Source organism: Tenrec ecaudatus, chromosome 18, assembly GCF_050624435.1.
Source record: "Tenrec ecaudatus isolate mTenEca1 chromosome 18, mTenEca1.hap1, whole genome shotgun sequence".
NCBI classification, from domain to species: domain Eukaryota; kingdom Metazoa; phylum Chordata; class Mammalia; order Afrosoricida; family Tenrecidae; genus Tenrec; species Tenrec ecaudatus.
Window position 1 is genome coordinate 42,255,922 of NC_134547.1, and position 72,089 is coordinate 42,328,010.

The window sequence follows — 72,089 nt, forward strand, 5'->3', positions numbered from 1 at the left end:
TGGGTTAAATGTTGGACTTCTAACCCAACGGTGGGTGCTTTATGGGAGAAAGATGAGGCAGTAAATGTTTGTAGCATGAGAAATCCTATTTCTGGGGTTTCTGTTCCACTCTGTCACTATTAATACAGGCTTGACTCAATGGCAGTAGGTTGGTGCAGGGTTTGGATATTACTCCTGAGTTCCTGGGTGGCACAAATGGCTTGCCCGTAACTACTGACCCAAATGGTGGCAATTTGAACCCGCCTAATATCCCGGAGGATGAACGGCTTGGCGTTCTGTTTCCATAAAGAATCCACAAGGAAACGGTGGAGCTGTTCTGCTCTGTAACAGATGGAGTCACTATGAGTCAGATTCAACATGAAAGCAACCAATTTTGTTTATTTGTTTTGGTTTGGGTTTATCACTATGATATAACAACTTCCCAGAACAAGGTGGGCAGAATTGACAGTCAGCCTCAAGATAGAACTGCTATATCATAGAAAAGGTGGACAGGACATGTGCTGATTCAGGCGCTGGGTTTCCATCTGTAGAGTTTACCCACGCATCCCAATCAGCTGTTGTTCATCATTGCCCTCGGAGATGTCTCGGGAGGTGGACTGGAGGAATTCTGCAGTGGGCCTGCTTCTGTGGGAAGACACCAGGCTATTTGAAAATATTGATCAAAATATCATCCTAAAAATAATTAAAATCAGAGAACTGTAGAGTTTCTCTGTTTTATTCCAAGGGCCCCTCAAGTGAAGAATTCACTTTAGCTTTGTGGTAGGGGTTGTCCTCCCAACTCACCAGTCATTTCTCAACGGACACACACCACTCTGTACATCCCTACAAAGCGTGTGGGAAAGAGGCCTGCAGAAAAGCAAGTGTGCCACACACGAGGCGTGAGAAAGCAGTGGTGGGCTCAGCAGTCAGGCCAGATGGAGAGGATAGAGCAGACCAGACCCATGCACACCTGGAACCATAGGTGAAAAACGAGCTTCCTCCTGGCTTTGCAGAATCCGGTGATGTTGCTTCATCTGCTCTGTATCATTTTGGATGGGGTTCTCATCCAGAGAATTATTGAACGCCTATAGTCACTACAGCATTACCCCTGACACACAGGATCATGAACCCCAATCACAAACCTGCTGCTATCTGATCAATTTTAACTCTTTATGATCAGCTGTGTCACAGAGTAGAACTGTTGGCTAGGGTAAGGTGACCAGCTTTTAACATTGGTGAAGCGGACCACCATTGACTGGAGGGTGGTGGTGGTTCTTGATTAAAAATTTGGTCTATATGGAGCAACAAAAATTTTCATAGAATGCAAAAATAGTATTATAATATATATTTTAAAATTTCAACATAAGTACACTTTACAAATATTACAAATAAAAAATTATGTATAGTATTATTTTATTCTTTGGCATATTTCTCATTTGAGTGAATTTGTTTGAGTAGATTGCTGTTATTTAAAAGATCATGACATTTTTTCACAAGAATTTGTTAAATTATATTTCACACGTAAAATGGCTTTCAAAGTCTCAACACTTAATTATGATTTTCTGATGTCCACACTTTATTTATCATAGAAAAAACACGTTCAGTCACAGCATTAGTTCCTGGTAAGGACAGTGTGTATTCCACAATTTTTAGTGCATTATTGTGTGGAGCATGGTTTGTTTCAAAATGATGAAATATTTCTAACCATTTGTTCTCTATTGTGATTTTTGCTGATGCCCAAGATTTAAGCTTTTCCTTATCAATATATTTTTAATAATGATACTTCATTAAAGAGATCATTTTCGGAAATATTACTTTATTGGAAATTTTGATCGAATGATTTTTGCACATAATTCCAATTAAGTTCTTGTTTTAATGTAACCCAATGAAAATGTTCAATATCATTGTAATGTACCGTCCACTCTTCTAAATAATCTATGCAGTTACTATAGAACTTTTTAATGTGATTCATGGTATCTACACGATTTATTGCACCTTGTTATTCTAGCTGGCTTTTACTATTATGGATAATTAAGAAGAAAATAATTCTATTGACACTGAAATTTTAAATTATTAACTTCATTTGCTACTTTGATTACCAAAATTTTGTCACCTTCAATAAGTTTTATAGCATTTTGAAAAAGAGCTGCTTGATTGTGTTCAAACTCTAGCCAAATTTTTGAAAATTCTTTTTTTCAATAAACTCTTCTAAAATTCTAGGACATTTATCCTGTGATAGAAAGTAGGAGAGACAGTTACAAAATGTTTTCATCGTTGCCAATGCCAAAAAATGCCATTGTCATTAAGTCCAAACAATGGTGGTTGAATTCTAACAACTGATCAACAATGCGAATTTTGATAATCAGTTCTCGATAATCAGTTCTCAACAATTATTTGTTATTATTAAAGTTTAACATTATAAAATTAACAAAAATAATATAAAACTCATATCCTGGCGAAATAGCCACATGGCAGCCGAAAACTGTATATTTCCTTCCCGTTCTCCTGCCGCTCCCTAGCTTGTCGTGCATTCTTCCCCAAAATTGGGACGTCTGGTCACCTTAGTAAAACCTTTAGGAAAGCAGCCAGCCTGGCCTTTCTTCTGGGGTGCCACTGGGTGGTTTTGAACTGCTAACCTTTAAGTTAATCATTGTTATTGGTAGGTGACTTTAAGTTGGTTCTTACTCATGAGGAGTCTACAATCAATAGAGCAGAATGGAATATTGCCGTATCCCGTATCAACCTCGCAATTATTCCTAGGCTTCACTCGGTTGTTGCAACCACTGTGTCAGCCCATCTTGTTGAAGGCCTGAAGTTAGTAGCTTAACAGAAAGCGTGAAGTTAGTAGTTTAATATGAACACCTTGCACTATCCAGAGGATGTAAACAGGACTACGCCTATATATAACAGTAACAGATGCTCATATTTATTGAGTTTCATGCTTCTTATATGAATTACTCCTTCAATCACATGTTGGTGTTATGTTCATTTTGTAGATAAGCAATCTAAGATAGAGGTAGAGTAAGGGCTTTATCCAAAATTTCACAGCTAGGAATGGTGGATCCAGGGTCCAAATCCTGATGGTTGGAATGCTGAGCCTGAAGGTTTAGTGTTTATGATATGCTACTTGCCAATTAAAACATAAAGAGAAACGTTATTCAATGTGATCCTGGAAGGGTCTCTGAGTCAGCCAAGACTTAAAATATAGATTTTGGATTAAAATAAAGAGGTTTCCTGCAGGGGTTATATTTAAGTTCCTATCAGTCTTAGCTACATAGCTTGAACTTGTTTTACGAGCTAAACTCCTTACCTAGCAAAGATGAATAAGGACCAATGGGTGGGAAACATTTTGTTATTTTCCTTTTGGAAAAAAATGGGGTCTTTGGAGAGAGGCAGAGAGAGAGAGAGAAAGAGAGAGAGAGAGAGAGAGAGAGAGCGCTTTGATTCCAGAATATGGATGAGGGCACACAAACTAAGACAAAGGAACTTAAAGTGGAATTAGGAGGTAGAAGAGTGAGGACGAAGGACCAGAAATACAATCCCAATGTGTCGCATCCCAATTTGGCCAACACTGTCCTGCTGGTATATTCTCAGCTTTTTCTGTCCAGAGGATGTTACCTTGATGTCTATATTCATAAGTTCTACATTTCAACACATATCAGAGAGCTCAAAGAGCCATTTGATTAAAGACTTTGCCTCAGAGGACATCAAAACCACATATGGAAGCATTGGACCCAGACATTTACGGGTGATCAGCACTGCCACCACTGGTCATCAGTCCTGCTCAGTGACAGCACTGCCCTGGGTAGATGGGTGACATAAAGACACAGTCTGAGGGGTACCAGAAGCCAAGCAGGCAACAATGGCTCTGGAAATCACCAGTGCTAAACTACTTCTGTTGTCATTCTGGTTTTGGAAAGATAACTCTGGGGGGAAATGAAGACAGTTCTGGGAAACAAGGGACAAGGCATCGAGTGTATGTGTTTTGGGGAATGGAGTCACTGGATGGGGCAAATAGTTACTAAGCTCAAACACTCACCTAACATTTGGAAGGTCCCGCCTACCTAGAATCACTGTGGCCTGGTAATCTCTGACACCCATGAGGTTACCATGAGCTGGAGGGTCCTGGACAGAAATGGGTTGCTGGTTAGCTTATTCAAAGAGTAAGAGGAAAAGGGCCAACAAATAAGTTAGGAGTTCACCTATATGAATACACTCAATTCCCTGGCATGTAGTCTACTGCCAGGATTCCTATGGGGTTAAGAAGTGTAACAGCATCTTGTAAATTATTGTAAAGGAATCTAATTAGGTATCATGAAACCTGAGGTTGAATTGTGGCTCTGACATTTCCCATCTGGATAGCCCTGAGGGGCAATTCATTAACCTCTCTGACTCCAGTTTGCTATCTCACCCTAGGGTATTTCTCACAGATGACTGCTACCCACATCCTGCTAGCTTTTGGATTCCCTGTTGCATGCCTGAGACTGGACGAGATCTCATAGGCCAAACTGTACCTCAAGCCACGTGTCTGAGGGCTGGTTCCTTGGAGTGTGCGATTATGGCTTATACTCAGGAGGTTTGCTCTCTTGTGCACACACGTGAAGGAGGGAAGGGCAGTACTGGAGTGGGAGAGGCTGAATTGTCATGGAATCACAGGAGTGATCTCGGACCATCTGTGGGAGCTCTAGCGCTGGGGTGACTCTTCCTAGGCACGGAGGCTGAGCTATTCCGATCACCCCCAGGGTGCATGTTTAACTTTGTTCGGAGCCGCTTTCTTCCACCACAGCCAGTCCTCAGCTGGGACCGGTCATTACTACCACTCTTAGCTGACTCTGTCTTCAGGCAGAAGCAGGACGAGCTACATAATCTGCTGGCTGTATGCAAAATGAAAATGCGATGTCCTTTGTCCAACATGATCGATGATTTTGAAATGGTGGCGGCAGAGCCTTAAATCAAGTGGACCCTTCCATGCACAGGCCCGGTGACTGTACAGGTCACACACTCATGAAGCTGATGGGGGATCCAAGTGCCATCTGAGTGACGGTGTTCATCTGAGCGTGTGACAAAGGAATAAACACAGAGAGGACCTTCAGTTCGGGATCATTTGCAGACTGACTTCCACATTCCGACGGTTGTGACAAAGGGGTGTCTTTAGGGCGTATGTAGGATCCTGTAAACTCCTTAGCTTTCAGATCAAGGTCCAGGGCCAGAGACGTGTTCATTGGCCGACGAACTTCGAAACGGTTCAGTTTTGATTCTCAGCATGCCGACCCGCTCTCACTTGGGTAATGCTGCTAATGTCACCTATCATTGGGTCAATGCCAACTCACGGAAACCGTATGAACAACGCAACAACATAGCGCCTGATTTTGTGCTATCTTCATGATCGAGGATATGTCTGAGTTCAGTCGGACAACACAGATTTAAACTGTGTATCACACGTTATTTGCATATAAATATGATCTTCTGTTCTGGTCCAGAATTTTCAATGACTAATTTTAGGAAGTAGATTACCAGGCTTTTCTTTATAGTCTGCTTTAGTCTGACAGCTTTGGTGAAACCTGTCCATCTTGCTGCTATTTGCACGAATGGTGGCCTAGGTACCAGTATCACAGTGGAGGATAAGCCACCGTGTTACGGCAAACTGACAATGTTAATGCCCAACTCCTTCTGGAAAAATCACACTTAGCCATAGGGTGTGGCCTTAACAATGACACAATCATCTTCCCTTACACATAGCAGCTGACATGACTTCACGAGAAACAGCTTAAGGAGCAGGGAGTCTTTTCTCCCAGAACACATTTCACTCAGTCTGCCCTTGAGCTAGGTCGCTCTAGAGCAGCAGTTCTCAACCTGTGGGTCGCGACCCATTTGGAGGTGGTCAAACGACCCTTTCACAGAGGTCGCCAGATTCATAACAGTAGCAAAAGTATAGTTATGAAGTAGCAACAAAAATAATTTTATGGTCGGGGGTCACCACCCCATGAGGAACTGGATGAAAGGGTCACGGTATGAGGAACATTGAGAACCACTGCCTGAGATGTTGTTCATCTATTTCTCATACTCCAAATCATGGAAGTCGCTTTAAATGAATGAAAAGAAATGTTCTGTTTGATTATTTTTTCACCAGCCAAAGCGCACTTTCTCGACCTTGTCTTTCAGTTCTTTCAATAAAACTCGAAGCAAAAAATAATCCCTTCTATACAGTCTATTGGATTTTTATTTTTTCACCCTTCTTAAAATGTGTCCTAAGTCCAATTTGGGGTCCCTCGGAGCCTATTAAACTTCCTCAATAAGATGCAGTGTTTGCTGCTCACGCTCACACAGGCCCTTCTATCTCAACTCACAGTCTTGTTTTTCTTTCCTTCCTTCGTTCCCTCTTTACCCTGCTTTTAGGACTTTGGCAAGTTGGCTGGATTTCCTTTCTATTTTCTTTTACTTTTTAAAGGACCTGAAGTACTTTCATATTTCACATTAAGCCACGGATAAAAGGCAGCCTTCCTCTTGTATCTGTCCTTACTCTGGAATATCATCTTTCCTGGGTTAACAAAAAAACATTAGGTATGCTGGGGTTCATCTCTTTTTTTCACATTCTGTCACCCCTCAGAATATGAGCCATCTGCTTTCAAATGAATTGAAAATCACAGTGACCCCATGTGCCTCAGAGAATTGTGCTCCAAAGGATTTTCAATGGTTGATTAAAAAACAAATAAACTAAAAGTAGATTTCAAGGCATTTCTACAAAAATACCTCTGGATGGACCTACACTTTCAACCTTTTGGTTAGCAGTTAGGCATGTTAACTATTTGCACTGTCCAGGAATGTCTACATAGGCCTGACAATCCTTCAAGTCCTAAGGACTTCAAATCCTTTATTTCACTACCAATCCCTAAAATGGAAATTTTAAAAATAGAATTGCTCTTTGAATGCCAACTGCAAAAATTGGATAAAATTACCCCTGTTGGAGTCAGTCAATATATGGCCTATAATTAATTTTAATCTTATGCATTTATAAAGCCTTTACTATGCATGTCCCAGGTAAGCTTCTAGGCTTTATGCATTCATGTGCAGACATGTGTGTGTGTATGTATGTATGCAAGGGGGTTTCAAAGAGTTAATGAAAAAAATTCCATTATCTTTGTATTCCATTTTCCATGAACTTGTGAAGCCTCTTAGTACATGAACACTACATTATCATTACTACGTTGTAATATCCACCACTTATCTGTCATGTTATTGTACTGTGGCGGCTTGTGTGTTGCTGTGTTGTTGGAAGCTATCTCACGGGTATTTCAAATGCCATCTGGATCACCCAAAATAAACAGGTCTCAGCTGAGCTTCCAGACTAAGAACAGATGATGAGGAAGGAACAGGCTATCCACTTGTGATTCCATCGCCAGGGAGAATGTTATCAGTAACATCAAACCATTTTCTGATACTGAAATCTTAATGAATAGAAGCAGATTTCCATCGATATCTATTTTCATAGATAATTTCAGAAGTTGCTCTCCTGGGGCCAGAGGCACTTAAAAGATGGGGAAAAGCTGCCTTCTCAAAATAAAGTTGGCCGTAATGAGGTAGATGGGGTAAGTTCCGAGGGAGTAAAACTTTAGGGACCTTCATTTGCTGATAGGACATGACGCAAAATGAGAAGAAATAGCCAAAACATCAATTACTTATCAGAAATAGGAATATATGAAGTATGGTACTAGGAAAATGGGAAGTTGTAAAAAATATAAAGGAACACATGAAAATGTACATTCAAGTTGCTCGTAAACTGAAATGGACTGGTATTGGCCATTTTGAATCATATGGTTCATTACGGCAGTAAAGACAGGTTCAAGAGTAATCTTATCACATTTTCATCAAAAAGGACATTTTAAGGTCTATCTTGAAGTACAATGCTGTCTGTGATAGGATAATATCTATTTTCTTACAAGGAAATTGTGGGATCCAGCCTCACATACGGATGGGTCCTAAAGGAAAGTTGTGTAATTGAGGAAAAGAAATTAAGAGACAGACAAAAGTTTTGGGTTGCTTGCCTCCGTGATGCCAAGAACCAGATCTAGACGGGAGAGAAAATATATTCTTATATCACATTATATACTCTTGGGGCATGCAAGTCCCCCTAATTACAGGTAACCACATACTTAATAAGGTGGGCTGTCCCCTAATCCAAAAGTCCCTGGGTTCATTGGATGAGTAACCTAACACCAGTGTTGCGGGGAAGTAAGAAGATTGACTGTCCCCTGAGCAGTGAAAGTAATAGCAACATGTCTGCTCCTATAGATAAAACTGCTGGCCGGATAGCATTGAGCCATGTGCTTGTAAGAAGTAACTTTAAGGCAACACTATTGTGGGAGGATATTTTGGGGATTAATCTTGGTTATGAGAATGTGATTGGGATTCATCTCTAACCCACAAGGGTGAGGGCCTTCAATCCTGGGTGGCCAGGATTGAAAATATGAAATATGAAAATGAAGAATTTGTCTGTGAACACTCTCTTCCTCTTTCTCAGTTTCCCACAGAAAATCCAATTAATACAACTATTATTCAAATTCATGCACCAAATACCAAAGCTAGTGATGAAGAAGTAGAATTTTACCAACGTTTTCTATCTGAATTAATTAAACATGCAATCAAGATGCTTTGATAATTATTGGTGACTGGAATGCCAAAACTGGAACTAATGAAGTAACATTAGTTGGCAATTATGCTCTTGGTGATAGAAATAAAACTAGAGATTCCGTGAAAGAATGTTGCAAGGTCAACAACTTTCTCATCTCAAGTACCTTTTTCAGCAATGCAAATGGCAACTGTCCATGTGCACTTCACCAGCTAGAATACACAGAAATCAAACAGATTACATTTGTGGGAAGAGAAGATGGAGAAACTCAATATAAGCAGTTAAAACCAGTCCAGGGCTGCCTGTGGAACAGTCTATCAATTGCTCACATGTGAGTTCATGTTGAAGCTGAAGAAAGTAAAACAAGTCCAAGAAAGCCTAAATGAACCTTGAGTATCTGCTACCAGATTTCGGAGAACAACTCAAGAACTGATGTGACACATTAGCACTAATGATAAAAGTCCTAGTGAGCTGTGGAATGACATCCAAGGACATCATTCATGAAAAACTCAAAGAATCATTAAAAAGTAAAATATTATAATGAATTGTGCAAAGGCTTAGAGTTAGGAAACCAAAAATGAAGAACACAGCATACCTGGAACTGAAGGAACTAAAGAAAACAAGGTAGGTCCTAGACAAGGTGGGTTGACATCTAAGGGCTCAAACATAGAAGTATTGTGAGAGTGGTGAAGGACGAGGGAGTGTTTCTGTCTGTTGGACTATGCGTTGGAACTGATTTGATGGCACCTAACAATAATAACATTGTTATGTATACATACAAATGTAACACAATCATGTATAAGATATAGAAGTGTCTATATGTGTGCATGTTTGTTTTTCCTATGACGTAGCTGTAACTAACTACCTCCAAGTTTCTGATGAGGAAACCGAGGCAGAGAGTTGGGTCCTGTGATTTTCCCATGGTTCCAGGGCTGCTCAGGGCCAGAGTGGGATCTGAGTACAGGCATTCCGACTGCAGCTAGGAGGTCTCAACTCTCCTGTAAATGGGAACGGAAGCGTTCTGGAACCACAAGCACTCTAGTCAGTGCACATTATGTAGAATCTCTTAATAGAAGAATGTGAAGTGGCACCTTAAGAAAACAAGACAGTGGAGCCGGAAAGACCAGAAGCTTGTTCAAGATCACACACTGCTGCTGCTCTTGCTTCTCTATTTCAGAGACAATCGGCAGGCTTGGCTAGGATCACATATTCCAAAGTGAGTGCTGCCAAAGAGGCATCTGATCATTTTTGCAAACTTGATAAAATCAAGAAGTTGTCTAGTAGGTTCCTAGACATGCATTCCTGTTTAGTTTGTCTTAGAAGATTCACTTTATACACTCACTGGTTGTGTGTGTGTGGGTGTGTGTCTATTTTTTTTTTAAACTCTTGAGGTTGAGGCAAGATGGCCTCATTTCTCCCAGACTGTGCCCAGGGCTGGAACCCTCAAACCCACTGCAGAACCTGCCTGGGAGGGGGGTTAGAGTCACACAGCTATCTTGCTAGCCACCTCTCATTTGTACCTATGTTTCCATTATCATTTCCAAAGCATTTTCTTTCAACTTGAGCCCTTGGTATCAGCTCCTTTCCCCATCCCCACCCTTGTGAACTATTGATTAATTGTATTGTTTTCATATCTTACACCATCCATTATCTCCCTTCAAACAAGTCTGTTGTTTGTCCCCCTGGGGGTGGTGGTGGTATACATTGATCCTCCCTTTCTCCCCCTTCTCCCCCGCCTTCTCCCTACCCTCATAGTACTGCTACTCCTATAACTGTTCCTGGTGGTGGGGGTGGGGGGGGCGGGTGATGGTGGTGGTATCTGTCCTGGATTCTGCAGGTCGAGAGGTCTTATCTGTACCAGTGTACATACTCCAGTCTAACTGACTTTGTAAGGCAGAACTGGGGTCATGATTTTGGAGTGGGGGGCGGTGGACATTAAAGAAGGTGTGGTTTTAAAGAACTAGAGCAATTTTGTGTGTTCCATCAGTGCTATACTGCAGTCTTACTGACTCATCTCTTCCTGTGACCCTTCTGTGAGGGGATGTCCAATTGTCTACAGATGGGCTTTGAGTCTCCACTCTGACCCCACTCTCATAGACTGTATGATTGTTTAGGGTCGTTTGATACATGCTACCTGATCTTGTTGACACCTCATAATCACCCAGACTGGTGTGCTTCTTCAGTGTATGTGGGCTTTGTTGCTTCCCTGCTAGATGGCCACTTGTTTAACTTCAAGCCTCTAAGACACCATTTGCTTATGCACCTATTTTGTCTTCAGCAATCATGTCAGGGAGGTGAGCTTCACAGAATGGCAGATTATTAGGACAAAGTGTTCTTGTGTTGAGAAAGTACTTGAGTAGAGGCCTAATTTCCATCTGTTACATTAAAACTTAACATATACATATATTTACACAGGTCCATATTCTTATCATTATATATTAATATACTTATAAATATTTACATATGCCTACATTTACATATGTCTATATTTATACCTCTATAAATGTCTTTTGCCTCTTGGTACTTTCCTCCATTTCCCATTACTTTCTTTTATCCCACTATCATGTTCAACCTTCAGTTTTCAGTAATTCTTCTCAGCTACATTGCCCTTTATCAAACCCCACCAGGCATTCTACACACTCCTTGCATAGATTTTAGCTTTCTTGTTGCTCCCTTGTCCCTAGGTTGGCTGGCTCACCACTCCCTTTCCCCCACCTCCCCTTCTCCCCTGTCTCCCCAGAACTGTTGGTTTTGTTGTTTTCCCCTCAGGATTTTGTATCTTGCCTATCTTATATAGATAGACATGAAAAAAAAAGGAAGAAGAAGAGTTAAAACGGCCTATAAATAGGTCCAGGTGTGTCTGATGACCCTTATGTATGTTTTCTGATCGAATCTGATGTGATGCCAAACCCTGTCCACTGAATCAGAAGTCTGTTTTCAGGATTCCTTGAGGACTTCTTTACTTTGTTCCCCTTGCTGCTCTGTTGCGGTCTTTTTTGTGTTTTCCTCTGGTTTGGGGAGGTCAGACAGGGCACAATTCCCACACTGTGTCTCCAGTACCATCCTCTGAAGTGCTGTGGATTATTGCAAGGACTTTGTGTCTTGTGGTGGGGCAGGCCCTAGAGTCCTCTCTATGCCTTAGCTGCTCTGGGCAGGAGTGTTATCCTTGGGGCTTGGTGGGCCAGGTGTGGTCCATTCCCTTTTTCTCTCTTTCCCTCTTAGTTTGCTCTTGTGTGGTCTGGGCAAACCTGCCACTTGCCTGGGCTATATCTTAAGTGTTGTCCTCTGTAGTACACTCTTTTTGGGAGGGGGGCGTCAATGTAGGTGGGTTTGGGGCCAGCCCCACAGACCTCTCTGTTAGTTCACTGCTTTGTGCCAGTATGTTCACCTCAAGGCTTGGAGTACTAGGTAGAGGTTGGATGCCTCTCTCCCAATTTGTCTCCTGTGGAGACAAACTGCCTGCCTGTGAGTAGGTTAATGATCTATTCCCCACTATCAATATCCTCTTTTTTGGTTTGTTTGTATTTCCCCCTCTTTTTTAGATGGCTGCCATTTGCGTCTCTGGGTTGGGTCTGACCCCTGCTGATTGCCTGGGCCTCTTCCTGGGAATTGGTACTTTGAGTGGCTTTTCCCCTATGACCCTGGTGCTTTTTAAGCTTAGCTCAGTGGACTCATGTTGTACTTATCCGTTTGTGTGTAGCTTATTTCATTTAGCATAATCTCCTCCAACTCTTCCCATGCGACAATGTGTTTCATGCATTCATCACTGATATTTTAGGGGTGCATAGTACTCCACTGCATATATGTTACCAGGCTTTTCGTCTGTTGGTGAAAATTTAACTTGTTTCCAACTCTTTGTGATTGTGAATTGTGCCACAATGAACACTGGTGTGCACATGTCTGGCTGTGGTCTCTTTCTTACCTCTTCTGGGTATATTCCCAGTAGGAGGATGGCTGGGTCATATGGTAGCTCAATTTCTACTTGTTTAGGTACCACCAAAATGATTTCCATAACGGCTCCACATACTTACAGGTCCACCGGCAGCTGATGAGAGTTCCTATCTCATCACAGCCCCTCCAACACTTGTTGCTTTCTGACTTTTTTGAATTGGGCTATCTTTGAAGTTGTTAGGTGATATCTCATTGTTGTTTAATTAATATTTCCCTCATGTTCCCTCAGGAACATTTTCTCATATGTTTATTGGCCAATCGGATTTCTGCCCTTGTGAAATTTCTATTCAGGATCTTTGCCCACCTCCTCAGTGAGCTATTTGTTTTTTTATTTTTGTAGTCTAGCAGAGTATTATAGATTTTAGTAATTAGGCCTTGATCTGATGTGTCATAGCTAAAGATGTTTTCCCAGTCTGTGGGCTCTTATTACTCTATTGGTGAATTCTTTCTATGTACACAGATATTTTATCTTCAGTATATCCCATTTGTCAATTTGTGCCTCCTCTGTGTTTGTGTCCTTCCCTATTTGTAATAGCCCATGTATTCCTTATGCAAAAGTTCTTAGGTTTCTCCCAACTCCCTCTTTAATGACCCTGTTAGTTTGGGGTTTTACCTCAACGTCTATGATCCAGCTTGAGTTTATTCTTGAGGATGGAGTACATGCTTAATTTTTCTGCAGGTAAATATCCATTTTTTTTCTAGCACTACTCATTGAAGAGGGCATCCACCTTCCATTTGATATTTTTAGGGCTTTTATCAAAAATCAGTTGTCTGTATGGTGATGACTTCATTTTTCTTTTCAATTGGTCTGAATATCTGTCATTATATGACTAACCTGATATTTTTACCACTGTGGCTGTATAACAGGTGCTAAAGTCAAGCAAGGCAAGCTCTCTGACATTGTCCTTCTTCTTAAGGAGTTCTATGCTAATTCTGGGCTTCTTTCCTCTCCATATGAAGTTGATAGTCGGTTTTTCCAATTCTTTGAAGGAAGATGTTGGTATTTGTATCAGGACAGTGTTAAACTTATATAGTGTCTTGGGAAGAACTGACATCTTTACTCTATTAAGTCTTCCTATCCACAAGCATGGGACATTTGCCCATTTGTGGAAGTCACTCTTGGTTTCCTGTAATATTGTTCTATAGTTTCCCCCATAAAAATCATTTGGTCTTTTTGTTAGATATAGCCCTAGACATTTCCATTTGTGTTTGGCTATTGTGATGGCTATTACTTTTTTGATCTCCTCTTCTGTGATCTTGTCCAATGTATATAGCAATCTGATAGACTTCTCTTTCTTGATCTGATACCCTGCCACTCTGCCATATTCCTCTTTCACTTCTAGCATTCCCCTTTTGGAGCTTTGGGAGGTTCCATATATATAATCATATCATCTGTGAATAATGATAATCTCACCTCTTCTTTCCCCAGATGGATACCTTTGATGTCTTTCCTTTCCCTTATGTTGTTAGCTTGGGCCTCCAGGATGATGTTAAATAAAAGTGAGGATAAGGGGCATCCTTGTATGGTCCCCTTTTTCAGTTGGATTGTTTTTGTCTTTTCCCAACAGACTACCAAATTGGCTATTATTTTTTCATATGTAGCTTATAATATATTGAGGACTTTTCCTGCCATTCTAAACTTTTTGAGTGTCTTAAACCAGAAGGAGTATTGAATGTTGTCAAATGCTTTTACATATTATCATTTGGTTCTTATCCTTTTCCTTGTCAGTATAGCAAATAATGGTGATGGATTTCCAGATGTTGGACCATCCCTGCACCCCTGGATTGAATCCATCTGGTCATCGTGAATTATTCATTTGATATACTTTTGAGTTCTATTGGCCAGTGTTTTGTTAAGGATTTTTTTCAATGATGTCCATTAGGGATATCATTCTGTAGTTCGCAATTCTTGTGGGATCCTTACCTACTTTAGGTATCAGTGTAATACTAGCTTTATAGAAAGAGTTCTGGAGTTTTCCATCTTTTTCTATACCCTGGACGAGTTTGTGGAGATTTGAGCCAGTTCTTCCTTCACTGCATGGTAGAATTCTCTTGTGAAACTGTCTGGCCTTGGGGATTTTTCGTTGGTAGTCCCTTAATAACCTTGTTTAGTACTTCTATTGCTATGGGTATGTTGAGATTCTTGATGTCCATCTGGGCTAATCTAGGGAGGGAGTGTTTTTCCAAATATTTGTCCATGTCTTCTAAGTTGTTGAATTCATTGGATTTCAGACCTTTGTAGTAATGTGTAATTAGTCTTTTAATGTCATTAGGTCCCTGTGTAGTGTCCCCTGTTTCATCCCTCATTCAGGCTATTGAAATTTGTGCCTTCCTTTCTTTGGTTAGGTTTGCCAACAGTCTATCAAGTCCGTTAATCCTTTCAAAGAACCAGATTTTAGCCGCTTTGATTTTGTGAATTGTTTTCTTTTTCTTTCTTTCTTTCTTTCTTTTTGTGTGTGAATTGTTTTCTTATTTTCCCTCTCCTGTATCTCAGCTCTGAGAATATTTATTTTCTTTTGCTATTGTTATTATTTCTTTTCTTTTGCTATTAGTAAAACTGTCCTGTTGACTCTGCTCTAATTGCTACATGTTTTGTGCCAGCAGTTCAATCATAAATATCGGTTCCTTTTTCATGTGTGGATTTTTTGCTATCAAACTTCCTCTGATAACTGCTTTTTCAATGTCCCAAAGGTTTTCATACATTGTATTTTGATTCTTATTTGTTTCTAAACACTTCCTAATTACATCTATGAGCTGAGCCAGTACTCACTCACTTTGCAGTAGAGAGTAGTTTATCCTCCAATTGTTTGCCCTTGTTTTTCTAGTCCTTTTTATTTTTTTCCTCAACTTTAAAAAATATTATTAACAGATTATTATATTGGGGACTCTTACAAGCACTTATAACAATCCATCCATCAATTATATCAAGCACACTTGTACATATGTTGTCATCATTATTTGCTAAACATTTACTTTCTGCTTGAGCCCTTAATATCAGCTCCTCTTTTTTGCCTGACTGCCTCTCCCATCCTCATGACCCCTTCATAAATTATAAATTATTATTATGTTCATACCTTAGGGATAGGGGGAGTTATGTGTCGATCATTGAAATGGGATTCCCCCTCCTCCTTCTCTTTATCATCCTGGTATCACAACTCTCATTCTTATCCTGGATTCCGTGTATTGTGAAACCTTTATTTCTTATCTGTACCTGTGTACACTCTCTGACCTAGCCTGCAGTGAAAGGCAGGACTGGAGTCATGATAGTGGACAGTGATTGAGCCTCAAAGAACCAGAAGAATATTGTGTCTTTCATCGGTGCTATACTGTACCCTGATTGATGAATCTGTTCTTGGTGACCCTTCTGTGAGGGGATGTCCCATTGTCTACAGATGGGTTTTGAGTCTCAACTCTGACCCACCCTCATTCTCAACAATATGGTATTTGTTTGTTTGTTTGTTTGCTTTGGGTCCTCAGGTGCCGGTTACCTGATCCTATTGACACTTCTTGATCTCACAGGCTAGTGTGAATTTTCCATGTGGGCTTGATGCTTCTCTGCTAGATGGCCACTTGTTTAATTTCAAGCTGTTAAGACCCCAGATGCTATATCTTTTGATAACTCAGCACTATCAGCTTTCTTCACCACATTTTCTTATGCACCCATTTTGTCTTCAGCGATCATACCACAACAAAGTATTCTTTCCTTGAGCCAGGGCTTATGCAGAGGCCCAAAGACCATCTACTACCTCACTATTGGAATATTGCCATATAAGTATTTGTACATTATTGCCATATGATTATATACACATAGGCCAATACCTCTAGTTTTATACATCAATGTATGTATACATCTATGTTTATATCTTTATCCATAGCTTTGCTTCCCAGATCTTCCCTGTGTTTCCTTTTACCTTCCTCCTGCCTCACCATCACTCTCACTCTCCTTCTGCTTCTTAATACTTCCTTTCAGCTAGATTGCTTTTGTTCTAACAACCTAGTATCCCCCTGTTCTCCTTGTTGTTGATTTTAATATCCTAGTTGTTCCCCTGTCTGTGGCGTTGTTTCCTCACTGCTCCCTCCCCATCCTTCTCCTCCCCCAATTCCCTCAGGAACCATTGGCCCCATTGATTTCTTCTTGAACTTTCTTCCCATGCCTATCTTATAAAGGTAGGCAAACTAACAATAACAGTGACAAAACAACAAGACAACAAAAGGCTGGATAAAAAGGAAAAGAAAAAATAATAACGAGCAAAAAATCCCCTAAAATCCATATGCAATTCCAGGTCCTCTGATAATTGCTTTTGCTGAGTCCCACAGGTGTCAGTATGTCATACTGTCATTCTCGTTGGTTTCTAACAATTTCCTAATTTTGTCTTTTATCTGGGCAAGTACCCACTGATTTTGCAGTAGTTTTTCATCCTCCAAATGTTTGCCCTTGTTTTCTTAACCATCCTATTGTTGATGTCCAGCCTTATGGCATAGTGGTCCAAGACTAACCTCTATGTTCTTGAATTTATACTGCCCAGCCTGTGACCCAGCATGTGGTCCATGCTATGCAATGTGGGCTTTGGAAGAATGTGGTATTTTTGCATTTTGGTGAAGAGCTCTGAAAATGTCTAACAGGTCAAGTGGCCTAATTGTAGACTTTAGTTCTGTAGCTTCCTTGCTTGACTTCTTACCCTGTGATCTATCTTTCTCAGAGAGCAGTATATTAAAGTCACCTACGATGATTGTTGAGACTATGATTTATTTTTTCATCTTTTGGTATGTTTGATTAATAATTTTCACGGGTCTCTTTACGGATGCATATGCATTTATTATGTTCACAGGTTCTTGATGCACTGTTCCCCTGACCATTATATAGTGCCACTCCTTATCTCTCATTATGCTTGCACCCTTACATCGACTTTGTGAGAGATTGGGATTGTGACCCCTGTTTTTTTTTGAATTGTCATTTGCTTAGTAAATTTTTCTCTAGCCTTTGATTCTCAGCCTATTTTTCTCTGCAAGTTTGAAATGTGTCTCTTGTAGGCTATGTTAATGGACCAGGTTTCTGCTGGCTTACATTCAAGTTATACAAAGGAACACAGCCTCAGATTGAAAGGGGGTTTCATGTGTTTATTGTTGTTTGTTTTTTAATAATGGGCTTGTAGTGTGCCCTGGTATTGGGGCTGTGCTGTGCTGTCCCCCAGGGAAGGATGGCAAGATTAGCTGAGCGGGTTTGGGACCCACTGGGTCTGAACTGCCTTGCCTGCTTTCCTGCATCACCCCAGCTCCCTCCAGCACAGCTCCCAGCTGTGCTCTGGGGATCTACACTTTACCAGAGTAAATATCCTACGGCAGTGGTTTTCAACTTTCCTCATGCCGTGATCCTTTAATACAGCTCCTCATATTGTGATGACACCCCCACAACCATACATTATTTTCGTTGTTACTTCATAACTATAATTTTGATCTTGTTATGAATTGAGAAACCCCTGTGAAAGGGTCGTTTGACCCCAAAAGGCGTCGTGACCCACAGGTGGAGAACCACTGTCCTAGAGTCTCTCCAATTACAGCAAATTAGTGTCTAATTATCTGTTATTACTCACTCTGGTAGATAGGGGAGCTGAGCAGAGGGAAGAGGAGATAGCCAATGCAGTCACTCTGCTTCTGGCTGGGGAGAGGAAATGCAAAGCCTGAGAATGCAGCAGCAGAAGCATTGCAGAGAGGAGACCTCTGGTGTGACTCCTTGTGGCTAGTTCTTAGAGATTCTCTGCGAGCCTGAGATTATGACTACTTTTAGACAGGAATCTGGGGAAACTCCTGCATGATATGGGTCTTGGGTCTTGAGTGGAAGAAGGGGTGGTGGATACTGTCCCACTGGAACTGCCAAGGGATTAGTGGAGCCCACAGGCAGACATGGGGAGCATTTCAGGGAGCCCTTGAATCACTCCATGGATGAAAATTACAGTGGAAGGTCTGAGCCATAGACCCTAGTATACTTGAACTCTATTTTGGGCACCCTGCCTCCAACTATTGGTCTGCTCACCTCTTAATTTTCTGATCTAACAGCAGGAGGACGGGGTATGTGATTCTCCCTGGATGCCATCTTGGTAATTCTCTAAAATTTCAACACTTTAATTAAAAAATAACTTCTTGTTGTTAAGAGTATACACACTAAAGCATGTACCAATTCAACAATTTCAACATGTACCTATGTCTCAAGATTAAGTAAAAAAAATTATTACTACAAAATCATAGAAAGCTCTAGAAAACCAAAATTTCAAAATTAGAAACTACTGTCTCTCTACACATCCTCCATATACCCTTATGATGGCAGTGCTTGCATCTCCCTAAACCTTCCCTGGAGAATCATACACTTTTTCATTTACTGGACACTCAGGTCACAAATCATATTCCATATCAATGTGCTTTGAATTGGGGGAACAAATACAAGTCTGGTGGGACAATTAAAGCTGTCGGATAAATGGGGATACTCCTTTCCAATGAGATTCTCATAGGGAAATCCTTGTAGGGAACCTTGCTTCTACTAAAGGCTATTTGGATATTTATAACATCATTTGCATGCCATACAAGTCAATATTTAATTAACTTACGCCTAATGCGATGCCTGTAACTGCTTCTCTTTGGTGAGACATGTGATGTTATTTGAATTGGTGATTTTAAGGGTCTATGTGGCCTGCAAGCTTACAAATGATAGTGTTTATTTAATAACGCAATCATTTTCCTTTTTCCCTCCCCCTTTCCCTCCTCCATTAACCCTTAATAGTTTATAAATATTATTTTATCTTATCTTACACTGCCCGGCATCTCCCCTCACCCACCTTTCCATTGCCCATCCCCCAGAGATGAGGTTCCACGTAGATTTCTGAGATCGGTTCTCCCTTTCTACAACTCCTTCCCTCCAGGTGTAGCCACTCTCACCGCTAGTCTTGAGAGATTCATCCATCCTAGATTCCCTGTGTTTCCAGATTCCTACTGCAACGCTGTGCATCCTTTGGTCTAACCAGGTCCGCAAGGCAGAATTGGAATCATGATAATTTGGGGAGAGGAAGCGTTCAAGAACTAGAGGAAGGTTTTGAGTCTCATTGTTGCTACACTGAACTCTGAGTGACTCATCTCCTCCCCACTACCCCTCTGTAAGGGATGTCCAGCTGTCTACAGATGGGCATGGGTCCCCATCACCCACTCCCCTCATTCACAGTGATGTGATTCCCCCCACCCCCCACCTTTCTTGTTTGAAACCTGGTCCCCTCGGCCCTTCATGATCACACATGTTGGTGTGCTGCTTCCATGTGGACTTTGTTGCTTCTGGGCTAGATGGTCACTTGTTTACTTTCAAGGTTTTGAGTTCCCAGACTCTATATCTTTCAATAGCCGGGCATCATCAGCCTTCTTCACCACACTTGCTTATGCACACATTCGTCTTCAGCATTTATGTGAGGAAGGTGATCACACAATGATGGTTTTTGTTCCTTGGTGTCTTAAATAACAAAATCTACTATTTTGATGAAAAGTGACCACTGGAGTGGCCTTATTTCTAACTTTAAGGGGTACTTTAAGGTAAGAGTCTCAGATATTCCTTTGGTCTCAATTGATCCACTCTGTCTGGATTTTAGAAAAGGATATTTGAGTTTTGTTCTACATTTTCTACCTTTCTATCTAGGGCCTTCTATTAAGAGTCTGCATTGATTTGGTGTCATAACATTTTTAGTTTATTAATCTTGTAGACTCATTTCTTCTTTGAATCTTTGATTCACCTGGACATTCTTTTTGTTGTTGCTATTGTTTGGAATGTTTTTCATGCTACATTTATATGGACACTCACCTAGTAGGAATTCAGTAATTGTGTAATTTGGAAGCAGCCCATTTAATGAATATGTTATGGATAGGTACCATCAAGTTCGTTCTGACTCATAACAACTCTAATGTACAACAGAGCAAGACACTGCCAACCTGACAGTTATTCACAATGTTTAACTCCATTGTGCCAGCCATTGTGCCACTCTATGTTGTCAAGGGTCTTTCTGTTTCTCCCTGCCTCTCTAATTTACCAAGCATGATGTCCTTTTCCAGGGACTGGCCTATCCTGATAATATGTCCAAAGTATGAGAAGTCTCACCATCTTTGCCTATAGGAAGCATTCTGGCTGTACTTATTCTAAGAGAGATTTGTTTGTTCTTTTGGTAATCCATAGTATTTTCAATATTCTTCACCAGCACCACAAATACTTGTTTTGTGTGTACTTGCTAGATCATATATAAAACATAGTTTACTGTAGTAGACAGTTTTGCTACAATTTCCCAAAGCGTTTGTACAAAATTAAAGTCCCAGTTAGTAGAGTATAAGATCTAATGCCTCCTTGCACATCCTAACCATGTAACTATATAAGGAGATTTAAATATTAAGACCAGCTAGTATACAGCGCCCCACTACCCAGTAGTTGTCATACTGTGATGGCATGCATGCCGCTTTCATGCCAGAAGCTTTGCGACAGCTTTTTCAAATAACAGCAGCGTCATCCAAAGTGGACAAGGGTTCAGCAGAACTTCCAAATTAATACAGATGAAGAAGAAACCAAAAAGGGATCCAAGTGCCTGCCATCGTGTCAATTCTGTGTTGGGCAGAGTAGTACTGTATCAGGCAGAGTAGAATAGCTTCTTTGGGTTTCTGAGGTTGCAAATCTTTATGAAAGCAGAAAAGCCTCTTCTTCCTCACATGGAGTGACTAGGAGGTTGGAATCGCTGGCATTCTGATTTGCAGCCAAACTCACTGCACCACCAGGACTCGCTGACTAGGAAGAAAGCCTGGTCAATGAAAACTTCCTGGATCACAGAGGACATTGCTGACTAACTTTAACTGTACACATCATCCTGTTTGGTGAAGCAGCGGACCATCAAAGGAGGAGGACTCCTTTACACAATGGACTAGCCCAGAAGTCATCAGTATGATGTTACGCAGGCTGACAATCATGACGATGAAATGCGACAAGACAGCTTTTCATTTTTCTGTTTATATGTTTGCTATGAGTCAGTACAGATGACTCCAGGGCAGCTATCTGTCTGTCTACCTACCTATCTATTGATTGTACCATAAGACACCCACAAGAACAATATCACCAATCTCAAAAGGAGCACACAAAACCCCACAGCAGCAGCTTTGGTTGCAAGTGTCAGGGTGAATTCCCACAATCTCACTCCCACCACGATGACTATTAGGGAGCTCGGCAAGCCCAGAGGAGACAGGAAACAATTGGAGAAGGCTTCATCTGTGTCATGAGGGTGAAACCCATTATTATGAAAAACGTTAACCTTTCCTCTTCTGGGCAGAAATAGCTCCTGCTGTCAGGGGACGCCGCCTTTAGAGAACCCTATGATTTCAAAAGAACATTTAAAGTTCCAAAGCATCAACAAGTCCCATGAACCACTTTAATATTATTTCATCTATCATTTATCATCTAATTGTGGTGAACAAGGCAAGAGGTACCCCCCACAAAAGACAAGTCTCTCATTTGCTCTGTTTTCTACAAGAAGAGGTGGTTTAAGCACCTATGTCTTTCATCTGCACCAATTAAACAGCCAGTTGTCATCAAATTGATTCAGACCGTCACAGCACGCTACTTGTCAGAGTAGAACTGTTCCCATAGGGTGATGCATGGGTGACATTTTAGGTATAGAGCACCAGGACTTTCTTCTGCTGCATTTCTGGGTAAAATCGAGCCTACAGTGTTTGGTTGGCCTCTCAGTAGGTTAGCTTTTTTTTGTACTACGTACCCAGTCCTCACACCTCACAGAAATTCTTATCTGTTTGCAAGATGGAATGTGTTTTTATCAGTGTCGTGAGCAGAGAGGAGTATGCCACTTTCAGCAAAGACATTCAGGTTGGGGTTACAGGTTTTAGTCTGATATTAGCCTATACATCCAATATTAGTTCATAAACCCTTCTCCATCCTCTCACAGTCATATTCTATGATACAAAACACAGGAAGATCACAGGCCAATGGGTGTGGTCTTGTGGATCCACTGGTGGTGGAAGCATCTCCGTGCGGCAAAGGTTGTAATTGTCAAGCATTATTGACTTGTTTAGATACACAATTAATTCTCATGGAAGTAGCAGTAAAAAGTTCCAAAGACAAGTTGCATTATGTCAATGTGCTGCACAAACCTTTTTAGATGATTAAAAACCAAGTTACTTTGAGGACTAAAGTGTGCCTGGCCCAAGCCATGGTCTTTTCAGTTGCCTAATATGCATGTGAAAGTTGGACTTTGAATTAGGAAGACTAAAGAAAAATGGGCATGTTAAATTGTGTTGACCAAGAATATTGAATGTACCATGAACTTCAAAAAGGACAAACCAATCTGTTTGGGCAGAAATAAGGCCAGCGTGCTTCTTAGAGGCAATGATAGCAAGACTGCGCCTTACAGACTTTGGACATGTTATCAGGAGAGACCAGTCCCTGAAGAAACACATCCTGCTTGATAAAGCAGAGGGGCAGGGGAAATAAAGAAGCCCTCAAGGATTGGATTGACACAGTGGCTGAACCAAGTGGCTCAAGCATGGGAACACTTGTGTGGACGCTGCAGGACCGGCAGGTTTTTTCTGCTGTTGTGAATAAGTTCTCTATGGGTCAGAAAGACTCAATGGTAACGGACACCAACAATACATAGCTGACTTCATGGCAGCTAACAACAACAGTAAAGGATGTAGAGACATCAGTGAGCTCTCTCTTCAACACGAAATCTAGTGTGGAATGAAGATTACGGTTCTGAAGATGGTGCTTTTTTGCCATTACTTATTGCATGCTAAAATAAGAAACAGGATATATTGTTAAATAAGTAGTCATGTCAGTAACTGGTAAGGAGATTTGAAAAAGATCCAAACAGCAATGCGAAGAAATGGTACTTCATCTGAAGAAGTTCACAATGAAAAGCCAACACAGCAGCAGTATGGCTGAATTGACAAAAGAGAAATTTAGAAAGTACAAAATTATTCAGACTGATTTTTAAAAAAATTTCTCATTCACTCTTCGATGTATTCATTCACAAATGAATGATAACCAGGAAAAAGGAAAATGGAAGGGGAAAGGGTTAAAAAAAAAGGGAAGCCCCAAGTGATTCTTTTGTATTTGCATGTCCAGGTCCCCTCAATTGAGAGCACAGAGGAGGAGAAACAGCACCCCTAATTTGGGTTTTCTTTCAAATCACCTTTAGGAGGCAAAGAGGCAGATCTAAGTGATTACGATTTGGCTCAGAAACCTTTTCTCTTGTTCACAGTGTAAGCTCAGTGCTATCCATGTTGTTGCTGTTAAATGCCTAATGTCCACTCAAACTCATGGCACCCAGAGGTGCAGAGTAGAACTACTCCAGAGAGCTTTCCAGGTGGTGACCTTTTGTAAGTAGACTCCCAGATCTTTCTTCCAAGGTGCCTTAGGTAGTGTTGAACTGTCAACACTACAATAAATAAATAATTTTTGTGTGCTTTGAGTCAAAGTTTACATAGCAAAGTAGGTTTCCCAGTCAATAGTCCATGCCCAAATTGTTCCGTGACGTTGGTTGTATTCAATGTATCCGCATTCTCCTTATTTCATCCATTTGTCTGATTTCCCTGTCTACCACTGTTATCTCATATTTGTTTTGGGGTAAATATTGCCCCTTAGCACACATGCAATGGATTGTTCTAAGGAGGGTATTCTTCACGTTCTTTATTGTGTGTCAGTTTATTATGACTGGAAGGTAGGTTGCAGGAGTTTCAGGTTATAAGGTTTTGGCATGGTCATTGTTTTGGGGCTTCTTCTGGTCTCTTCACGATCAGTAAGGAGAGTGGTTTTCTTTTGGGGGGATGGATGGGTGGGGTGGGCTTTGAATTTGGTTCTACAGTCTTTTTTTCGAAAATCTTTTCTCAATAGGACCTTCTATTGTGGCCTTGGTCAGAATGTTTGGTAGTGGTGTGCAGTCTAGTTCTAGTCTCAGGTTAGGGGAAGCTATGTAAACCACAAATTGCTGAGTGTTTCACAACATGCTGCAAGATTGGAGAATCTTGATAAGACTTGTCAAATGAATGATTCTAATATATCTCTTCTAAGACACCAATGGATGAATGAGCAGTAAGGTTTATGTTGAAATCCCTCTCAACTGCAAGTTGGAAATCATGCTTTCTTTTATAAAAATCATAAAAGTGTCTCATGACCACCTCTCCACTGGGAACAGCACAGTTTCCATGAGTGACTGAAGTGTGATAACGTTCTCTAACTCAAAGGACAGAGATGAATAACGCAACAGCATCTGTTTGCTGAATGCGACTCACCACAAGCTCCGTAGACTGAGTGGTGGTGACTGCCAGAATCCAGAAGCTTCTGCTTCGCATGCATACCCACAACATGTGAGGAAAGAGTACTGGTCTGGGGATCAGGCTTCCTAGTTCTGGTTATAAGCCTGTTGCAGCTCTCTGTTCGTAGCTTTTGCTAACCCCTTCTAGAAAATGAAGAGGCCAGGAAATTACTAAACCCAGGATTGTTTACCAAGACTCATCAGGAACTTCTTTAAATATGCAGATTCTAACACAGCACTCTAAACATTTCTGATCTCATATTTCTTACTGGGATCTGAGCACCTCTGCTTTAATGAATCTCCCAAGTGAGTTTACTGTGCTATATTCTTGAAGCCGCAGCTGCCTCCTCATTAAGAGAGATGACAGAGAAATGAATGATAGAAGATAGATAGATAGATAGATAGATAGATAGATAGATAGATAGATGATAGATAGATGCTGTCAAGTCATGATAATCTCAGATACCACAAAGGTATCACATCCTTATCAACTTGTCAGTATCTCAAGCCCATCATTACAGCTAATGCGCCAGCAACTCTCACTGAGGGTCTCACATGCTTTTGTTAGCCTTTTACTTAGGCAAAAATAATGTCCTCCTCCAGCAATTAATTCCTCCTGGTGATGTGTCCAAAGCAAGGGAGTCAGACAGTGTTCTGTCGTGATCCAGAAGATTGTCATTGGTTAGTTTTCAGAAGTAGATTACCAGGCTTTTCTTTCTAGTCTGTCTTTGTAAGGAAGCTAAGCTCCACTGAAACCGGGTTTGCCATAGGTGTTTGAAACACAAGTAGCCTAGCTTCTATCATATCAGCAACATTCAGTTACTTCAGTTTGACAAACTGATAGATCCTTTGAAATGCAGCTGTTAGTTGCTTTCATAGTGAAGCATTCAGTGGTTTTATTAAAACACCTCCAGAAATATCATAATCTTCCCTAGAAGATATTTTAGGTATTAAATAAGTCAATCTGTACTAATAAGAAATTACTATTGAATAGTCACACATCTTAACTCATGCATGGGTTCTCTAGAAAGTTTGTGGGGAAATGGAATGAAAGATAATGGAATTTTCCCACCGACTCTTTAAAGCCCTCTACTAGGTACCGATAGGCTACAATGATCCTCACTGCTTCTCATCAGCTTGGCATCAGGACGTTCTTGTGTCAGCTATCTGTGTCTTAGCCAATTTCTTAAAGTTATATTAAGCTATCGCCCAAATTTCTGTAGTGTGTGTCAAACTCAAAACAACAACAACAACTCAATACTCATTCCATCTCTATCAAGCTCTCCATATAAGCCCCAAGGAGAGAAACCCTGGGCACAGCCAGATGGGGCCCCACACTTTATCCAGGATGGCCCAGGATATACAATATATTCAGCAGTGACACATGTTTGCTAAACATTAGATAAATTTTAAAAGCTGACACACAGAACTTAATTTCAGGAAACATTCCCATTATCAGTTCATGGTACAATTAATGTGTATCAGCGTAGAACTATACCTCCCAGGGTCTTCAATAGCTGATTTCCAAAAGCATGACACCAGACCTTTCTTCTTAGGTGCCTCTAGGTGAATCCAAACTGTCAAACTTCCTGTTGGCAATTGAGAGGGATCCCTGCATTGGCCTCAGATACCCCCAAATTCCTAAATCCTTTGCTTTTAAAAGCTCTCTAAAGTAACCAAGTCCAAGATTACCTTGCCTCCTAGGCGGTCTCAAATTACTCATCAAATCCTGCAAGTCTTGCTCAGGGGAATGTGGGGTTAAGCATGATTTCAATGCCAGAATTCCAATTCACTGCCTGAAGCTCAAGATGGGAGCTTCGGGCATGGTGCCCACCTCATGGCCCAGAGCAGACATGCTGAGCATAAAAAAATATGCAGTGTGAGGTCATGCCCCAATGACATCCGAAATGGACCCTTTTGGAGAGTTTCATGAAATTCATGACCAACTGTTATCAGCCACAAGGGGGGTCAGGCTGAAATCCTGGAGTCTGAAGCCCCCTGTTTGGATACAGGCCTGTGCCTGGTGTTTTACCAAGGACTCCCCTCATTTTCTTTTCTAACTTAGTTTTACTTCCCTCGATTCCAATATTGGTATTTTGCAGCTGTTTCTACTGTAACAATGACTATAGTTCAATTATGTTCTTGCATATGTCAGGTATAGTACAGTCTAATTTAATCTTCATTACACATCGCCATATTGCAATTATACATGCTATCCAAGTGTTAACACATATTTAAACCTGTTATTCCTTTGTCACTGATTTACAAAGAAGTACCTGAAAAGAAGCAGATGTCATAATTACACGCTTATTCAGCTCATTTTAAACTAAGGCTCCAAGTAAATTGCAGATGAGCCAGGCATGTCTTGAAATGAATGTAGTGATAGGACACTAATGCCACAATTCATTATGGTTTGTCAATGTGCCGCACTTCTGGAATGTGTGATAAAATTATATTAATACTCTGTGCTAATGAGATTAATGAATATGAACATGCAGGAGAAGAATGGGGTCCTTTGTTCAACTATTGAAAAAATAACATATAGGTAATTAAAAAGAATTAATCAAACCATGTACAGCCTCATTTATATTAAATTAATTTGTCTGGTTTCATTTCTAATAATTAATCACTTTTTTTTTTGCAAATTACAAAGCACTTCAGGCAGATTGAAGCAGTACTGTAGGAGTTGTGATTCAGAATATTTAGAACGATCAAGGTGGTCCCTGCGGGTTCATATTAATTAAGGTTTAACAGTTTGGAAAATTGTAGCAATATTTTATGATTCATGTAATTAAACTCTGTAACAAAATGTCACAACTGCTAGTTACTTCTGCGCCTGTGATTTATATCTTCCCCCTTTTGGAAAGGAAGCAACAGAAACCGAGTCTTCTTAAATATGCCCACACTGTGAATGGGGAAACAAGCTGGGGGCCTCAATGCAGACCAAAGCACTTTGTCTGGGGCACCGGGCGTGCACCTTCCCCTCTCAAATTCCACCATCAGACTATGTAAATGAGATGAAGTCATAGGATCTGACAGATGGTAGCCGTCTCGGGGTCTCTGCTGGCATGTTTTCTTAAGTAAAAACAAAAAGGCAGGAGCAGTGAACCCCCTTCTCAAACTGAGGGGAAAGCACTGATATTCCCATTGATAGAGACTCCTGGGCTTCCAGCACTCACATCCATTGAAGGCACTGAGCTTGGCATCACATTGAGATGATGGTCAGAAACCATTTTCCTAGTCCCCGGGGGCCTGGATGGAAGACTGGAGTGACTTTCCTGGGAAATGCTTCCTGAGAAATGTCAGATGGGAGCATGATCTGCATGCTCTATAAACTGTACAAACTCACTGTTCTTGAGCTGCTGGATGAACGGGAGGAAAATGAGGGTGCCTCACCAGGGCAGTGGCCTTGCTCTTAGTCTTAAATGCATGTCCTTATCTCCTCTGCCTGCTCTGTTCCCAGAACACACTGGCTCAACTCCATTACAGATCAGCTAGACTAGGGGCGGCTTCTGCAGGTGCCTATAGGAGATGGGAAGGCAAGGCAGGAAAGAGACCAGTAGTTCTTTCTTAAGTCTTCTCTGCTTCTGGCTGTCTCTCTTAGGGAAGCCGAGCTCCTCAGTGATTGCAAGCTCCTTACATTGACCATTCTCCAGGACTCCCTTTTTCACTGTCGCTAGTGACAATATTTCCCTCACCTGCCTTCTGAGGTTTCTCACTGTTGCTGGCCTCTGGGTTCCTTACTGCCCTTGTCGGGATCTCTCCAAGAAGTAATACTTGACTAAAGTGTCTTCATTTGAAATTTGTTGTAAATTCAAGTCCAATTGAATTTCAGCCTGAGTCTCAATCCAAAAAGATTTTAATTCAATAGACTTGAAGAGTAATCCCAGCCTCTGAATTTATATACTAATTTTTAATCACTCCAGATGATTACACTGCATAAGGATTAGAAGAATTCTTGGCAGTGTTGATTTCGCCAATGATCACTAATTGGTAGTACTAAAACAGTACTTCTTATGGGCCAGGCTCAAAGTACTTTGAATCTATTTATGTATTTTATCTTCATGATATTTCTAAGAAGGGCTATTATCCCCATTTCACAGATTAAGAAATCAAGAGAGAGAGAAATAAAGTAATGTGTTTAGGTCACAGAGCTTGTAAACAGTAAAGCTAGGGTTGAATCCAGACTCCAGACTTTCAATCACTTCTCTACGCTGCAACAATATGAATTTTACCAAATTTTTCTAAGGAATGATTTGGAAGTGGGGAGAGCTGCTTGTTTATGTATGTTCACATTTAATGATATATTCTTTCATTCCAAGGCCTTTTTAATGAATAACTCCTGTGTGCCAGGCAGTAAGAGAGTTACGTTAATCGCACAGTTACATTATACAGAAGGTTGCTAGAAGCTGGAACCAACACGGTGTTACTTAATAACATAAACAATGTAAGTGTTGCTATGTTTGAGCCTATTGTGGCAACTAACGGAATTAGTCCCTATCTATTGAGGAGAATAGGAAATAGATTCAAAAACAGGTAAATAAGGATATGGAAACATTGACATATTAACTTGAGGATTGTCTCTGCTGTTGTGTTAGTCTGGGTACTTTTAGAGAATCAAATCCACAGAAACTCATATGTACAAGAGAGGGTTTTATATAAAGGGTCAGTGCACATCAAGAAGACATCCCAACCCAGTGCTGCCCAAGCCCACAAGTCCAACATTAACTCATATGTCTGACACCAATCCACAAAGTCCTCCTCCATCTCACAAAACACACGCAATGATGCCGACTGCAGGAGGAAAGCCGAGTCAGTGAATGTGTAAGCATCTCAGCACTGGCAGGGTCTCCACACGGCTGCTCCAGCACCCAGGGCTGCATAGGGGTAGGTCTATGTGGCTTCTCTTCAGGGATATCTTGTAGGAAGTGAGCCTTGCCAGCTGAAGCAGGGCTAAGGCAGCTGCACCCTACTCTGACCATCACAACCCAAGAGACCCAAGAACTAGAAAGGTGAGGCTCAGGGAGTGATTTATCCCTCTGCCTTTCAATTAACCCCACATGTGTTTATCGGCCAGGTTGGCACAATAAACCAACTACCTCAGCTGTGCTGAAGAAAACCAATGCTATGACAAAGTCTTCACATCAAAAGATATATTTGTGATGGGTCACGGAAGTTGTAGGGGAAAAGGAAACAGTATGGCAGGTGGGAGTTCCAAAATTAATTTGCTGTCATTAAAGACAAGATGGCTCAAATGACAGGAGCTAGGATGTGAAGGGGACGCTGTGGTGGCATTAAGAATCCTTAACTGTTGCCACCATGTATGGACTTAACCGCAAGCTTTCCCAGAGGCTCCCCAGAAGAAAGGTCTGACAATCTACTTCCGAAAATTCAGCCACTGAAAATCCGACGGAACTTAGTTCAGCTTTGACCTAAGTGGGGTTGATGTGAGTTAAGAGTCAGCGGGAAAGACGCTGGCATCCCCATTCCAAACCTCGAATTGTCTCCTTACAGCACAAAAGAGCCAGATACTGTTCTAAGCAAGGGGATGACCTGGACATTGCTGATGCTTAAGGTGATTGTTTTACCAACACTGTGGGGTGTGGACTGAGACAAGCCACATCTCAAATCTGGGGTGCCCCTTTGAAGGATGGACACAGAAGAAAGGCCCCACAGTAAGGGAGAGGGCCTGTTCCTGAGGAATGTGAACTCCTTGGGAGCCCAGAACACGGCGCCTGGCCATTAAACCGGATGCGTGTGTGGTCTGTTAACAGAGCCGGGCTGGGTTGCCCTGGTCTGGCAGACTATTCGGAAAGCTCTGGTCCCTCTCAGCCCACACTCAAATTGGATTAACTTGGAAATGAGAAAGACCATGCTCTTTAATGTCTATGAGTGGGTGCTAGGAATTTTGGGGCTCCCATGAGAAAGGAACATTCCCACCCCCCCACCCCCCATCAGCAACCATGGTGTCATATGTCTGTGAGTAACACTAATTGGGAGAATTTTCTTTTCTTTTCTTTTCTTTATAGAGTGCACACCCTCTGCGTGCCCCCCCTCCCCCCTTGGTACATTCAGGTATGAACCCAGGCAGAGAGAGGGTTCTCTGCGGGTAACATGTTTGCTCTGACTGCCCCACCGCCGATGGGGTACTAATGGGATGGAGAGCAAAGCCCACTTATAGACAAATGATGATAAAGTGCAATCTTTAGGAAATCATCAAAAATATGCAGCGGGGCCATGTGAGCCATCTCTCCAAAGTGACGGGGCTAAAGAAGCTGCCGTGCCGCCAGCCCGAGGCACTGACATGCATTTATGATCTCCCGTTTGGGCTGCAGGCAGTACATATTAATAATGTCAGTCAGAGCATGCAAGGTCCGGGGTGGGCTTTTACAGTGACATGTCGGGATCGAGGAGGCAAATTTCTGATTGCCAATTAAGCACCAAACAAGTGCAACGACTTCCGCCAGCCCAACCCATAACTTTGTTTCATATTTCAAACGGCACCGTGGGGCCCACTGACCTAACTTCAGCTTGGAATATTCACTCAGAAAGTGACACAGCTTTATCAAACCAAACTCTGCTCAAATGGCGTTATGCGAAGTGCGCTGAAAGGGAAGACTTTGCAGAGGGTAGTCCAGCCTCTACCAAAGACCCAGTCCCCTCCTCCTCTGGGTGACAAGTGTTTGTCCCCTTCATTAACTCCGGTACCGAGAGGCCTCCGCAGCCAAAGCAAACAGTGGCGTGGTTTGTCCGCGGAAAAGCTGAAGGTTAGCATGCAGAATTTTATTTCCTGCACCCAGAACGAGTGAGTTCTCAGATGAAGGCAATCTGACAGTGACAGAGACCTTTAAAAAAGAGTATAGACGCTCTGGGGGTGTAGTGGTTATGCGTTGTACTGCAATCCCCGTAGTCAGCAGTTCAAAATGATCCGCAGCTCCGTGGGAGAAAGACTGGGCTTTCTACACCCACAGAGTCTCAGGAGCCCCCCCCCCCCACCCCAACATGGGGTCACTTTGAGTCTGCATTGACTCAATGAATGACAGTTAGGGGGACATTTCTGGTTGTCACAACTAGAGGATTGTGACTGGGATCAATTGGGTAGAAGCCATGAATACTGCTCATCATCCTGCAATGCAAAGACAGCACCCCATGACAAAGAACGCGCAGCCCAAAATGCCAGTAGTGATGAATTTGAGAAACCGTGATCATGAGAAACCAGAGAAAAGTACACTCACACACAAACACGTTCATATCATTAGCACATTGCCAGGCACAGTTTCTTTTGATCAAATTCTTAGAAAATGTATAGTTTACCTTGGTTGACTGGCTTTGAGCCATGGTCTAATTTCCATTTACTCTTAGATCTGCCCCTTTGGAAACATACAGATTACGTAAGTGTAATTCATCTTCTAATGACCAGGCTTCAATTATATGAAGGAATTTTCCAAAGTGACAGTTTCTCCAATCCAAGCCTTCCTATCTCCTGATATGTCAGGATTTCCAATACACTCACGCAAATTTAGATTGCAAATAACAAAAGCTACCTAAAAAGGGGCGATGGAGAAGTGGGGGGCAGTCAAATGAGAGGTGACTTGTTGGGAGGACACTGGTCTTTCTCAGAATTCAAGGAAATACTAAAGCCACTTAGTCCTTGGGGGAGAGAGAGAGAGAGAGAGAGAGAGAGAGAGAGAGAGAGAGAGAGAGAGAGAGAGATTAGCCTATAGATGAGCGTTTAGATTTGTTTGTTCTGATTATTGAATTTTCAAGGTCTAATGCAGTGGCTGGGAAATTGTAGGTATTTAATAATTATGTGTTAAATGGAAATGAAGGAAGGATGGTGAAAGGGAGAGAGGTAAGAAAAGAGGGAGGGAGAAAGAAAGGAAGGGAGAAATGGACAAGCCATAAATAGAGACTTTTCTTCCAAAGGGAATGAATCAAACAGCTAACCCCCAAGAATGTTCTTTGTCCCTTTAGCAACCATGGCTCTGTGGAAAACAAGAAAACTGTCAGCAAAAATAAGCACCCAGCACGTGTGTGAAGCGCTGGCTCCAACCCTTTAAAGACCTCCTAGCTTTGCTACTTTGACTTCTGTTTGTGATGCTAAATTTCTTGCTGCCTCTTTAAGCTTACAACATGTTTGGGGGCTTTACAACATGCAAGTCTGTTATTAGAGATTCTGTTGAATTATTCAGGGTTAAATCAAGATGCGAAGACACCTTTTTTGAGACAGAAAATTGGCAAACACTCTCTAAGATGCCTTACAGCAACAACGGCAACAAAAAAAAATCCTACAAATTTTGCTGCAGCTGTTGCATTTACCATAAAATTGATGATGATTTTTTAAATGCTACCTGCATAAGTGTTCCTCAAGAAGTTCGTTTGATTCCTAGGCCAGTGTCAGCTTTTATCACAGTCCAGGAAGACATACACTGCATCTGAGACTCAAGGGGTTAATTCTATCTTAGGCAGCTTCTGAAACACACATAAGGTAATGTGCCATCAATATCAGAAATCAACATTAAGTGAAAAAAAATACTCCTCCCCTTGACTTTCATTATAAGCCCAGGAATATTGAAAACCACAATGACTCGAGGGAATGTGTCAAAATACACTTGATACACATCAAAAAGAATTGCCTCTGCAAGGCTGGAAGGATCAATTACCTTCCTTCCAAAATGCTGACCCCACAGCTGAGGGTTTCAGCAAAGTGCAGCGACATTTCCTAGAAAGCTTCCGAAAAGAGTTTGAATGTGGCACTAGGCAGAAATTCTTCGTGGAAAAAAAAATCCCAAACATGTTCAGGAAGCCATGTGTACATCCTACATAAGCAAACGAAAAGAGGAGATGAGCTAGATCAGAAAACAGAGCTGGCACTGCCAATAGGGACAATGATAGAACCTCTGGTGGTGTAGTGCTTATGACTTGGGCTGTTAACTGCAAGGTCAGCAGTTCGAAACTACCTTGAGAGTAAGGAGGCTTTCTACTCTCATAAATAGCTAAAGTCTTTGGAACCACATGGGCAGTTCTACCCTGTCCTATAGGGTCACTGTTAGTTAGAATCAACTCAATGGCATAAGTTGATAATTTGAGAGGGGGGCATTTTTGGTACATGGGAGATTGTGTTTTGATTCCTCACACACAGTCTCCCTTTTACCCCCTATTCCCACTGGCTGCCATTGCTATGATGCTGAACACATTTCAGCAAAGCTTCCAGATTAAGTTAGGAAAAAAAATTCCGATGGCCATCAAGTGGATTTAGACTTGTATTTACCCTATTGGTCAGAGCAGAACTGCTCCTTAAGGTTTTTGAACCAAAGTCTGCTAGTTTAAGGTAGACAAGTAAGAAAGGCCTGGAGAGCTATTTCCAAATCTCAGCCAGCAGAAATGCCAGGGATCACCATGATCCAATCAGAAACGGAGGAAGGAAATGGCACCTATGATCGTGGAGAAGCATTTTCTTTCATTGCGATTGAATCCGCATACGTAGGCACCTACTCATGCTGGGCAACAACATTGACTGCTATTCTAAGGGAGAAAGAGACTTCAGATTCAAATATACTTTAGACCTCTGCTCAGTCGTAAGCAGAATAGAGAAAAGGGGGATCACTCAGATGAAGGAGACATCAGCATGCGGCCATAAGAGTGTTCACATGACTGATAAGGTAGAACATGTAAACAAAGGAAGTGTCACAACATCTTTATTGGCAGCAGGGCAGGGCATTGCAGTGGTAGATGGGGCAGAAGCGAGAAAGGACCGACGATTGCGATACATACACTATCGCAGATCCGAAAAAAAATACAGGATCGGTTCTGAGGCCCTAAGCATCTTGCTTGCAGCATGATTCACATCCTTGTGACCCCAGACCTAATTTCCAACATAGTAATATCCAGCAAGTAGTTTAACGTCAGGTTGCCCTTCCTACGGCTAGCCAGAAGAGTCACAGCAAACAGCACTCTACCCAAGGACAAAGCTTTCTACATTGCGAGTCAACAGTCAGAAAGAACTCAGTGGAGGCTGAACCATGGTGCAGGCTCAAAATGGATTTAGGGATCTCACTGTACACTGCATGCAGCCTTCTGCAAACCTAGTGCTTAGAATTTAAGCTGGGAATGTAGGTTCCCAAACTTATTGAGTTTACTGACCCTTTTCAGGAAAAGAATTACTTAGCAACCCCTGGCAATTAATAACTTCTTAAGCTCTGGCCCTTCCTCCAGGATAAAGTGCAGATATCTGCCTTTACAGCCCACTGAATTGCTCCCGCACCCCCAGGGGGTGGCATCGCCCACTTGGAGAAACACTTCTAATGCATTCCTTCTCTGACCATGGATTTGACTATAAATCCTTTGGTTACACTTAGTTTTGTGTGTTTTCTTCTACATGGACTACTTGCTGGCTCTTAGACGGCCACTTGCTTTAGGTAAATATTTAAGATCCCATGAATCTCGAGGCCCAGAGGGCAAGCTCCATTCCTGGCTCTTGTTGGACAGTGAGATTCCAACTGCCTGCTTCTTAGATTGTTCATATTGTATTCAATGAGAGGACGGTCACAATGGACTCCGTTCACACTCACGTGCAACTAAAACCCTCTCAGTATCTTCCGCACCCCAGATCCTCCAAGAAAAAGTTGTTTGGTGGGAGTTGTTTGGTGGCTAGCAGAGTCATCTTAAGTAAGTCACTGCCCTGCAGTAAATTTGGTTCCAGCTTTGTTGTTGAAATGATCTCGAGCCACATTGCCTGTAAGATGCCACATTTTTCCTCCTATCTTCTGGGAAAGCATTGCTCAGGCTACTGATCTACTGAGCGCAATGCTACCTCCACAATCGGAGAGTGACATCTTTTAAGTCAAGCTCTTCTGACCCCAATACTAATTACATTATTTGCTTGCATAACAAGAAGTCCAGAGACAAGCCGTCGAGCATCAGTAATGGCATTACAGATCCAGGATTCTTCGATCCTCTTGCTTTACCATTTTTCAGCATGTGGTTTTATCCTCAAGTCCAGAGGGTAATTATTGCCCTTCCAGGCTCCTTGAAAGAAAGAAAATGAAAGAGCTAAGAGGCAGGGGGACTTGCCTTTTCATTTGGGAAGAGATGCTGATTCCAAATACATCTCCCTAGGTCTCCTTCGTCAGACTTTGCTACATGACCACCCCTAGCTGTAAGAAAGGCAGGTGTTCTCTTTAAAAAAAAGAATCTGGGGAGTTGTCACTCTAAGGAAAATTTCAATTCAAATAGTGAGAAATAAGTGAAGATGGACGTTGAGGGGGTCAGTAGCTTGTCACAATACTGTCAACACTTTCCTCCCACTCATTAGTCTTTCCTATGAGCGTTTCATGCCACCTAGAATAATTTCCATCCTGCTTATCAGAGCGCTTTCCGTTCTGTTCTTGGTGTGCAGCATAACTCAAATTCAAAAAAGGAAGAAAGTATAAAGTGAAGTAAGGAAGAAAGAAAAAGTGGAGGGGGAGAAATGAAACATGAGGGCAAGGAGGATTAAGATTAAGAAAAGATGGAAAAGATGGGTGGGGCGGAAAGGGGGAACCGATTACAAGGACCTATGTATACCCTCCTCCCTGGGGGATGGACAACAGAAAAGTGGGTGAAGGGAGACATCCGACAGTGTAAGATATGACAAAATAATAATTTATAAATTATCAAGGGTTCATGAAGGAAGGGCTAGTGGAGAGGGAGGGGGAAAAATGAGGACCTGATGCCAGGGGCTTAGGTGGAGATCAAATGTTTTGAGAATGATGATGACAACGAATGTACAAATGTGCTTTACACATTTGATGTATGGATGGATTGTGATAAGAGTAGTATGAGTCCCTAATAAAATGATTTTTAAAAAGCAAAAAAGAAAAGATGGAGTAAATTGACAAAATCAGGGCTGGGCGAATTATGGTCTAAACTCTGCTATGTCTGATTTCAAACAGAAAGTTTTATTGGAGCGTGGTCATGCCGACGCATGCTGTCACAACAGAATTGAATAATTTGGCAGAGATTATAAATCCTGCAAATCTTAAGATAACGATTCCTGGTTCTTTACAGAAAAAATGGTTACACCCTCGGACTCAGTGATTGATTAATCCATATGAGATAGACATCCCACAAAAGTTCCTGGTTTAAAAGGAATAATAACATGGTGGTGTGTAAGGAGGGATCAAATGAATTGATTTCCTCCCTCCCCCCTCATGCCCACCACACACTCACTTTGCCTATACTCTTTACATTTCTCTTTTTTTTTTTGCATTGGTCTAATCGAACCATGTGATGTGACTTAGAAGTAAGAAAAGGGTCTTGTAACATAGCCCATGTATTTTGTGATTTCTGATGTCAATGTGCTGGTTTTCTCATGCCCCCAAGAGCACGTCCGATCCCTTTTATTGGCATTTGGCTCAAAAAAGATAGTAAGTTGATATCTCTAGGAGTCCATAGGCATTGGTTAATATGCTTACCTGATCATCAAAAGGTTGGAAGTTCAAGTCTACCCTGATGGCAAATGAATTCAGAGCAATCGTTGGAGCACAGGAGGGCTCTGACACACATGGGTCACCATGAGCTGGAGCCACTTTGCTGGTCCCATCAAGCCCTTGTGCTCATTCCCTGTGAGAGCTTGAGTTGGAACGATGGAGACTGTCTGCACTGCGGGAGAGTGTGTGCACTGAGGGTCTAGTTCAGCCGCTGCACCCTCTGCTCTGCCTGGTACCCAGTATGAGGAGCGCTCATGCCGGGGCCCCATGCCTGCTGGTCACTTGGGAATACCTTCTTTTGGAACACTGAGGGTCCTAACACCTCGATGAACCATAGGGAAGTTTAAGTGACTTGAGGGGTTGCTAAGGCTCAGGCCTCATTCTACTCACCATACTGGAGAAGGACGTGTGCAGCCGTCCAACTCCAAGCCCAGCCTGCCAGGCTCCAGAGCTTGTCAGCGGCCTTTCCCCTCCTGCCACCATTTATGGGGCAGACACTCATCCTTGAAAGGGAAAGCTTTCACGCACTTCAGCCCAGCCTCCGCTCCTTCCCTTCCTTTGCTTCTTCTCAAAAATGAAGCCCAGCTATTCCGTTCCCTTGCCCAGTTTCTTTCATTTAGGACAAATTTCAATATGAAATCAGAGGGAAAGTAGAAGGATGGTCTTGCTCCCTGTACCCCCACCCTGCAGCTCGCCACCTTAAAGCCAAGTTGAGAATCTGACTTCCCTGGGTTCCAAGTCACCCAAGGACCCCTAGTTCTCCTCTCCAAAGGGCAAAGGCCACTTCAAACAAAATGCCAAACGTGCTTCTCACAAATAAACCTGACTCCAAACTCTGGCAGTAAAACTTTGCAAACCACTCTGATAGAGATATTGGGACTAATTACCAGGAAGCAGCCGCTACAGGCCCAGGCCTAATGCTGTTTATTGCACCCCTCCTTGCAGGGACTCCCAGGGGTAGGTTCTGAAATAAAGATTTAATCTGAGGGTAAATCAGAACAACAAAAAAATGTAGCTCATTGTAAACAATGGCATCTCCAACACAGCTGAGTCCATCAGTGTAAAAGCACAGTCCTCCTCATCCTCCCCGATACTGTAAACATCTGCAATGCTATTTATTGTGACTACATGTGTGTGGCCTGGCATGAGTGAAACTGGGAGCGTTTTCGTGACTGAGGGACATAAACGTCAAATACTGCCTCCATCATTCTTCCAGTTTTTAAATGATAAAATCTAAATATTAATTTTAATGGAAAGGTTAGGAAATTGGAAACTGCCTTACCCCTTGAAGTCACAGAATAACTCCGGCTCCCAGGGAGAGCCAGCATTCCGGGAAGATTACAGAGGCAGGTGGGGTCCAGACGTGGGCCCTGAGAAATGACACGTGCCATAAACACAGGCTCAGAACTAGAGCTCTCTAGCAACCAACCCGGCAGACTATTTTTTGTTGGACGTTTTTTGCGTGTGTTTGTTTGTAACTAAAGGCACAATAGAGAAGAGAGGAGATTAAGAAAAACGAAAACCGTCCAACTCCCCTGCAATATGGAGTCCATTTGAACATCTTCGATGTAAATTTCTGGAAAAGAGGCTTTGTCTTAGTACACACTTATATACGCGAAGATAAGCCAAGCTTTTCGGCACATTTTTAATGTAGTTGTGGTTAAAGTAGGTGCCTCGGCTGATATTCGGGTCGGCTTATAATAGAGTATATATGGCAGTTCGATTATAACAGAAAGACCACAAATAGATGACTCTAGCAAACCAAAATGCATTGCCACACAGAGTAAGAGGCTAGAAATCAGAATTCAGTGGAAAGGACCTTTGGGGGTAGAAGGACTTTCTTCCCTGCTTGCTCTAGAGAAAAGTCCTAATCTCTTTAGATTCAGTTGCTTAGTTTCTTGCTGATCTCCATGTGGCCTGGAACCCTACTTTTCTTATCTCTGCTTGCGTGTTTTTTGCTCAACCAACTTTTATTATATCTGAAAAGGGACTGACTCAACACACACAATACTCATACTTAAGGAGCCTTATTGGTGCTGTCGAGTAAGTGTTGAGCTGTTAACTGCAAGGTTGGTGGTTCAAACACACAAGTCGCTCTGCAGGAGAAAGATAAATCTCTCTTCTTCCATAAAGATTAGCAGCCTCTGAAGTTCTATACAGGGTTACTATGAGTCAGAATAGACTGTGGCTTTGGCTTCATTCTCACACTGCCTCAGTAATGTTAACACCAAAATCCATTCCCAAATGGAATTGCAACCACTATAGGAGATAGGATTTATAACTTAACTTTAGGGACACATTTAATCCCAACATGCCGTTAACCAAGCACCCATTATCCCTAAACCACATAACTGGTTACAGTGGGTTCATTAGAAGAAATTACGGATTTGGAAGTGTTCAAGTGCAGACAGTCCCTATTCTAGGTAAAGCCAGAAAGCACATATCACAGATGTCCAACCCCACCTGCAGAACCCAACTCATCCAAATCTCTGCTTCTAAGAGCAAATAGTTCCTGATCCACTTTCCCTGTCACGTTCACCTGCAAAGGCTTTGGAGAAAACACCTGTCTGAAGATCACTGTCAATTCAGTGCAACGAGTCTGTCACTTAGCTGAAGTCAGAGGCCTCTGCCCTAACTGCATGTTGCTAATTCTGGGCTAAGCCTTCAGCAAGTCTTTTACATCTTTCTTTATCACAATTTTCAAGTGCCTTGTCTACCTTCCTAGCTTATAGGTTCTGGAATTAATGATCATACAAAACTTGGATCGCAAGTAGAGCCGTAGATCTCAACTAGGCAATTTTGCCCCCAGGAGATGTTTGACATCCTGTTGAAATAGTTCTTGTTATCACAACTTCGAGTGTGCTGGCAAAGAATATTGACAGTTCCATGGACCGCTAAAATGACACATGGATCAATCTCAGGAGTACAGCCAGGGGGGTCCTTGGAAGCAAGGATGGCAAAACTTGGTCTTATATACTTTGAACATGTTGTCAGGAAAGACCAGTCTCTGGAGAAAGACATCATGGTAAAGTAGAGGGGCAGAGAAAGAGATGAAGGCTCTGGATGATGACTTGACACAGCGGCTGCGTCAAGCATAGGAACAAGTATGCAAATGGCTCAGGACCAGGCAGTGCCCAATGTTTTGTATGTAAGATTGCTATGGGTTGGAACTGAATCAATGGCACCTACTAACAACGACACCACACTGACATCTAGTGAGTAAACATCAAGGATACTGCTAAGCACCTTACTCTACCAGCAATGATGCCAAGATTGACAAAACCAGCCCTGGGATGAATTGCTATTCACAGGTCATTTATTTAGCAATTGATGGCCTATAGGAAGTGATATTTGATAGTATTATGAATAAGTTCTTATGAAAGTTATTATTATATCCTCCAAGTTCGTGTTCTTTCATTATGTGGCGTCCAACAGGGAGACTCTCAGCGTAGCACTGTCTCCATTTCTTAACGTTGTTGTAACAGGAAGAGCACTAGTGGGTGCTCTTTAAAGAACAGCAATTTATTTTCTCACAGTTCATGCGCCTAGAGTCTGAATTCAGAGCAGGCTCTCTCGGTTGATTCTAGGGCAAGATCCTTATCTCAGATTCTGTAGTTTTGGTGTTGTTAGCTTTTCTGCACATGTCATTTGTTTCCCCTGGCACTGCATTCTTCTTTCTGTGTCAATATTGTTCCTTATAGCTCAGAAGTGATTTCATTTAGGAAACACTTATACTAATATGATCTCATTCACGTAACAAACAAAAATCCCTATTCTCCAGTGGGATTCTATCCCCAGGAGTAGAGGTTAGGATTCCAGCCATAATTGGGCACAAATAATTCAATCAATAGCACACGACCCTCCCGACTAAATTTGCCTAATCACCACCGAATCATTTGAAACTGAATATACAACCTTACGTCAAGCCAAAATCAAACTCACTGCAATCAAGTTGATGCCGACTTATTAAGACCACCTAGGCCAAGGTGAACTCTTCCTGTAAGTTCGGAGAAGTAGACTGGCCCATCTTCCCCCCATGGAGTGAGTGGTGGTTTCGAACTGCTGATCTTTTGTTTGTCACCACTGTCAACAGGTCCTACCAAACTGGATAAGATGTAGTTCAGCTAAATTACAAAGAAAATGGATTAGAATAACATTCCATTATTAAGAATTTGGTTCTTAGACCTTAAACATCTTTGAGGTTTCTCTAAGAAATGGACTGGACGCAAGGTCTAGCTCAAAGCAGGGGCTTTGCTTCTGTTTATTGAACTGATCATATCTTGCTACAATAACATTCTTGCTAATTTTCTGTGTGTAACAAAGAAAGGGTAGACAGAATGCAAGGGTGGAGTCTAGATTAGAGTATTTGCTTGGTAAAACATTTCCCGAGTGAATAAATGGAAACCTGAATGAAGTAAATTGAGTTCTGGCATTTTTGTTCTCTCTGGGCCGTCTTTCCCTAAACTATAAAAATGCATATGATGCTATCATTTGTCTTACAGATCCCATGAGAACTTTGAAGATCAAGCTATGTAATTTCTGGAATGATAGGATTTGGCTTAGACACCCAAATAACCATGAGTCCTCTACTTGAGATATGACCCTTGTTTTTGTTCAGCCTAAATTGCCAAGAGATTAGAACATTACGTATTTATAGCTAAATGACTGTCCTCTCACCGAATGTGAAACAGTAATGGCAGATGACGTGCCCGTCACCCAATCCTCCACCAAATTAGAATGGGTCCGTGCAGTTGGTGAGCCTCACTAGCTCCCATCTCATTCCATCTCCAACACTACCACTAGCAACACCAGCATTCCCATAAGGATTCTATGGGATCATCCTTCTACTGACAAGGATTCTGTGGGCCCATAAAACTCGAAATTTCTAAATGAAAAACAAGTTGAACAGATTTTTTTTTGGTAGGACTTGTCAAAGTCTTGGGAATTCCCAAAGGTTAGAATATGTGTATTTCTGAATTAATTTTAAAAGAATATCATTTTTTAAAATTTTAACTAGAGACACTAAATATTTCAAGAAGGGTGGTTGGGAGAATTCTGGACACAAAATCATTTTCATCGTGTCAAGAAGATGTGCTATTTTGTTTTTTAAAGAACCAAACCAAAGACCAAGAGAAACATGTTATGCTTTTTATGCATGACCCAGGTCCTCAGACCTCATGTCCTAGTTTATGCAGATACATTTTGAAGGATTACCACCTCCAGGGCAATCTGGTGGAGATGAAACCAGGTGAATGCACATTGATCACACATTTTTACCTTTACATTATCTACCTTTGAGGGAGTTGTCATTCAAATGTATGACAAACTGGCACTTAATCCTAATGTACTGCATCAATGAGCACCGGCCCAATATCACTGCCTCAGAATGAAGTAGAAACTCAGAAGACAGAGGAGCGAGCGAGGACTGAGAAAGCTGGCACTGAGGGAGGAACAGGTGGCTGTTGGAAGGAAGTAGGGAAAGTGGGCGTGGCTCCAGGTGAGCAGCAGAAAGGACCCGGGTAAAACTACCACAATGGTAGTCCCTAAAAGGAGAGCATAAGACTAGATTGGATGCATTCACTGCCATGAGGCAAGGGAGCACCTTTTTGGTTTGGTACACCACCCAATCACTGATCCCAGTTGTAAACCAAGGGAAGTGCGTTACAAGGGGGCATCTGTGAATCATGATCAGCCTAACTCAGAGCAGGGGGTGGGGTGGGGTGGATGTGCTGGTCAGCTAACAGGGATTTGGGGAGGATCCCACTAGAGCAACACAGCAAGCAGCATTTAATGGAGCACTCGGAAAACAGTGGGGATCTAGGAAAAGGTTTGCAATGCATTGTCAGATTAGGTATATAAAGCTTGAAGGGAAGGATACATGGGCTTTTCAAAAGCCTTTCCGTGGGAGGCAACATCTGCCCTAAGGTAGAGCCCAGCTCCTGATACAATACATTTCAAATGTGACTACGCTGGGATTTGATTGCTGTTTCCCGGTATCTGACTTTATTGCTGCCATCCATCTACATTCTACAACAAGCACTAACCCAACCATTCTGGTGTGCTGAGACATCACAGAAAAAGCTACATGTGCAATTTGCTTTTCTGTTTGCTAAATTTTGTTGGCTTTTTATATGGCTTTCCTCTTCATTGGTCTTTTGACCAAACTAAATCATTCCCCTCAGCGTTACAGGGAATAAGACAGCTATGGGATATGATAATGGCTCATATTTGCAGGCTGCAAGAGGAAATGAGTCATTTGAATAACATAAGCAATGATAACTCAGCTGAATATGACTAAGATGTTAAAAATAAGGTGTGTTTACAAGGGAATAAACTTCCTGATTTCACTGTTACTCTCAAGAGAGACAGGAAGGGAACACGCAAATGTTCTTGGTGTCCCGTAAGGATCACTGTATTTTCTACCAGTCAGGTGTGGTCATTACAGGAAGGGTGGGTTTGTTTTGGTCTCGTTGCTGATTGGTACTTGATGGATTGATACAATGGACTGATAGATCGAATAGTGTGGAATGTTCTTGAGATCCGACAATGAATCCATATTTGGGATTCTCTGTCTGTTTTCATACAGATTTCTAATGTATTTAGGATGGCATATAACTGGAATTCACAACCATTTAGTTTGGCTTTCCCTGCCTCCTTCTCCGGCAGCCATAATTTCCATAAAGCATCTTGGGTTAATTTTCAGAGTCTGGGTGTTTTTTGCGAAAGGTTGAAGTGCACCACTGCTCACCAAAAGTTTAGAAATTTAACTCCACCTATCAACGTTATGGAGGAAGGGTCGGATCATCTCTGTCTGAAAAACAAGCGAGTAAAAACTTCATTTCCACAGACATACTGGAGATTTCCCTGGGTTGTAATCAACTTAACAGTAACTGCTTGATTAATGTCTTACAATGGCCACCAATTTCTCATTCCCAGAACACACGGGCCACTTACCAAGGGCCTTTTCCTTGATGAGAGCAGGGCTGTGGGGGATATGGAGAAGATAGTTTTGTAAGGTAGCTCTCTTCACTCAGCACTCAAACAACGCTATGAATGCTAGCTACCGTTTCATGACACACATCCTGCCACCTTCTCTGCACACTCCTGTGCTACAGAGGCTGGAAAGATTTCGACTTTCTTTCTAGGATCGCTTTGCAGACTGAAGTCTTCATGCAATGTAGGCTCTATGAATGAGACCCATTCTAGGTTTGAAAGTAGAAAGAGGCAGAATCCTTTTTCTTCAGCAAGAGGGGCAAACAAACAAGATTCAATGGAGATGGGATATTGCAGCTGCCCTGCCACACGTTCCATGGCCTGTCCCCCAGATTTGAGAGAGATGGGCACAAAGGTTAGAAGCAAATTTTTATTATGTGGTCTCGAAGCCAAAAGTCAGTGGCATCTTGTTTATGTCTATGTTCAAAGTGAAATTTAGGAGAACATTTAGTAATTGACCTTTGACTGTTGATGCATGATTTCCCTAACAATTTTGAAACCATCTGAATTCCTTTATTACATAACTTTATGATTATACTACATAGAGGTCTTCCGTTTCCTGGACAAAGACCTGATTGCAACAATAACTTATTCTCATTTCTAAGACCATGTACTTGTGGCTAATTGCTCTGATTCATGACAACGTCATGTGCCACGTAACAAACATTGCCCGCCGTGATTCATCTTGATGACCATTGGTATGTTGGTCTATTGTTTCAGTTTCCCACCTAAAAGGCTTACTGACCAGCACTATGTTCTATATTATTTTGTTGGGAACCCTGAGGTTTTCACTAGCACATTTTCAAAAGCAGATTTCTAGGCCTCTCTCCTTAATCTGTGGTCTAGAAGTTCCATTGAACCCTGTGCACCATGGAGATCCCTGCTGATATTCGAAATGCTGGTCACATAGCTGGCAGCAGTGAAAGCAACATTCAAAGCACCACTGTACAATAGACTGAACATTTCAATTTGCTTCAGGAAGTTGTCCAGAAATGAAATTGCTGTAGCGACTGGTCATGAACTCACCATCGCAGAGATTTTCAAGAAGTGATATGACAAACCACATGAAGGGGATGTCAAAGAGATACTTTGTACAGCCTAAAATAGTTCAGGTTCTATCATATCTAATTTTCTGTCTGCTAGACAAAAATCTCCTACACTGTAAACACGTTAACCTATTGTCCACTCTACATTCATAAAGAAACCCAACAAACTCCTATATGGGGGAAAAACAAAAAAAAACAAAGATTAAGACAAGGATAGTCCATACTCTTTGAGAGCATATTCTGGACGCTGGTAGATTACTTCTCAGTTATAATAAACTTTTCCCCCCTATTTATTTTTTTTGTTTTTACTATTATTGTTGCCTTTATTGTAAAGATTATTTGTTTGCTTGTTTTAGTGGTAAGTAAAAACACAGATATGGGGTCCCTTTGTGGTATGAACAATGAACATACTTGGTGGGTAATTCATTGTCTGGAGATTTGAATCTTCACACAGGTGCTTTGGAAAAACGTTCAGGTAAGATATGTCCAAAATATCAACCACTGCAAACCCCAGGGAGCCTACTACTGTTTTGGTCCACATGGGATTGTCATGAGTCAAAGTTGACTTGTGTGAGTGTGTGTTGTATAAACACAAAGCATTTGCCATTTGGCCACTTTCTTTTAAGGGTGATGAGGGAAAATTGGGAAATAGAACGAAGTGCTTTTGTTTAACAAAATGAGCATTATGATCATTAATGCCAATATGTTGTGTTCACCAGGTATTATCGCATTTAACTCACCAACACTATTATGTCTACAAATACAAAGGATTAAGTGTTAATGAGTAGAGTTTAGCTAATACTCAGATTTAGAGGACAACCGAGGAAGCCAGGATTTGAACCCTGACCATTCAATATCTGAGAATTTACCTCACAGAACTCTGCTATATTGAACCATTTGTGATTGAGCCAGCAGGAAATTAAGTCAACAGAATAGTGAAGAGAAAAAGAAAGTTTTGTTAGTAAAAGATGCAAAGGAAAAGCAATACTTTGAGATACATTTACTATAAACACCCAATAACATTTTAAGAAACTCTTTTCTATTTAGGAACCGGTCATAATGCATGACTTTTTTGAGGTGTGGTATAAATCCTAGAAAGCAGAGCAGGCCAGGGTAAGAGGAAAACAAGGGCAAATATAGGAATTGTTAGAAATGAAGTAATACACATTGTACTCGTGTGAGGTAGAAATGGCAGAATGAAGCAGCATAAAATCGTATGGACAAATAGAGGATCAAACTGCGAACTCTCCTGGAAATAGAAAAGTAAAGTAAAACAGGAAAAACACAGTGGTCAATATGATAGAGAGGGCGAATAATAGAGATGTTATTATTAGATGCCATCAAATCAGCTGCGATGCTCTGCACAAAGAACCAAACACTGTCCAGTCCTACACGATCCTCAGGATGGTTCCTAGGTTTGGGTCCATGGTTGCAACATTGTGTCAATTCATCTCCTCCAGGACCTTCCTCTTCATTGCTGTTCACAATGCCTATGTTCCCAAGGGAGAAAGCAAAAACAATTGTAACAGAAGCAAGATTGTAGCTGTCATGTTCCTGGAGGGATCCAATACCTGAGCTTGAGCCTTAGAATGGTTCCTCATAGCCCTGGGGGGGAGGGGGGCGGGGAGCAGAGAATCACTGCAAAAGACCAAGACATAATAAATCTCATCCCAAAACATGGTGAGTTCTAGGTGTAAAGTAAAATTCAAGCTTCCAAACAGATAATAGTCTATGACTTCTTCATAGAAACAGAATGAGGCCCCTCTTGAATTTTAAAACGGTTACTATCCAAAACTGCCTCCCTCACTTCCATAGCGATGCTGACTGATAGTGACCCTTTAGGATTGGGTAGAACTGCCCCTGTGGGTTTCTGAAACCATAACCCTTCAATGGAGTAGAAAGCCTTGCCCTCCTCCCTCAGAACAACTGGTTTCAAACTACTGACCTTTCAGTTAAGCCCAAAGCATAAACACTCTACCATCATCTTTAGACATTAGGGGAGTAAACGGTGATAACCAATTTTTTTTCAATACCAGCTATGTTTTTGTTTGGAGGAAAATATGGAAGAGTCCAGGAAACAAGCCTTCCATGTGCTTCTCTTGATGCCTTGTTCTACAATGTCTAATGAATACAGTCTAAAATTAAGCTATTCGTTGGGGAAGTATCACCATTTACCATGAAGGAATTCTACTGGAAGGGGAAAAAATCCTTTTTATATTCACCTGCTCTCAGGGAAGGTGAATTGTATACATAAATAAAAGATTTTAAACATAGAGAACAAAATGCTCTATCTTGGAAGAAGAACAGCCTGAGTAATCCTTGGAGGCAGGGATGGCAGACTTTGTCTTACCTGCTTTATACTTGTTGGAGAAGGACATCATGGTAAAGTAGAGGGGCTAAGCGCAAAGAAAAAGAGGAAGGCCCTTGATGAGATGGCTTGGCACCGTGGCTGCAACAATATTAGTGTGGCTTTTGGGGGGTTTCTGGGTGATGGGTCTTTTCCTTCTATTTTCATGGACTTTGGACATTTAAAGAAGGACCCCTAGTAGTGTAGTGGTTATGTGTTGGGCTGTGCTCTGCACGGTTGGCAGTGGGACACCACCACCGACACCGAAGGAGAAAGACTGGGATTTCTGTCTCTGTAAACAGTTACAGACTCAAAATCCCACAGGGAGTCACTGGGAGTCAGCATTGACTAGATGACAGTGAGCTTGGTTTGGTTTTTAGCTCAACATTTAAAAAAATATGCACTGGAATAAAACTTAAGGAGCCACGGTGGCCTGGTGGTTACCTACAGGGAACTTACTCAAGGTCTGCAGGAGAAAAGATGGAACTTTATGCCCCTAGAAATAGTTCCAGTCCTGGAAACTCACAGGATCAGGTCTTCCCTGTCCTATAGGGTCGCTATGAGTCAACATTAACTCGATGGCAGTGAGCTTTTGTGTTGTTTTTATATATATTAAGGTTTAGGAAATAGTGTCAGTTGAGCAGTAGAATTCTCATGATCCATGGAGAAACCTGCTTTTGATTCCCAGCTAATGTACAGCAACCACACAGCTATTTTTTTTAAATTTTAACAATTTATTGGGGCTCATACAATTCTTTTCACAGTTCATACATATACATACATCAATTGTATAAAGCACATCTGTACTGTCTTTGCCCTAATCATTTTTTTCTCTTTTCTTCTTTTACATTTTATTAGGGACTCATACAACTCTTACCACAATCCATACATATACATACATCAATTGTATAAAGCACATCCATACATTCCCTGCCCCAATCATTCTCAAGGCATTTGCTCTCCACTTAAGCCCCTTGCATCAGGTCCTCTTTTTTTTTCCCCCTCCCTCATATGCCCTTGGTAATTTATACATCGTTGTTTTGTCATATCTTGCCCTAGCTATTTTAAGAGGTATGTATGTGGCAGTGGGGCTGAAAAGGTTTTGATTGAAATTCTAGATGAAGATAGGCTGGCAAGGAAAGCTAGCAGTCAGTCTACTTTTGAAAAATCAGGACATTCTGATCCCATTGTCTGATTGGTGGCCATGACTCGCACTAACTTTATTACATCTGGCAGCACCAACCACACAAAACTTCATGTTGAAGGTAAATGATACATTGTCATGCTGCAATGCTTATTTTGAAAACATGGGTTTATTTCAATGTAATTTGTATATTAGGGACTTTTTAGCATCATGTGAACATAGAAAACTACACCCAGCTGAACTCCTTAAGAATATGGAGAACTTCAAAAGGATCATGGAAAAATTCCATAATCTTCTAATTTCATTTTCCATGAACTTTTATGAACACTCGGCATCAAGCATCCACCAGTTACTCGGTGCATGTATGTTACAAGACTCATTCATCCACATCTGGTATTTTAACTCTCCCCTCTGACATCACATAACCCTTCTTTGGTTGTCTGAACAGTTAAACACGAGGCAATTAGTCATAAGGTTGGAGGTTCAAACCGACCGAGAGCCACCTCCAAAGACAGGCCTGCTTCTAACAGGTCTCTGCCTAGAATGCCCTTTGGAGCAGTTCTAGTCTCTACCCCTGGGAGGCGCCCGCGGCAACTCTTGGCAACAGTCACATCAACTGGCACCAATCCACAAAAATTTACAAGCTGCAGTCCTCTCAGTCCCCATTTCTATAAGCAAATCCCTGTGGTGTTTCAAGGTAAAGTATAATACTTCATTTAGTTGTGTATTTCTGAGGCTTTAGCACGTGTGAGTCTGTGCGATTGTGATTTCTTTTCTGAGCATGCCTCAGATTTGAGTGTTATGTACTAGCTTTCCTTTCCCCAGAAGAACTCTGATCTTTAAATGTGTGGTTTTGTGCAGTACGGTGATTTGCAGGCTGAATCGTAGCCGCGCTGCCGGCACCCAGAGAATCTCTGAGAAGCTACACAGAAACGGGTTCCTCCTGGAGGGCATGGGAAGCCTGCAATCTGGAAATCCCTTTCTGCTCCTTGTGTAGTGTGGCTCTAAAAGAAATTTGAAAGATAATTAACACCCTGTAATCAAGCACCATGACTGAAGAGCAGAGATTTGATACTTCCTATTTGGTGAAGCCTCACTCTGTGGAGGAGTCCCTGGGGGGGGGGGGGAGTGTCAAGGTATTCAGGTGCTAAGTGAAAGCTTTGGAGGTTTGAGTTCACCCAAAGTTGCCTCAGACAAAAACTTTGGAGACACACTTCTGAAAAAGCAGCCACTGAAAATCCAAAAGAGCACAGTTCTACTGTGACCCAGACAGGCTTGCTAAGAGTCAGGACTGTCACCACAGCAACTGTCTGTTTGAATTGTGGTGAACCCCTCATATATACCTGTACAGGGACTGAGAAGAGGGAGATGAAATGGACTGGAATTCAATGATTGTCAGTTAAAGAGTTTTTCTAAAAAAAGTAAGAGTATATAAAAGAATTAGACAACTCAGCACTTAGAAAATGCTTTGTAAATATTGGGATCATAAATTAAAAATTGAACATATACCTGGTTGGGTACATGGATAATATATAGGGAAGGAGTCTGTTCAAAAGATCACCTGAGTGCTCTGAATTCAAATCTTATGCGAGTACAGTATTCCAGTATCAAACAGGCTCATGGTATTGGGAAAAGCTAGCCAACAGTACCTGGGAAAACCTCACAATATTTTTCTTTCATTATGTACCGAAGTCTTCTAATTGTTCATTCCACCTCCTATGCTGTAAAATATTTTACTGGTGGCACTACTTTGCAGCATTTTGTCTCAAGCTCTTAACTGTCATAAATGCACCCAACTGTCTGCCCATGTAGAATAATAAATAATTATTATGTGAATGACTGATTTACTTTGAGAAAACATGAAAGGCCTCTACACCTGGAGTTTCCTATCCCACATAATGCGCATGAAAGAAATGAGCGTCAGTAATCACTGTCAACAGCCTCTTGTAACCAAGAATTGAATCATTTATCTGTCCAGCATGTGTAAATGATCATCTTCTATTCCACAGGAGCGCCCAACAGCATTTGGTGTTATAAAAATAATAAGATATGAGAGTTTAATAGAAATCACTTCTTATTGCTCTATCTCGGGATACCGGGCTCTGTGTCAGCAAGAATCGCCTGCCCCACAAACTCAGGCATACCATCTTGGGTTTATAGTTGACTGCATTTCATTATGTTTCTCGATTACCTTCTCTAACCAAACAAAGAGCAAAGAGCTTGCTTATTGTATTTATGAGATGACTTTCCCTACTGACTTCAGGATATTTACTCGATGATCAATGAAGAGAATGCCAGGAAGTGAATGAGTCCTTAGCACTGAGTAATTGTAAATGCCCTGACTGTCTCTGAAAATATTATCAAAACTCTAAGTCGCATGCCTTCTCAGGGAGAAGTTGGTTTGTTTTGTCTCTTTTTTCCCTTGAACTACATTGACTTTCGCTATTACATTCAAAAGATCTTGGACTATCCCTTGTCCTTGAGCATATGAGTTTCCTTTGAATACCTCAAGAACGGGCTTTAAGAAGAAGGCGTGCTCGAAAGTGATATGTGATGTGTGATGTACTGCTTAATTAAAGACATTTTGAAGCTTCCTGGAAGAATGTCTGTTATATCAACTAAGGAGTCCAGGGAGGTAGCTGAGATATAGCACGGGATAGCAGAGAGATATAACCAGAGCCGGGGTGGGGTTGGGGTGGTACTGAGCAAGCTTGTGAAATAACTGTGAGAATGAAAAGCATGTTTACACTGTTCATAGTTGTTATTCTGAGTTCTGATTATAAATGTCTTCCAGTCTCATGAAGTTCAAATATGTCTAAGATATGATATGTACTTTGAGCAATTCAATCTCAGTGACACATATAATTGCTTCTTTTGAGACAGGAATTGCACTTTCATGAATTTTCCATTGTAATTAAGTGTATACATGTCGTTACAAAGGTAATTTTTGTAGTACTGTTTATGGTACATTTGTTGTAGGTAGGTTCCATGAACTCTGCTGTTCCAACTCAGTGATCCTATAGGATATGGTAGGACTGCCCCTGTCCGCTCCCGAAACTGTAACACTTTAGTGGAATAGGAGAACACTGACCTTCTCCCATAGCGTAGCAGAGACCTTGTGCTTAGCAGCCCAATACAGAATCCACTAGGCGACCAAGGATCCTTTGATAGTGATGCTTATTGCCTATTTGTTGGTGGTGGTGGAAGTGCCATAGAGTTGGTTTCAACACGTAGCAACCTTATGTGCCACAGAAAGAAACCATCTCTGACCCTGGGCCATCCGCACAATTGTTGCAGCCACTTTGTCAATCAATTTTGTTGAGGACCTTCCTCTGTTTTTGCTGACGCGCTACTTTACCAAACATATTGGTCTTTTCCAAGGCCTAAAACTATCCTGATAGCATTATGGGTCGGCAGCTGTTTTAGGGCACACCATCCACTGACAACAATGGTGCATTTAAAAAGGAGATTATCTCTATCTGCCCGGTACTGGGCTTCCTCCCCTGTCAAAACTACCTTCTCAGTCAGATGTTTTCTGATTATTTTATATAAAAGTGCAACCCTATTCCTTTCAATTCCTGCCTCTGGATCCTTTTGTATCACATTTTTTTCTGTATCACACTTAGTACCGACTCTATTAATCTATGATGCCCTGGCTGATACAAATGATTAATGCATTTGGTTGCTAACCAAACAGCTGGAGGTTTGAATTCACCTAGAGGTAAACCCAAGAAAGAGTCCTGGAGATGTGCTTCCAAAAACACAACCGCTGAAAGCTCTGTGGAGCAGAGTTACACTCTGAGGTGCGTGGGGGCATCATGATGTGGAATCCACCCATTGGAAAGTGGTTACTATGTGAATTTATATTACCTAACATACATACTCTGAGGAACTCTGGGGGGGGGGGTAGTGGGTACCAGATGGGCTGTGGTTCTCATGTCTGCATTTGAAAACCACCAGCACTTCTGAGAGAGAAAGACTGGGCTTCTTTCTACTCCTATAAACATTTTCACAGTCTCAGAAACCCACAGGGGGTCATTATCAGTCAGCACTGCCTAGATAGCAGTGGACTTTGAAAACATAATATGGAATATTATACATGAATTATTTTGTTCTGTACTCTATTGATTTGCCTGTGTTTTATCAAGAATACAAGTGACAGAGGGCAACAATTCTTGTGTGTTAAGTTAGTACTGCAGTCCTAGGATGTATGAATAGTCTTGGTATGTATTAAATAGTTAGTCAACATTGTTTAATGATGACTGTACTGGTACTGGAAAGTTTTCCAGGTATGCTTTCAAGTGATACAAATCAAGGTGAAGAAGAATGCATAGTACTTTCATTTGAACACTAAGTGTTATAGGTGTAAATGTTGTACAAACAGCCTCTAGAAGGATATGCAAAAGACTCAGGAAGGTGCTCTCCTCTGGGGAGAAATATCAAGTATCAGCATAATGACCTCAGCGCGATTTGACTGTTGATATCATTGTCAAAACATATATATCCGTGTTCACTGGAGAATTAGGAAAGCTGATTAAGGTTTGAGGGCATTAGTAAGATTGTTAGGTATATCCTGAACAGAATGGTATGTTTGGTTACTCATGTGCAGTCAATGATTGACCTGTCTAAAGATCTGGCATGGGTGCCTGTTGAAGAGATACAGGACATGATATCCGGGCTATGTATTTAGAACAAAACAAAAGTTATAAATCCAAATAACTGTAGGTATCAAGGTGTTGGCAACCAGAATGCAAATGAATTTGGATAAGAAAACAGAAATATTTATAATTTCCCTCAGAAGGATCCCCCCCCCCGCCAATTTTAACCCAAACATCACACATTCTTCATTTGTCTTTTTTTTTTTTAACATTTGGAGACATGGTCATACAGAAACATTTATTTACTTTCCAAAAAATGTACCTATGTCATAACAAGTTATTATCCACTCTGGTTTCTACTATAGTTAACCAAGGACATCAGTTGCTAATGAGTGGTCTCTGTAATACACTTATTTGTGATCATGAAAGCGTTCTGAAATAGCCATGCCAAGCCTTCTGATATTCTTAAAGAAAAGATAAAAATGCAAAAGATTAATTTAAAATATTTACATTATACAAATAGTGACAGCAGTATATAGTTTATCGTGGCAAAGCAAAGCTAGTCCAACCCTGAAAATCCAATCACCACATTATCCAATTTAAGAATAAAAAAAAATCACATGATCATATCATTAGCTTTGGTAAAGCATTTTATAAAATTTAACATCTGTTGATGATCAAAATTAACTTTAAAAATAAATCCAACCCAGGGAAATGGAATAGAAGAGAATTTGATAAAGAGGCTCTATGAAAGACCGTAGAGTCAATATTATATTGAATGTTTTCCTATACAATAGGTTACCATCCCAGGATGCCTGCTCTCCTGCCTTCAGGTCAGTACTGTATTAGAAGTTCTAGCCAATTCAAGAAATATGGAAATTAAATAACAATCATTCAGATTGGAAGTTAAAAAAATGAAACTATATCTGTTTTCAGGCAACATAACTCCTTACATAGAAAATCACAAGGAAATTGAAAAAAAAAGTCTAGCAAGGTTAATAAGGGAGTTTAGCAAGATTGTAAAATAAAAGATCATTTTACAAAAATCATTTGTAGTCCAGAAATGTCACATAACACAGTAAACTCTCTACTTAATTTATAACCTATAGAATTAAGAGTTGTGGCCCAAATAGATAGAGGCAGTCCCCAGTTTATAATAGTATTCTTCCTATATGAAAAAGATGTGAACAACCTAATGACCATCAATATCAGAATGGAAAAACAAATCATGGGGCAGATCCACGATGGAATACTCTCCATTGTTAAAAGAGGATGAATATACCTGGAGGCTGTCATCCTGAGTGAAATTAGTCAATCCCAAAGACAGACATCATCTAAGAATACTATTGCAAAAGCCAAGAAACATTTTCACACTAAAAGAAACATCCATTGATTACCAGAGATAGGAGGGGAAGGGAGAAGAAGTACCTGGTTGCAGAATAAACACATGTAGCTTGGGTAAAGAGGAAGACAACATATACTAAGAGGGAGATGGGCAAAAATTAAAGGAAGACACTGGAAAAAATATAAGAGTTAAAGTAAATACTATCATACAGACAGTCCTTCAATAATGACCTATGAATAGATGTATGGATAATTACTCAAGATGAACATGTATGTGAAAGGCAGTGGAATCACATCCATGATTATGTATATGATTTAAGTGCCAGAAATAACACAATCAAGAAGAATGGCTTGGCATTCATTGTCAGAAAGGAAATGCAAAATCCATCATGAAGCACAATGCACCTGTGATAGGATTATATCTGTCTTCAAGGAAATCCAGTCAAAGGAACTATTTTTCAGATTTATGCACCAGCCACAAAAGGTAGTAATGAAGAAATTGAATAATTATACCAACAATTTCAGTCAGAAAAGAGATCAAACATGGAATCAAGGTTCATTGATAATCATTGGCCATTGGAATGCAAAAAGTAGAAACAATGATGAAGGAACAATATTTAGAAAATATGGACTGGAGATTACATGATAGAATTTTGCAAAACCAACGACATGTTCATATCCAAAAACATTTTTTTCAACAACATAAAAGGAGGACTTCCTCAGATGGTATATACAAAAGTCAAATACACTAGGAAGAAAAAATAGAGAAGCTCAATATCAGCAACAAAAACCAGGCCAGGGATTGACTGTGGAACAGACCATCGTTGTTCATTTCTAAGTTCAGGAACAAGAACATCTCTCAAAAGCAGATTTGATGCATTCAACATGAATGACAGAAGACCTGATGAGCTGTGATCAGACCTCCAGACCTTCATTTGTGAGCCTTCCGTGTGCATGACAACTCAATGCAAAGAACATCCAAATCCTCACAACGGGACCCAGAGGATTACCCTTGATAAATGGATGAAAGTTGACATTGTCAAGGATTTTGTCTTGCTTGAATCCACAATCACTACTCAAGGAAGCATCAGTCATGAGATCAAAAGGTGACTTGCATTAGCTAACTGCTGCACAAGACCTCTGCAGATTATTAAAAAGCAAGGCTAACGCATGCCTGACCCAAGCCATGGTATTTTCAATTGCTTCCTATGCATGTGAATGTTCTACATTGAATAAAGATGACCAAAGAAGAATCAGGGCACTTGGATTGTGGTGCTGGAGAATACAGGAAGCACCATGGACTGCTTAAATGATACACCAATCTACCTCGGAGGAAGTACAGAGTACTACTTGGAGGCAAAGATGGCAAGACATATTTGGACATATTGCCAGGAGAGGCCAGTCCTTGGAGAAAGGCATCATGTGGTAAAGTACAGGGAATCAAAAAATAAGGTAGGCCCTCAAGAAGATGGATCGACAAACATCATGGTTGTGACAATGAGCTCAGGCACAGGACCAATTGTGAAGTGTGTACTGGATTCAGCAGTGTTTTGTTCTGTTGTGCATAGGGTCGCAATGGGTTGTAACCAACCCTATGGCACTTAACAACATACAAGTTTGATGGAGGATATGGATACATAGACATTTACTTTTGCTGAAAATATATCCATAAATATGGAAGCCTATAGTGGGTAAATTTGGGAAGATTTCTTCAACATGTCTAAACATCTTGAAGGAGGAAGTTTCAGGACCATAGTTTCAAGAAGCACTACCAACAAAGACAATATTCTAACTTCTACATGGGTGAGAAGAACTGGAGTTTTAAAGGCTTCTAAGCAGTCATCTGACATGGCCTATTGTTCTCTGTCCCTCTGCAGAGGAAAGCACATTAATGAAAATTGAGGGAGCAGGAAAGCAATTGGCTGGTGAATGAATAGACTACATAATTGTCCTAGAAGCTGAAACCAACCTAGATGGTGCTCAACTACCACTACCAACTTCCCTGGAAAAGATCAAATTAAAATGTCCTGGATAGAGTGGGAGAAAAATGTGGAACGAATCTCAAACTCAGAAAAAAGACTAGGCTTCTTGGTGAAAAGAGACTGCTAGACCCCCCAAGACTATGTCCCAATTTCCCTTTAGATGTGGAAATGAACTGACCTCATGGCTCAATTCTTAGCCAAACAACAGAAAAACCGAAAAGGGAAATATTATCACTAATGAGTAATACACACTTTATTTCATTAATCATTAAATCAAAAGGGAAGCATTTACCCAAGGACAAAACTCCGAAGGATTAGAAGAGAAGAAGGAATGTGAACCAAAACTACACACAGAGTGTGCAATAAGTGATGTTTCATTGTGTGGATTCTAATCATGAGGTGAGACAAAATGCGTGTGAATTACTGAATGGAAAAAAGACCTGTCCTATAAACCTTCACCCAATTAACTATGGAACATTTAAAATAAGTCTTTATAAATATTAAGTAAAATCTTGTTAATAAGACACTTAAAAATTAAAATAGTAAACATTAAAGTGATAGAAAGGGTGCACTAATAATTTTTAAAATTCTATACCTATATATTCCCCAAAACATGCAAGCATTTAAAAATGAAAATATCTCATTATGACAGTTCATAAAAGTGAAATCCCTATGTATGTATCTAATAAAATATATATCTAGAAAACTAAAAAATTCAGAAAGTCTAGCCTAAGGGGGAAAAACAAGGTCATGTGGCCAGTCACTCTGTAACACTCACTAGAATCAAGAGTGTAAAAACATATATAGGAATTTTTAAAACCTGAGTTCAATGTCCCACCAGGAAAACATAAACAAGCCAGACATTTCCTAGCAATTCAGAAGGATGAAACTTAAGCAAAACCCACCAAAAAAGCTGAAGAGTCTTGGCTGCCCCAACAAGATGCTTCAGGTGGCTTCTCCCACCATTGCTCCAGATTAGGGCAATGTGAGAGAGAAAAGGTGAACTGACTACTTGCTTCTATACTTGCCCCGGCCATAACCCTGACCGTGACCCTTAATCTAATCCAATATAGGAAAGTGAAACTTCTCCCCTAGCACACATGGGAGTGCAGGAAGTCCATGCTGGGAATATGTGGATGTGATTGATTTTACACTGGGATTGGGATTGGGAGAACCTGCAGTTGGGTAGGATTTCTTAGATTTTTTTAGATATTGTCTTTTCCCTCCTTTTATGACAACAGTTTTCGTCATTAGCCTATAATTCCGGGCAACTGTAAAAGTGGAATATTGTCAGGATATAATAAACAATCATTGCCTGTCTTCAATCCCTGATCAGAATAAGCTATTGTGGCACAACCCAGCCATCTCGAACTATCATCGATGACAACTAGCACAGAGAATATTATTCATTCTGATACAACCTGACCAACAGTGACAAATATAAAAACGCCATGTCTCTGAAGCAACCGTCAATTTCAGTGCACCTGAGAACATAGGAAAAGGTGCACAAATAAATATCCTGTGCAGAGACATGGACACAGATTTTCCTGATGAATAAAAGGTATTAGGGCTTCCCATTCGAAAGTCCATAAGAATGATGTTCAGCTTATTTAAAGAGATGGAGAAAAAAATGACAGTGACATAGAAAAATAAAGAACAATCAGAAAAAACCATAAATGGGGAATAATTCAGAGGCTTCAAATAGAAATCCTGAGGACAAATATGAAGATGTTCAAACTGGATAACAAACTAAAGGAACAAAACTAGAAGAGAAGCACAAATCAATGAGTTTGAAGATAAACTGCAATAAGAAAAATAGAGTTAACTCACATTGGCCCAATATCTGTCTCTACATATTCCTTAACAAAATTAGTACCAGGGAATAATCAAAGACAATATTTGTGGATGATTTTTATGTCCCAGGCAATGGTTGATAACACTCTGTATCATAAATTAACAAGGAAATGTTGAAAGGGACCCAAAGGCAGTATAAAAAAAATCACAGATCTGAGAATGGGTTTGGCACTCACACAAAATCTAAGCTCCAAAATTAAGAACAATTAGTTCTCACATCATGGTCCTCCTCGATACTCAACCTTAGGAAGGGAAAACAGAAGATAAAATGAGTTTGGTAGCTTGTTGACCTTTTCTATATTCTAGAATAGTTTATGTAAAATTGGTGTTAATTCTTCTCTAAATGTTTGATACAATTCCCCTCTAAAACCGCCTGGTCCTGGCATTCTTGTTGTTGGAAGTTTTTGTTTTTATAACCTGGTTTATTTATCTTTCTCCTTCTTCTTTTGGCATTTTATTATTATTATTTTTAAAGCCTCGTTTGCATCTATTTAGCTGTCTGACGCTGTGCTTGTGCCTTCACCATTTTCCGAGCAATTTTTTTTGCTCTTCCATAAAGAAAGTATGCCTAATTCTGGTGCAGAGATATTTAACACACATGGAAACACCATAGACCCTGCAAATATGGTTGTTTTTGTTTTGGACAACTTGATGAGAAGTACATAGCACAGCCCCCTTGAAGCTGTTGGTCTTTCATGGCTCTTGCAGGTCTTTTCCAGCTCCACCTTTATCACCAAGTCCACTTTCCCAACTACTGTTCTTTCCTCTTGGTTTCCATCTTTTGCATTCCAGTCACCAATAACTATCAATGCATCTCCATTGCATATTTGATCAATCTCTGACTGAAGTTGGTAGAATACTTCAGTTTCTTCATCACTAGATTTTGTAGTTGCTGCAGAAGTTTGAATAATAGTTGTCTTGATTTGATTTTCCTGAAGGCAGATAGATATTATCCTATCCCAAACAGCATTGCACTTCAGGATGGATTTATCGAGATACTTTCTGTCAAAGAATGCCATGCCATTACTTTTGATTGGGTTATTCCTGGCATAGTCGATGTGGTAGTTGCATAATCTGGTGTCAATTTGAGGAAGGAGAGTGTAGGGGTGGAGTCTGGCCTATCAATCAGGATGCAGTCAATGAGGCCTCTGTGTGGGCATGGCCTTCTTCTGAGGATTCTGGGACCTCTGGTACTTCCTCCTTAGAGACAGGAGACACTTTTTCTCTACTCACTCTATGGGAGACAATGAAGCTGACCAAACCCATGGAAGCAAGCTGGTGCCCTGAGCTGGAGAAGCCACGTGGAGATCCCTGCCGGCATTGAGATACTTACACCACCACTGGATCCACAAGACTTCCAACTCACTGGCCTGTGATCTTCCTGCCTTCGGCATTGTTGCATGTGTTGCATGAGTCTGAAGAGGACTCTATAGATTGGTATCAGACATAAGGGCTAATATCAGACTTATGGACTTCATCTGGACTCTCCTCTTGTATATAAAGCTCTTTCATATACACAGATGAATTTTATTGAATTTATTTCTGCCTGGACTAACACAGTAGATCATGTGATAATATAATTCAAATGGCCAAGACCAGCCCATTTAACCCATAGATGCATACGATATTGATCTTCATATGTTCCATTATAATTTTTCTGAATTAATACTTTTTACATTTCAAGTTCCTAACATTAGAGATTTTTTCCGTTGTTTATCTTTACCTTGAGTGGTGCCCCATGAGCAAATGAAGATCCTGAAAACTCCCACAGGCTTTACTCCCACCCTGTGGCCAACTCCCTTAAAAATTAATAAAATCAGCTCTCTACACATTTCAAGTGCCCAAGGGACCTATCTGAAGGGCCCATCCTCTGTCCATATTTCCTGAAAGCTTCTCCTTTCTTGTCTAAGCTTTCAGTCTGACAATGACAATGCTTCCAAACATCGCACACGGTTTTCAGTGGCATCTTCAATAAGTGAAGAGTCAAGACTTTTTTAGTTGTCTGTCCTTAGTCTGGAAGCTCCTCTCTGGAACCTGTTCACTTTGGGTGACCCTGCTGGCATTTGAAAAACCCATGACATAACTTCCGGTATCACAGCAATGAAAGCTACTACAGAATGACAAACTCACAGACACGCGGTCTGCCATTTGTTGAATGAAAGAGAGAGAAAAAACAAACAACTCAGTAAAAGCAATAGTGCCAGCAGAGATGGATATGTCTAGATAAAATGCTAGCAGGATAAGATGGACCCTTTTTTCTGTCCATCTGCCATCAGGAGTTGTAGTGTTTATTTTGTCTGTTCTCTGGATAATCGGAGTCGTGAATGGAAAAATCAGAGTTTAATGACATGCCAATGTTATAGCACTTCAATGAACTCATTTCTCCCACACTCTATGCTTGTCTCACCCCCAAAGATAAATAAAAGTACAGTAAAATATGAAAACTATTTCAACAAATACTTCATCCAAGAAGATAAGTTGCTGCGTGTTGCTGATCATTGCCATTGATTTGGACCCAACTCCCCACTCCCTACGTACAACTGAGGGCCCCACTGCCTGCTCCAGGGCCATCCTCACAACGGTTTCTGTGCGTGAGCTCATTGTTGCTGCCACTGTGGCCACTCATCTGGTTGGAGTCTTCTTTTTTTGTTGCCCCTCTACTTCACTAAGCATGATGTCCTTCTCCAAGGACGGGTCTCTCCTGGTAACCTGTCCAAATTATGTAACGCTCTCACTATTCTTGCCTCCAGCGAGCACTCTAGCAACACTTCATCCAAGACAGATTTGTTTGCTCTTTTGGTAGTCCTTGGTGCTGTCAATATTCTTCTTCATTACCATTCAAACCCATAGATTTTCCTTTGGTCCCCCTTGTTCAGTGTCCTACTTTCCCATGCATAGGAGGTGATTAAAAATACTTGGTCCTGAAAGGAATATCCTTCTTTTCAACACTCTGAAATGGTCAGATGCAACAGATTTATTTAGTGGAATGTTTCTTTTGGTCTCTCAACTGCTTCTTCTGTGAGCATTGTTTGTAGATCCAAGCAACTCCAAATTCTTGACAACGTGCAACTTTTTCTCCATGTATCTTGAAGTTACCTATTGGTCCAGTTATGAGGATTTGAGTATTTTTCACATTGACTTGTCATCCATACTGAAGGCTGCAATTCTTGATCTTCAACAAGTGCCTCAAGTCTTCCTCACTTTAAGCAAGCAAGGGTGTGTCAGTAACATATCACAAGTTGGTAGTAGGCCTTCCTCCAATCCTGATGCCACCATCTGCTTCATATATCCATCTTCTCTGATGTTTTACTCTGCCTACAGATTGAATAAGTATGGTGACAGGAAACTACTTGAATGCATACCATTTGCCTTTTAGACCATGCAATAATCCCTTGTCTCATCTGAACAACTGTCCCTTGATCCATGGACAAGTTCTACTTGAACACACTGAAATCTATGGAAATCCCCTTATCAGTCCATCTATAGTTTTTTATCATCTATACAATCCAATTCCTTGATATAGTCAATAAAACACAAGGAAACATCATTATGATATTCTTTGTTTTCAGCAAGATCCATTTGACATCAGCGATGATATACCTTGTTGGGGATATACTCAAGGTCATATATTGGTTCTTGTTGACTTATTTTTTCTCCAGCTTCAACTTGAACTTACCTATTAGCAATTGATGGTCTGTACAACATTCATCTCCTGATTTGGCTTTAGCTGCTGATATTTAGCTTCTTTCTCCATGATCTTTTCCTGCACATATAGCCCATTTGACTTACATGTATCCCATCTGGAGATGTCCATATATATAGTCCCTATTTTTCTTGAAAAAGGTACATGCTATGAAATAGCCATTGGTCTTGAAAAATTCTATCATATGATCTAGAGATTTGTTCTTAGTACCAACACCATATTTTCTAACTACTGTTTCTTTTCTTTGTTTCCAACTTTTGCATGCCTAACATCAATAATAATCCATGCATCTTGATTAGATATTTAATTAGCATCAGATGGAAGACATTGGTTGAATTCTTCAATTTATTTATCACTAACCTTGGTGTTTGGTATATAAATTTAAATAATAATTGTATTGATTGGATTTCCTTGGATGTACATAGATAAATCCTATCACAGAATAAACAAATTTTGATGCATTTATACCATAGAATTCTACAAAGAAATAAAAAGGGGCAAATTGTTGATACATTCAATTTCATGGATAAATCTCCAATATATTTGGTTATATCAAAGAACCCAATCTCAAAAGATTACATAAGTGTATGGTTTAATTTATATGAATTCTTTAAAAGGCAAATATATAGAAATCGAGAGCATGTCTGTGCTTGTCAGCACTTAGGAATGGAAGGTTTGTTAGTCCAGGTAGACTAGAGAAACAAATTCATGGAGACTCATATGTGTCTAAGAAAGGACTTTATATAAAAGAGCAATTGAATATTGAGAAAAACATCCCAGCCCAGTCCAGATCAAGTTCATAAATCCAATATTAGTCTATATGACCAGTACCAATCAATAAATTCTTCTTCAGACCTCAGACTCACAAAACACATGTAATGATGCCAAATGCAGGAAGCTCATAGGCCAGTAGGTGAAAAGCCTTGCGGATCCAGTGGCAGTGGGAGCATCTCAGAGCTGGCAGGGGTTTTCACATGGCTCCTTTACCCCCAGGGCTCTAGTGTAGCTCCATGTGTCTTCTCAACAGGAATGTCTCACAGTGAGTGAGCATGTGTCCCGCCTCCAGTAAGCTATTTATCTCCTTAGCACCTCCAAATGAGGCCATCAAGCTGCAACCTGATTGACAGGTTAAACTCCAGCTCTTTTTTCTTGTCTCAAAATAATGATAGATTATGTAACTACCACAAGAGAGCTTAAATATAAAGAATAAGTATGAGTAAATTCTTTAAAGAATTGGACTTATTTTGTATCCTGCTTGTTAATAGTTACAAGAATCAATCTATACATGTGTTTAAATAAATATATAACTCATACAACTGTACACCCAAAATCATGAATTATATTGATTGCAACTTTAAAACATTTATTTTAAAAACTAACTAGAAAGAGAAGTCAAATCAAATGAAGCAAAGAAAGCAAAAATAGTCATTTTGGGAATCAATGACATACACCTATTAGTGGGATTCAAATAATTTAACAACCAGTTTGCTGCCTTAAGATGTTTTAAGTATAAAAAATGATATGCCAAAATGTATTTTATCATTTAATAGAGTTAATACTTAAATAAGAACAATAAAAGAAGTACACACACTAGATTATGTTACAGGTTTTTAATCATTAAATAATACCTGATAAAAGCAATATACTCACTTAAGATATGTCCATATTGCTTATTGATTGCATTCTCACTTGTAATGTCCTTTGCTTTGATGCTAGTATTATGGGCTATGCAATTTAACCTTACCCATCTTTTCACTCTAGGAGGAAGCACGGGGTGTCAAACTAGCAGCCTGTGGGCTGCATGTGGCTCCTGACATAACTCTTTGTGGTCCATGATGCTCTGAAATGAAATGCAACAAGGGGATTGTGTATACGGTATTGCCTTGATCTGCCCTAAGCGCTATTTTCTTCAAAACAATTTTTTTCTATTTTCATTTTATTTCTGAGCATCGTATGCCACAAAAAAAATTACCTTGGAGGCTGCATGCGGCCCTCAGGCCACCAGTTTCACACCCATGCTTTAGAAGAAGGCTGAGTGGACAACAATCACTGTATTTGATATATTAGAAGCAGGCGGCTTCTCTTAAAATATATTCATCTTTGAAAAACCCCATTCTACTTCTGCTGAACTTAAAGCAATTGTTCTGACAGCATTTTTAGCCCTTTCAACTCTTTCAAAATCACATCATTCACTTCTAATGTGGAAATTTGGAGCACAAAACAAAGATGAAGCAAACGAATGTGTCTGGCACTTTTTCTCTGTCCATATTTTTTGTTTACTGAAATTAAAAACAAAAGAACAAACATGCTGCATTTCATCAAAAGCATAGTTTTATGAAATAAGCACATCTTACAAGCCTAGTTCCGTCTAATTTTTCATATCCATCGAATGAGCATTACAATGGGCACTGAGAATACGCTGTTGAACAGATGAAACTTAAAAAAGAATAAGGAATGTAAATTTGTGACTTCCACATTAGACAGCTGCCCAGCCATCCGCTTTGAGAGTACTGTGATTACAAGTGCCATTTTAAAAAGCAGTTCGTTGAACTGAACTAAAAATGCGGTATTGGTTCTGCTGCACAGATGTAAACTGGCTGAATCCCACCAGGGTATACACGTGTGAGTCAAATCTTATCGATTATCTTCCCTTTTTCAGCCCCTTCTTTGAACAGTCTCTTCATGATAACCCATACCCAAGAATTCATATAATGTTGTGAAGGTTAAAAAACCGACCAGTCACACAATGGAAGTTTGCATGACATTCAGTGGCCTCAATCTTACTTTTCTAACCACATCTAAAGGTTGTAGGTATGATTCTACCCAGAGATTCCTCAAAACAAAGGCCTAGAGGTCTACTTCTGAAAAATTAGCCACTGGGAGCACAGGGCTTACCAGGCGTTGGGGTAGACTCAACAGTAACTGGTTCTGGGTGGTATATAGAGAGGCCTTCCAGTAAGAAAGAAGTAAACCCAAGATGTAGCCTAAACCTTCACAGATTTTCCAGAAATCAAAGCAGACACAAGGAATTAGCCTCATGAATCAAAGGTAGATTACATAAGGTTCAGAATATTCAAGAAGCACGTTAAAAATTGTGATCTCATCGATGGTTCTAGTGAAAATACAGAAACAATGAACACAGCAATTTAACTGCTGAAACAATTCCATCAAAAAAAATCAACAGTGTTCCAAGGAAGAATGTGGACTCTGACAGGTCCTCAGCAGATACGCGTCTGTGGAGGGCTGCTATTGATTCTGAACCAATCTTGCACATGATAAATGAGAATGTGCTTAGGAGAGGATTCGGTCACGAGAGCCCCCAGATCAATCAGCTTGTCAACAAGCAGACGAAATTCAATTTTTATTCTCAGTAAACTCTTACTCGGTGGCAGACCATCCCTTCTGTGGAAATTGCTTCACAAAGGCCGAGGGGCAGGTGTGAAAACATAGAAAAAGATCATCTTTTCAAGGCCTGTTCACAGTGAAGATTTGGGGTTTATGACTGGGTGTGAATAATTTGATTATGGGGGCAGGACCAGGTAAAGCCATTCTTATGTCCTCTCTGTAGTCGGACCCCACCACTTCAGAAGGAAACTCATGGGGAACAGGAACCCATGTTTTCTAGAGAAGCTGTAGGGCCCCTTGGCAGGGCTTAAAAGGGAATATGCCTTCTATTCAATGAGCTTAAACGATGTAAAATTGTCATCTTCAATAGGTAAGTAGATGGTGGAATAGAAGCAATTTCTTATGGATTGTCTTAGTCTGGGTACATTAGAGAATCAAATCTACAGAAACTCATGTATAAGAGAGAATTTTATATAAAGGTTAAGTGCACATCAAGAAAACATCCCAACCCAGTGCTGCCCAAGCCCACAAGTCCAACATTAACCCATATGTCCGACACCAATCCACAAAGTCCTCCTCCATCTCACAAAACAGACACTATGACTCTGACTGCAGGAGGAAAGCCAAGTCAGTGAACATGTAAGCATCTCAGCACTGGCAGGGGTCTCCACACGGCTGCTCCAGCACCCAGGGCTGCATCGGGGTAGGTTCATGTGGTTTCTCCTCAGGGATGTCTTGCAGGAAGTGAGCCTTGCCGGCTGAAGCAGGAACTGGCTAAGGCAGCTGCACCCTGGTCCAACTATCAGAAAGTAAGACACCCAAGAACTAGAAAGACAAGATTCACCAAGCCATTTATCACTCCACCCTTCAATTAGCCCCACATGTGTTTATTGGCCAGGGTGGCACAACAAACTTTTAACTAACTCATGGATCAACCAAATTATTTTTCTGTCTTCTTCCCCTCCCCCTCCTTTGACCATAATATTAGACATTTTGAGGCACTTTTCAGTTTAAAGACTAAAAATTAGTCCTGGAGATCCACCTCTGAAAATCAACCAGTGAAAACCCTATGCATCACAGTGATTCCATGTATAGCCAGTCATGGGAGTGACATAGACTGGGCGATGTTTAGTACCATTGCACAGAGGGTGACTATAAGTCTGGAACTGAGTTGATGGCAGCTACAAATAGATCTCTTTTCTTTTGACAGTCCATGGTACTTTAAAAAATTCTTCATTGGCACCATTATCAAAATCCATAATTAAAATATAGGATTCTCAACAGAGAGATCTGCGGGGCTGGCCCCAATCCCAACCATGTGGACCCTACCCCCTTCAGAAGAATGCACTCCAGAGGACAGCACTGAAGCTGCAGCTCAGAGAGAGGGGCATGTCTGATCAGGAGCAAATGAAGAGGGAAGGAGAGAGCGTGGAACATATCCTGGCCCCAAGGGCGATATTCTGGTTTCCAGCAGCCAATGCACAGAGAGGACCTAAGGACTTGCCCCACCAGGAGACATGATGCCCTTCACTCACCCATAGTGTTATGGGGGACAACACTGGAGACACAGTGCAGGAAGTGTGCCCAATCTGACCCCACCACACTGGGGCAAACACTAAGGGCATTAAACAGAGCAGCAAAGGGAGCAAAGAAACTAAGTCCCTGAAGAACACTAAAAATAGACTCTGGGGCCAGGTTGTGGCACCCCATCAGACTCCACTGGAAAGCACTTTTAAAGGTCCACAGACAGACCGTGAGCTATTTATAGGCTTTACTTTTTTGCTGTATTTGTTGTGGTGGTTTTGTTTTTGTTTCCTTTTATGTTTGTCTTTGTCTTGTTTTTGTGCTTATTATTGTTTCTGCATATCTATCTAGATAAGATAGACTGGGTAAACAATCCAGAGGACAAAGCAATCCAGAGGACAGTTCCAGGGGGACACGGGAGAGGGGAGGCAGGGGAAAGGAACGGGGTGCCAACGAACCAAGGGACAAGGTAACAACAAGTGATCTTAAGTCAATGGTAAGGAGGGTATACGATGCCTGGTGGGGCTTGATCAAGGGCAATGTAACTGAGAGGAATTACCAAAACCCAAATGAAGGTCAAACATGATAGTGGGACAAGAGGAAAGTAAAAGAAACAGAGGAAAGAGCTAGGAGGCAAAAGATATTTATATAGGTCTAAATACAGGGATATACATATGTAAGTATATTTATATATAAAATACAAAAGAGATTAATTTATAAATTATTAAGGGGGGATTGGAGAGGGAGGGTGGGAGAGGGAGAAGGAAAATGAGGAGCTGATGCCAGGGGCTCAAGTAGAAAGAAAATATTTTGAAATGGATGATGACAACGTATGTACAGATGTGTCTGACAAAATGGATATATGTATGGATTGTGATAAGAGCTGCAAGAGCTCCTAATAAAATGATTTTTTAAAAAGATAGGGAAATATATCAATGGACATATATTTATATGTTAAGGATTAAGGTAGCAGATGGACATTGGGCCGCAACTCAAGTACTCCCTCAACACTTGAACACTTTATTCTAATATCCCAGTGTTTTGTGATGCTCACCTTCCCAACAAGATCTCTGAAGGCAAAACGGGTGCATAGCAAATATGGTGTATAAAATTAATGGTGCCCTTTTATCAAAATATATAGTATATTGGATCTTAAAAACTTGAAGATAAACAAGTGGCCTTCTAGCTGAGGAGCAACAAAGCCCACAGGGAAGAAGCACACCAGCCTGTGTGATCATGAGGTGTCAATTGGATCAGGTATCAGGCATCACAAACTCAGAACAAAAAATCATATCGATGTGAATGAGGGGGAGAGTGGTTTGGAGACCAAAGCCCATCTGCAGATTATTGGACATCCCCTCACAGGAGGGTCACAGGGAAGAGACAAGCCAGTCAGAGTGCAGTATAGCACTGACAAAACACCCAACTTTCCTCTAGTTCTTTAATGCTTTCTCCACCCCCACCCCTCCACTGTCATAACCCCAGTTCTACCTTACAAATCCGGCTAGATAAAAGCATGTACACTGGAACAGATAAGAGCTCACAACACAGGAATCCAGGATAGATAAACTCCTCAGAACCAATAATGACAGTAGTGATACCAGAAGGTAACGGGAAGGTTGTGGGGGGTAGAAAGGAGGAATCTATCAAAATAATTAACATATAATCTCCTTCCAGAGGGATGGACAACAGAAACGTGGGTGAAGGAAGACAGCAATCGGTGTAAGACATGAAAAAAAATTATAAATTATCAAGCAATCTTGAGGTAGGGAGGGTGGGGGAGGGGAGAAAATGAGCTGATACCAATGTGCTTGACACATTGGATGGATTGTGATAAGAGCTCTAAGGGCCCCCAATAAAGTGAGTTTTTTCAAATGTAGGGTTCTGAGGTCTTCCTTCTTTATTGTCCAACTTTCATATGTATATGAGATGATTGAAAACAACTATGGTTTGGGCCAGGTACACCTTCATCTTCATCTTTGCTTTTTAAAACTGTAAACTTTCAAGAGGTCTAGTACAGCAGGAGGATCCCTGGTGGAGACGTGGTTATGAATTGGGCTAGCCACAGGCCAGCCGTTTGAAACCACCAGTCTCCCCAAGGGGGACTGAGGAGGCTTTGACTTGACATGAAGATTTACACACTTTGAAACTCAGGGGGAAATTCTACAGGAGTCAGAATGGACTTGATGACAGTGTGTCGGTGCTGCCGATTTGCTCAAATAATTTTTGTCAACACATTCTTAATTAGGTAGACTTTGCGCATTAGCACTAAGGAGAAGCTGATATTCTCCATAACCAACAAAATGCTATCCAAGACAATGATTAGAATGGGCTCTAATTATTTCATTGTGGATTCCAACAACCCAAAGACCTAGCGCTGACAGCAGATAAATGAGGACCCTCTCACTCCTGTGGCGCCCGGGAAGAAAGGTGTCTTTCCTCCAGACGCCCTGCAGAGGAATTCCCTACCATACACAGATCACTCCTCCCTTACACTTTCTCTTGGGGGTGGAGAAAGAATGGCACAAGGATTGAAAGCAACAGGAAATCTCAATTACATCCAGTGTGCTAAAGAAAGACCACATTCTGCTGCAGAAAGTGGGAGAAATGCTTCATGTTACAATTCTGGTTTGTTTGTTTTTAATAAATCATTTTATTGGGGGCTCTTACAGCTCCTGCAACAATCCATACATCAACTGTATCAAGCACATTTGTACATATGTTGCCAACATCATTTTCAAAATATTTTCTTTCTGTTTGTGCCCTTGGTTTCAGCTCCTTTTTTCCCCCATGGACCCCTAGAATTCTGTTTAAACATGAAAATGATGTAATTCTTTATTCATTAAACTATCATTAAGTATCAGCAATCTGGATTTTATAACATTTCCTTAGATATCTTCCAAGAAAAAAAATGAAAAGGAGGAAATATAACATATTGGAGGCAGGGATCCAGCGGATTAAAATTATAAGTACCAATAATGATATCTGACATTTCAATAATAACCAACTGTTGTAAGCATTCTCCCAATAGCTAGTAAATACATCCCCACACCTCACATTCACACATATGGAATTTCTAGCAGATAACTTTTCCTAGCCTCTTTAATTAGTCTATATATAAATGCATATTTGAAGCACTGGTGGGGCAAAGGTTAAGCAGTTGAATGCTAACCAAATGTTGTGCAGTTTGAATCCATCAGCATGTGACAACTTGTTCCCTAAGATTGACATTCTTGGGAGCCCCATGAAGCAGTTCTACTCTTGTAGACTTGTAGAACTGCTTGCTAGATGGCAGTGTGTGTGTGTGTGTGTGTGTGTGTGTGTGTGTGTGTGTGTGTCTTATGGCTTATGGTCTAATTAGGGTATCACATTCCATGCTGAAAACAATATTAAGTTGCATTTAGGAAAAAAGGAATATTATATGTTAAAAACCAGAATAAAGCTACACATCTGGTATATTTTAGCTGTGGCAAATATAATCGCTCCATCTTCCCCAAATTTTGTCTACTGGAAACCAAAAAGAATAAATGTAGGAAGTGTTTCCTTTCGGCTGCAACTGGAGGCCTAAACAGAGTGCCTGGTGAATGGATTGAAAATGGATGGAAAAACAATAGTTATTGAGGCAGAGATTAGAGACCATGAAAGGAATCATCCACATGCTGAAGGATCAGGAGGCCTACCTGGAGATGGGTGGGCCTAGAAGGACTTCCCCTGAAGAGAGGCTGGAGAAACAGTCAGCAGTGAATGATTGCAGGGGCTTGCAGAATGAACCCACCAGAAGCCATGGGCAGAATACAGGGTGGAACAATTCTATGTCAGTGTTGAAGAGCTGGTTTCTGCTGGTCCCACTGCTCATTCCAAACTCTCGACATCAATGTCTAGAAAGAAACAGAAAGCCCGAAGCTAATTCCGTTGCTGTTGAGTCAATTCCACTCAAGGTGACCCCATGCGTGCCAGAGTAGTATGTGCCCCATATGTAGGGTTGTCAGAAATAGATTACCAGGAGGTAATCATTGGCTGGATTGAGAACTCCAGTCTTTCCGTTGACAGCTGAAAGTTCAACTGCTTGTACCACTCAGTGACTCCTGATATGGAGACACAATGACTTAGAAAACTATGTTGTGTGGTAGATTTGGTGCAAAACTAGGAATAAATTAGGGGAGGGTCATTCCGATGAGGAAGAATATCTTAATATGTATCACCACATAGCACTCAAGGTGGGGAAAGGTAGAAGACAGTAACATGTAATAAAACACTCCAGATAATACAGTTCAACTATATTATCATGATTATTGTTGTTTATTCATCAAGAGAAACGTTTGCAAAAGCAGCCATAATTATTTTCATCTTACTGATAAGAAAAATGAGACGAAGACATAATAAAACCTTCCCAACATGGCCTAGTAAATAGCAAAGATGGGATTCGATTTAAGTCTGTGCCTACTCTCAGCCGCATTCCCAGCCATCTTTCCCCTTCATGATCACATGACCATCATGTGCTCTTCTGTGCCATAAACATGCCAGCGTCTGCCTATTTCAGAGACTTTTCAATTGATCTTCTCTGCCTAGAATGCTGGTTCCCTTTCCAGGGTTTGGCTTCATCTCAGGGTAATTTTCTGACCATCATTTCTTAAGTAATTTTCCCCATCATCTCTTCCCACAGCCAAGCCACTCCATCACCTCATTGGGTCTACTGCCTTTCTCAGCACTGCCTGAAATTCTCTCATTTCTATAAGTATTTACTGCAGACCTTTGTCAACTTCAATAGCATGTTAACCTAATGAGTCCATGGAGTTTTGTCTCCCTCACTCTTGTCAATATCCACAGAATCAGACACAGTGCCTGGTACCTAGC